The 72,089-nt window shown below is 38.7% G+C and overlaps 1 protein-coding gene across 1 annotated transcript; it reads right to left on the bottom strand.

Annotated features, from left to right (window-relative positions):
• Positions 1–45,730: 45,730 nt before the first annotated feature.
• LOC307154473 (deoxynucleoside triphosphate triphosphohydrolase SAMHD1-like) lies at positions 45,731–67,514 on the bottom strand. The gene is made up of 18 exons (XM_079864459.1): positions 67,342–67,514; positions 65,344–65,477; positions 63,147–63,307; positions 62,797–62,912; positions 62,558–62,629; positions 62,371–62,402; positions 62,124–62,273; positions 61,942–62,042; positions 61,705–61,819; positions 61,397–61,488; positions 60,936–61,264; positions 60,628–60,764; positions 52,643–52,672; positions 51,988–52,077; positions 51,807–51,911; positions 48,332–48,469; positions 47,896–48,135; positions 45,731–46,757 (listed from the first exon to the last, which is right to left on the bottom strand). Exons 1-18 carry the CDS (start codon positions 67,403–67,405, stop codon positions 46,467–46,469), a joined length of 2,397 nt encoding a protein of 798 aa, XP_079720585.1. The 5' UTR covers positions 67,406–67,514; the 3' UTR covers positions 45,731–46,466.
• Between the last annotated feature and the right edge of the window lie 4,575 nt (positions 67,515–72,089).

Genomic DNA, 72,089 nt, shown 5'->3' with positions numbered 1-72,089 from the left:
TGAGATTCACACACATAAAGCAGAGGAATATGTGCGGGTTATAGCAGTTTGTGCGACACCCAGCGCCCTCACCACCAAGGAAGTCGAGCAGATCTCAGCAAAGGATGTGGAATTACAGAGACTGAGAACTGCTATTCAAACAGGTTGTTTTGATGACTGTCCTGCATACAGACATATGGCAGGTGAGCTATGTGTCATTGGCCAAATAATACTCAGGGGAACAAGAATTGTTTTGCCACAGTTGCTGCATATCGCCGGCGATACCAGCTCGTTTTTTTTTTATCAGTTCAAAAGAGATTCATTTTGCTCTGTTGACTTTGATATTACAAAGTTTCATACATCAATCGATTCTGTTAAATGTGTATTATTTTTGTGTATACTCACAATAAAAACAAAGTGTTGTGCTTTTTGCCAAATAAAAAATAAATAAACACGAAGCGAGTTCTGCCTTCTCTCTGTCAGTGAAGTCCATTCTGAAACGCGTCCGAAAATGAACAATAACTCAGCGAATACTCAGTCAAACAGACATACAGACACACAGGCATGAAGCTTGAATTCTCTTCTTTTAAATGAAGTAATTTATATAAAAAACAAATATTCTCAGTTCATGTAATCTGTAAGAAAAGAGCGAGATGTCAGTCGTTCTCATCTCATCTAATTATTTTTAATGTGACCCCACCCACGGAGAGCGTGCGATATTCAAACGCAAATGACTGAGGTAATCCACGCAAACCTGTGAACGCCCCCATATCAGCTTGAGAAAACACAAGTTTATTCAGATCATTACTTGTTTACACCGTCTCGCAGCGCTGTGAGGAATAATAATAATGGAAAATGTACCTCAGAAGTGCGGGTATTTCGAGGAGCAAGGATCCGACTGAGCTGAGGAATACTGTAGTAAGTTTTTTTTCCTTCTCAAGTGAATCGCGTTTCTGTGTGAATGAATGAACGGCAGAGATGCGCGCTGTTTACCACAGCTCGCAAAAAGACAGTATAAATTTAAATCGCGTTTGTGAATGAATGATGATGTTTGAGCAAACTGTATTGCTATACTGAGATGAGTAAAAATCGACTGAAATATGTTGAAATAAAATGTAGGCTATTTGTATAAGCAACGTATTAAACTGCAAATTAACATTTATATGCCCTAATATTTCATAAAAACAACGTTACACTCAGGCGAAATATGAAAGACAACATTTTGTTGACTAGATTTGGGTACAGTTTTTACTGTAGAATATACTGCCACATCAAATAAGCTTTTGTTTAGCAATTTCTGCTCATATGTTATATATATATAAAATACTATTTTTGTCAAAAATAAAGTCATCAACTAAGATGTTAGCTGTTCCAATGTTGGCTATATTCAAACTAATGAATACATATGATAAAATGTAGGCCTATAATCATTTATTTTACAAAGAAAGAGTACACTTGAAATATTGTTGAAATTGTAATTATTGTTGTAATTGTAACCTTTTTAATAAAATAGCAAAACATATTTACAAGATAGATGTAAGCAAAATCTTAAATGGTCAATATAAGTCTTCTTCTAAATATATATTTTGTCCTTGCATTGTGGATCAATCAGTGTCACACCTGAATGAATGGCTCATTATGCAGAGTGGGTGGGACATTGTATTCTCAGGTGTAAACCACTCCTCCTTCATGCCCCCCTCGCATATTGGCTTTCCAAGCAAAACCTGTTTTACACAATTTAAATCAATGTATTGTTTTATGTGAATGATAAAGCAAGACTATTTTCACATAACTTTGAAGCCAGAACTCGAAGCGACAACACCCATTAGTCAAAAGTCTTGTGGACACATATTTAGTATGAGTTTTGTGGTCTTATTTCAGCAACTTTCATTTTTATTTTTTTCAATAGCCGCGTTTCCACTGTCGGGCCAGGGCCGGGCCAGGGCTTTAAACGGGCCGTGCCGGGCTAATAGCCTCGGGCCAATAGTACCGGGCCTGCGTTTCCACTGTCGGGCCAGAAGCTCCACAGCGCTTCACTAAAACACGCCCGTAACACGCCTCTCTGGAACAACGTCACACTAACCCATCCTTTCACCAACAAATGGAAGTTTTATCAGAAAACTAATCAGAAATCACTGGAAACAGCGTTGAAAACAAACACGATAAAAGCGGCCGTTTGCTAGCATTTTTTTTTGTTTGTTTACTTGAATATTAAAAACCCAAGCATCGATGTTTTACCACAGATTTACAATAAAAAGTGATACATTGATAATAATGAATTAATTTATGTCAAAATTGCACATTAGTCACTCAGAAATAAATTACCGTTAGGTCTATTTCACAAAAGAAAGAGGACACACTTACTTTTTCAGTCGCGTCTGTTTCTTTATCATATTTACATCACATTTAGAAAAAAAAGATAATTTCTACAACTTTATGCCACGACCTGAGGAGCTTTAGCAATCTCTCGACTCCCATACAGATATTTCAGTCAGAGAAACAGAGGAAGCTCCCGAAAAAAAAGTTACTTTATTTTATGATAGTCCGGTTTAAAGAGACGAGACGTAGGCTATGACAGATAAAATAAAAACATGACTGTCATAGCCTTTAAGATTGGTCTGATTTCTTCAAGCGTTCGCTATGTTTTTTTTTATATGCGTATCTTCAAGCGTTTACTATGTTTACTATGGTAACGGTTAGCGCGCATATTCTTTAGCATCACAAACAGAAGGCATTCAAACATGAACGCGAGTTAAATTATTTTATTTTTAAGTCTTTAATGCTGACAGAATCATCCGGCGCTGGTAAACTCCTCCTCTGTCGGTAACCACTCCTCTAGCCCGAGCTGGCCCGCTTTGGCCCAAGGTATTCGACGGGCCAGAAATCCTGGCCGTTGGCCTCGAGTAAGCCCCGATCCAGCCCCGGAAGTGACAGTGGAAACGCGACTGGCCCTGGCACGCACTAGCACGGCCCGGCCCTGGCCCGACAGTGGAAACGCGGCTAATAACCACGCATAAACATTATTCCCTTAAAAATACAAACATCTAGATACATGTTGCACAACATTTCTTACTGTGGCAAGGATGAGGGTCATCAGGGAACGCCTCCTGACTTGTCTCCGCCTTATCCTGGCTCTTCTCTGATGGGCGACACGCCTTATATTTTCCGCCTCCTCTTCTGCTTCCAAATACAGCTTTCCTGCCAGAATGGGTGAGTTTACCTCAAATTTTGCCGCGCGCGCGACCATGCCAATGAGACGGTGAAGGTAATTCATGTAAATATTTTAATAAAGCCGTAAACACACGGAAAAGCGTTTTAATTAAATTAAGTACAAATAATCTTGTTGGCAAGGCTTTTGCATATATATATATATATATATATATATATATATATGTATTTATATATATATATATATATATATATATATGAATATATAATATTTATAAACACACATGCATTGAAAGGGGGGGGGGGGACTACAGAAATAAAATAACGTAGACAACAACTTTAATCATTTTATGATTGTTGTAAATTTGAATTTATTTTCCGTTAAAATATGTGAAGGTCATGTGACCAACAGGAAGATCGCAGCACATCTCAATTCTCATAAGGGTGGGTTCTGTGTTCTTGCGTCCTTCCGAGTTCGTTCTTCCAAGGAAGCTTGGCAAGACCGGTCTCCACGAGAACACAAGTCCGTTCTCTGCGTTCTTGGAATTGAGAAACAGCCATTAGCTGTGTCCCAATGTGAAGGCTGCATCCTCCGAAGGCCGTATTTGAAGGCCGATTGCGTCACAGCAGCGCGACGAAGGACGTCCCAATTCAAAGGCTGCATCCTTGGAAGGTCGCATTTTAAGTCTGATTGCGTGACCGCGGCGCAATGAAGGCTGTCCCAATTCAATTCTGCATCCTTCGAAGGCCGTATTCGTAGGACGGTTGCGTCATCGCGCCGCGACGAAGGCTACCCTGATTCAAAAGCGACGCCAAATGCGCCCTTCGTTTCCCAGTGAAAGGAAGGATACATAAATGGACACTTAGCGGCCTATCCTACCCTATTCTACCCCATAAGTCATTGCGTGCCGTTGACGGCAGCATTTATTTATTTATTTTTAAAGGCGTCCGAGACTAGAGATTGGTGGTGGACAGCAAATTCACATTTAAATGTAAGTATTATGTTTTCATTTACTCAAATAGCTAGCGAAACCAGAGTTAAAGTTTATTATAAACTTAATCTTAACTCCTTCGTCACCATTGCGTGGCTTCATTTATCAGGTAGTTTTAGGCAAAACTTGTGGTAATAACATTATTAGTTTAACGACCTATTTGCACTAGTCTATCTCACTTGTGTATTATAAGAAATATCACTCACCCTATAAAGCAGGGGTGGGCAAACTACGGCCCGCGGGCCACATGCGGCCCGTTAGGCTATTTAATCCGGCCCGCCGAGTATTTAATCCGGCCCGCCGAGTATTTAAAAAAATTGTCTTAAGATCGCATTAATTTTGCCTTTTTTCTTGCAATACTTTGCGTTATATATATATATTGCGTTGCATATATTTGACAATTGGAATATCAGATATTGCATGCCATAGCTAACAAATGTAAAAAAGGAAAAATTACATAAAAGCAGATCATCATTCATTCAGCGCTGTTGTGGCTGCGGTGTCACTTAACAAGCAATGACGCGTCACCATGGAAACCAAACAGACAGCGACTTAAGCGCATAGACTTGTTGCACGTTAATGTTTTTTCCTTTTTTGGAAACTCACAGAGAAAAAAATGTTTGGTAACCGCTTGCTGACCTTAGTTTTTCCTTTGATTTGTCTGCTATTTAGTTTCTTTGCTCCTCTGGATTTGTGGATGTATCCTGCCCGATTCCGTTTACCGACCTTTATCGCCCGGCTTTCGACTACGCTCCCCTGTCTGCCATGTACAGAACCCGTTTTTTTTTTCATTAAATGTTCTGATCTGCCTTTGCCTTTTATGTTTTATTTTATTATTCTTAAAATAAATTTGTATATTCGTTTATTTCCACAAATGTATGACTTTTGGAAGTGCAAATTGCCATTCAGTTTTAATAAAGTTGAATTAACGTAACCTGTCATTTTTACTCTTCTAAGTGTACACTTGCAGATGTTGTGTTTCTAATTTACTGTTAGGCCATTAAATAATAATAAGGATAAACAATATTTAAAAAGTATAGGCTATAATTATCTAACATCTTTAAAAATTAACATCAAAACATAACATGCTAAATGGGGGATATCTAGCATAAAAAAATGTATTGTCAGAATTTCGTCTCTCAGTTGTTGAATTTCGCACAGACATTGCCACAACGTTGTCTGTTTGCTTAGCCCGATCTTATGAAAGTGCGAATACCACGAATTGTATTTGTAGTGCATAATATGTTTTCGCGTGCATATGATACGCACTTTATGGCGTGTAATAGGCACGCACTCCACACCCCTAATCCTAACCAAGGGGTTTACAGTGTGTAGCATGCACGCAAAAAATAATAAAAAATTTGGCATATAAATGGCACGAGAAATAAAATTTGTGGTATAGATACGCACTTTCATGAGATCGTGCTTCATAATCTGCTACTGGGCCGGCCCTCTGTCAAATTTTTAAAACCCAGTGTGCACTGTTAAAAAAACCCGTGAAATTGACGGTAAAAAACCGGCAGCTGTGGTTGCCAGTATTTTACCGTAAAAAATAAGGTAGCAACCTTTTATGTTTTACGGGATTTAAATTTACGGGCAAAAAAACACAATGTAAAAAAAAACCTGTGAAATTTACGGTAAAAAACGTTAGCTTGGTTGCCAGTATTTTACCGTAAAAAATATGGTAGCAACCTTACTTTGAAAAAAAAAAAAAAAAAAAAAAACCTTCAGCAGGATTTAAATGTGTGGCAAAAAAAAAAAAAACATCAGCTGTGGTTCCCAGTACTTTACCATAAAAACTACAGTAGGAACCTTTTAGTTTTCACAGGACAACCGTTATATTACATACACCGATAAATGTTATCATTAAATTTCACTGAAGTATTAAAGTGTGCTTTATATCTTTGTAATATACTGATAACCATCATAATTACACAAGTGGCAAAAAAGAAAAAAACACGATGAATTAAGTATATCATTAGTTTTTCACAAACTGAGGTACATGGTAGTAATGAGAAAGTGCACAGTCTCATACACACAAACACAAAACACCATCATGGTGACACACACATGACTCCAAATAATGCCATAAACATTCATTAAACAATATATGATGTAATATAAACCCAAAATGTATAAAACTGATAACAAAAAACAAGAAGAAACATAATTATTTAAATGAAATAGCATCAAATGTGAAGTGTCACACAGGGAATTCTGGGAATGTCCATTTAGAGAAACAACAGGAACAGAAAAAGAGACGAGCAGAAACACAAGAACTACAACTGACTTCAGCCACAGTCTCAGATGAAATCAACTGAAGATAAAAAACATTAAATCTGTGAAGATCTCAGCAGAGGAGGATTAAACAACTCCACAAACAGCATTACCAGCTTCACTTATTACTAACCAGACTAACTTTATTTCCTTCAGACGTCTACAGTTCTGTTTGAGAATTAACAGAGGTTTAGATGTTGATGATTTATTGTTTCATTTGAAGTCACCATGATGGAGATCAGTGACTGCTTTGGTTGAGCTCTTGATCCTTGACTTTCTAACTTTAGTTTTTCTCTGCCTGCTGTAACTCTGTGTTTATAAGACATATTGAGTATGGCTAGGAATTCAGAGAGAAAATGAATCGTGTGATGGCAGTTGTGAATCAATGATGGTACACACAGATATCACTGAACTCATTAAAATCCTTCTTTCTGACTTTGGTTTATGTTGTTGATTAGTGAATAACTTTTTGATATAATATAGAGGATTTCTTAAAAGTTGTTTAAAAATAAAAAATCATTCTTTTAGGCACACACAGATGTCAAGATTCAGTCTATGCATCTCAACAATGGTGACGAGCAGAATATTCAATTAGGAAAAGTAAATTACATAGACAACTCAGATCATAATTTATTCATACCGCAATACATGATGGGAGCCATTAATGAGTTGTGATTGGTGGCAGCCACTGCAACATGCTTTATTATTGTCACCATTGTTGAGATTCACAGACTGATTATTGATGTCTGTGTTTTAAATTAACTTATCGGAATGTCTTTTGATCAGAACAATGTTTATTAAATATTTTGAATTATAAGTAAAGTACTGATAATCATAGGCTGAAGAATCACTAAACTGCAGCTAACAAGTTAAACCAAACTATCTCAATAAGTTTCCTTTTTCAGATCACAGCATGATTATGTCAAAACATAACCAACACTATAAGATAACATTTTACTTTGTTCATTTAACTATTATAAATCAATAACAGCAGACAAACAACAGTAAATATTAAAGTAAATATATAATGGTCTAGAGCCCAACTAAAACAAACACCCATCACCTTAATGGTAACTTACAATTTGTGATTTTCTTCTTCAGTGATTCTGCTTGTTAACATCAGGTGTCTTCAATAATGCTCAATCATCACTAAATTAATCACTTAATTATCTCCTCAGCCCTAAATGCCGCTTCATCTGAAAGCAGGTGATGGTGATTTACTAGTAATCAAGGAACCGGCTTTACTGACGAGATGCGCATAACAATATCGCGATTTAAATCGCCCAGCCCTAATTGATCCTCCAATCAAAACTCATCAGTATCTCCCAGCATGCATTGCAGCAGGAATACATTATGCTGAATTGCCTTAGTATTTTCTTTTATTATTATATCTGCTTTTATTTTTTATGTTGTTTTTGTTGCAGCTTTTTAGTAGCTTGTTTTGTGATGGTCAGAGTTTTATCTGATTATTGTGTTGATTGTCACCGTTGTTGAGATTCATACGCTGAATCTTGATGTCTGTGTTGGTTTAAATCAACTAATAGTTTAAAATCTATTTTCTACACCATGTATTATTAAAGTTCTTCAGATTATATGTTGCTCATTTACAGAATTATTATACTCAATAATATGGCATATTTAATTGTAATATTATAATCAATATTATCACTTTGCTTAAAGTGAGAGATAAGACTCTTTATGAGGTCAGTGAATCGGGCCACAATATGACGATTATCTCATCATTAACCTGCCATCATCACCTGGTCACATTTTCTCTCTGATTTTCATACCATAACATTTGTGTTCTATAACCACACAGTTCAGGCAGTCAGAGTAAATCTAAAGTTAAAAAGTCAGAGAGCCCAACTAAAGCAAACACTCATCTCCATAATGGTAACTTCAAACTTTATTATTTTCAATAAAACATCAACGTCTAAATCTCTGGTAATTCTCAATAATTAGATTACAGGAAACCACAGCTGGCAGGTTTTTATTTTTTATTTTTTATATAAAAGTTCAGTTCAATGTTCAATGCCATAAAACCTAAAAAATTACTACCATATTTTACCGTATAAACTTTAGTTCAGTGCCGTAAAAGCAAAAACAATTCTACCGTATTTTTTACGGTAAAGTACTGGCAACCACAGCTGCCAGTTTTTTTCCGTAATATTTAGATCACTGCCGTAAAACCTAAAATATTACTACCGTATTTTTTACGGTAAATCGCTTTCAACCAGCTGCCAGTTTTTTACCGTAAACTTTAGTTCAATGCCGTAAAACATAAATATTTATACCGTATTTTTTACGGTAAAGTACTGGCAACCAGCTGGCAGTTTTTCACCGTAATTTTTAGTTTGATGATGTAAAATGCTACCGTATTTTTTACGGAAAGGTACGGTAAATGCAACGGTAAGTTTTTTTTTACAGTGTACTTCCAAAATCCGTACATTTAACAGTATATTAATGTAAAATTACATGAAATGTCCCGTGAGAGCTATTACAGTTTTTCACTGTATATAGTAAGGGTACATACCGTTAAGGAATTAACTTTTTTTTTCCGTTGCTTTTTTACAGTTTTTTACTGTTAAAATTACGAACATTTTTTACAGTGTGGCCCTTGAGCCAAAAAGTTTGCCCACCCCTGCTATAAAGCCTAAAACAATAAGAAAAACAGTAGATAAGGCAATGGGGTTTCACTTTTATGTGTTTTTGTAGTGCTGTCATGCAAGCTATGTGTTTTTAACCAAATTTGAATATACAGAAATATTAAGTATATTTTGCATGTCTTGATGTGTCATATTTTGTAGTGTTAACAATGCACTTAAGATTGCACCCCTGTGTTAAGTACCCCTTTCTGCTTTTGTAGAACAATTCAGGAAAAAATGGGTCTGGGGAACATAACTCCCATACAGGCACAAAATATGTATATATATAAGAAAATTAATACACACATCTGGTAACACTTTATATTACGACCCGCAAACAACTGCGTAAGTAAACCGAAATTACGGTGTACGTTTCTGTAATTATAGTGTACTTCCGTGTACACAGCAAAATCCCCAGTGTTAAATTAACACTCCTCAGTGTTTATATGTGTCCACACTACAGGGTGTTAAAAATTAACACTGAACAGTGTTGAAGTTAATGAGTTAATTAAGTTAACACTGAAGCAGTGGTGAAGTTAATGAGATAATTAAGTGATTAATTAAGTGATGATTGGCCATTAGTGGTGACACCTGATGATAACAAGCAGACTCACTGAAGGAAAGAGAAACAAGAACAGAAAAAAGAGAAACACAAGAACTACTGACTTCGAGCCATTATTGCACTTATTATTTTACCAGTTTGACTTTATTTCTGTCATACATCTACACACGGTCTTATTTAGATTTAACAGAAGTTTAGATGGTAATGTTTTATGGAATGCTTCGTTTCATGTCACCATTATGGTGGTCAGTGTTTGCTTTAGTTGGGCTCTTGACACTTTATTATTAAACATTAGTAGTTCTCTGGCTGCTCCGACTCTGTGTTTATAAAGCATATGTGTTGTGGCAAGAGAAACTATGATTTGGGCTGTGTTTCCTGAAAGCATCACAAGAATAATTTGATCATATAGACCATTTGTTGCAGTTGGTCTGCAATCAAGTTAAGTTTAAGATGCTTTTGGAAATTCAGCCCTGGTTATGTTTCAATGATGAAATTACTAGTGACCTGTTTCAATGATGTCACCCATCATTATAAACTGATTATCTAATTGTTTTATTAATTTTTCACTACAGTAGTTACTTCCAGCAATGTTTTAAAGATCTGAATGATTTAAAATCACACACAGACATCAAGAATCTACATATGAATCTCAACAATGGTGACAATCAAACAAATGCTTAATGTTGCAATGCATGATGGGAGCCACCAATCAGAACGCATCAATGGCTGACATCATGCATTGCAGCATGCATAAATTATGCAGCTGAATTGTCCTGCAATTTTCATTGTTTTTTTCTGTTTGCTTTTATTTTGCTATTGTTTTGTTCTGACTTTAGTAGCTTGTTTTGTGATGTTCAGAGTTGATCTGTTCGTCACTAGTTTGTTTATTGTCACCATTGTTGAGATTCATATGCTGATTCTTGATGTCTGTGTGTTTAAACACATTAACTTTTTTGCTCAAAGTATTTTCAAAATTTTTGATATTGCTGTTGGATCTCAAACTGTAGAATCTCAGAGCTACAACCACCAATACTAAAACAAGACATCAAGCATATAGTCAAAAATTTAGACTCTGAATGACATCAGTGAATCAGATCACTACATGATAATGTTTTTATCATCAAAACATATTGTGAGCAAGTCATGTTTTCTCTTGCAGTAACAAATATGCTTTATAAACACAGAGTTGCAGCAACCAGAGAAAAACTAATATTGAAATATGAAAAGTGTCAAGAGCCCAACTAAAGCAAACACTGACCACCAAAATGGTGACTTGAAAAGAAAAATTCCATAAAACATTACTGTCTAAACTTCTGTTAAATCTCAAGAACTTTTGTCGATGTAGAAAAGAAAATAAAGTAATAAAAGTCAGTTTGACAGAAATAAAGTCAAACTGGTAATAATAAGTGCAACAATGTGTAATGACTCGAAGTCAGTAGTTCTTGTGTTTCTCTTTTTTCTGTTCTTGTTTCTATTTCCTTCAGTGAGTCTGCTTATTAACATCAGGTGTCACCACTAATAGCCAATCATCACTTAATTAATCACTTAATTATCTCATTAACTTCAACACTGCTTCAGTGTTAACTTAATTATCTCATTAACTTCAACACTGTTCAGTGTTAATTTTTAACACCCTGTAGTGTGGACACATATAAACACTGAGGAGTGTTAATTTAACACTGGGGATTTTGCTGTGTAGGTATAAGGGAACAATATGTTAAGTTTTGGGTAATAAAGGGGTAACAAGCAGATATACAACCTGCAAAGAACTTCGTAAGTAAACCGAAATTACGGTGTACGTTTCTGTAATTATAGTGTACCTCCGTCTAGGTATAAGGGAACAATATGTTAAGTTTTGGGTACACAGCAAAATCCCCAGTGTTAAATTAACACTCCTCAGTGTTTATATGTGTCCACACTACAGGGTGTTAAAAATTAACACTGAACAGTGTTGAAGTTAATGAGTTAATTAAGTTAACACTGAAGCAGTGGTGAAGTTAATGAGATAATTAAGTGATTAATTAAGTGATGATTGGCCATTAGTGGAGACACCTGATGTTAATAAGCAGACTCACTGAAGGAAAGAGAAACAAGAACAGAAAAAAGAGAAACACAAGAACTACTGACTTCGAGCCATTATTGCACTTATTATTTTACCAGTTTGACTTTATTTCTGTCATACATCTACACACTGTCTTATTTAGATTTAACAGAAGTTTAGATGGTAATGTTTTATGGAATGCTTCGTTTCATGTCACCATTATGGTGACCAGTGGTTGCTTTAGTTGGGCTCTTGACACTTTATTATTTAACATTAGTATTTACTTGGCTGCTCCGACTCTGTGCTTATAGAGCATATGTGTTGTGGCAAGAGAAACTATGATTTGGGCTGTGTTTCCTGAAAGCATCACAAGCCTAATTTGATTGTATAGACCATTTGTTGCAGTTGGTCTTCAATCAAGTTAAGTTTAAGATGCTTTTGGAAATTCAGCCCTGGTTATGTTTCAATGATGAAATTACTAGTAACCTGTTTCAATGATGTCACCCATCATTATAAACTGATTTATCCAATTGTTTTATTAATTTTTCACTACAGTAGTTACTTCCAGCAATGTTTTAAAGATCTGAAGGATTTAAAATCACACAGAGACATCAAGAATCTACATATGAATCTCAACAATGGTGACAATCAAACAAATGCTTAATGTTGCAATGCATGATGGGAGCCACCAATCAGAACGCATCAATGGCTGACATCATGCATTGCAGCATGAATAAATTATGCAGCTGAATTGTCCTGTAATTTTCATTGTTTTTTCTGTTGGCTTTTATTTTGCTATTGTTTTGTTCTGACTTTAGTATCTTGTTTTGTGATGTTCAGAGTTGATCTGTTTGTCACTAGTTTGTTTATTGTTGAGACTCATATGCTGATTTTTGATGTCTGTGTGTTTAAACACAGTAACTTTTTTGCTCAAAGTATTTTCAAAATTTTTGATATTGCTGTTGGATCTCAAACTGTAGAATCTCAGAGCTACAACCACCAATACTAAAACAAGACATCAAGCATATAGTCAAAGATTTAGACTCTGAATGACATCAGTGAATCAGGTCACTACATGATGATAATGTTTTTATCATCAAAACATATTGTGAGCAAGTCATGTTTTTTCTTGCAGTAACAAATGTGCTTTATAAACACAGAGTTGCAGCAACCAGAGAAAAACTAATATTGAAATATGAAAAGTGTCAAGAGCCCAATTAAAGCAAACCCTGACCACCAAAATGGTAACTTGAAAAGAAAAATTCCATAAAACATTACCATCTAAACTTCTGTTGAATCTCAAGAACTTTTGTCGATGTAGAAAAGAAAATAAAGTAATAAAAGTCAGTTTGACAGAAATAAAGTCAAACTGGTAATAATAAGTGCAACAATGTGTAATGACTCGAAGTCAGTAGTTCTTGTGTTTCTCTTTTTTCTGTTCTTGTTTCTCTTTCCTTCAGTGAGTCTGCTTGTTATCATCAGGTGTCACCACTAATGGCCAATCATCACTTAATTAATCACTTAATTATCTCATTAACTTCAACACTGCTTCAGTGTTAATTTTTAACACCCTGTAGTGTGGACACATATAAACACTGAGGAGTGTTAATTTAACACTGGGGATTTTGCTGTGTAATAAAGGGGTACAACCAGATATACAAGCAAATTATTTATAATGTAATTATTTTAAAACTAACAGGTACCTATTCTGTATATATTCCAGGCAAAAATTGTACGTCTGTTGTATATAAAAGTTTTTATCACATTTCTGACAAAATATGTCCTTGTGCAATGTAGTTACAGGGTAATTTTGACATCTGTGGGTTGTAAATTAAACTTTTTGGCCACGCTATTTATTGGCTTTTCTTACTAAACTACTTAACGTTAAGCCAAAAAAATTAGTTTTTGCTATGATTTTAATTTAAAACGTACCATGTAGTACTTAGTACTTACCTTATCACATTGCATTGCAATGACACTTAAATGTCAGGGCAAATATACTGTGTAATTAAAAGTTTTTTTGTTTTGTTTTTTTTAATAAGAGTAGCCTACCTTTCTCTGTAATTACTGTGCAAATAGTGTTGTTTCGTATTGTTACATAGTAAGTAGTGTTTGTTACCCGTTTCAACTGTGTAGTTACAGGGTAAGTGTAACTCCTGCGGGCTGTAAATTAAAGTGGCGCTTGTTACCCCCTTGTTCTGTGTAGTTACAGGGTAAGTGTAACTCCTGCGGGCTGTAAATTAAAGTGGTGCTTGTTACCCCCTTGTTCTGTGTAGTTACAGGGTAAGTGTAACTCCTGCGGGCTGTAAATTAAAGTGGCGCTTGTTACCCCCTTGTTCTGTGTAGTTACAGGGTAAGTGTAACTCCTGCGGGCTGTAAATTAAAGTGGAGCTTGTTACCCCCTTGTTCTGTGTAGTTACAGGGTAAGTGCAGTAAATATACAATAAAGGATCCAATTTAATTTCTGACTTTTATTTTACAAAAAAATGTCAAAACACTTTTTCATCTTAATAAAACATTGTCTTTTCTACAGTATACTCAAACAACAAAGTAACACATCATACCCCCCCCCCCCCCCCCTTTATTTGCTTCTCTTGCTTTTCTTCTTCTTTCTTTTCTTGCTCTTCTTTTTCTTAACTTCCACTGGGGACTCTGAAGTTGAGGAGTTGATGGAGTCCCATTGGTCTTGCTGCACTGCAAAAATATGAATATACAGTATATACATGTTCTTAGCAAGCTACACCTTCAATTTTAAGTTGTCGAACAATCCTCCACTCTAAAACATTTTGTGCCACCTGATATTACTGTAGTAACTGTAATTTTGAAGAAAACACATTTTGGTGAAGTTTGAGGCAGATAATGGGGGGGTTGTGATATTTTATAGTGATAATGACTGTAGTGCAGCAGAAAATGTTTTTTAAAAGGGCATAGTTGGGGGGGGGGGGGGTATAATGTGTTACTTTGTTGTTTGAGTATACTGTAGAAAAGACAATGTTTTATTAAGATGAAAAAGTGTTTTGAAATGTTTTTGTAAAATAAAAGTCAGAAATTAAATTGGATCCTTTATTGTATATTTACTGCACTTACCCTGTAACTACACAGAACAAGGGGATAACAAGCGCCACTTTAATTTACAGCCCGCAGGAGTTACACTTACCCTGTAACTACACAGAACAAGGGGGTAACAAGCGCCACTTTAATTTACAGCCCGCAGGAGTTACACTTACCCTGTAACTACACAGAACAAGGGGGTAACAAGCGCCACTTTAATTTACAGCCCGCAGGAGTTACACTTACCCTGTAACTACACAGTTGAAACGGATAACAAACACTACTTACTATGTAACAATACGAAACAACACTATTTGCACAGTAATTACAGAGAAAGGTAGGCTACTCTTAAAAAACAAACAAAAAAAAACTTTTAATTACACAGTATATTTGCCCTGACATTTAAGTGTCATTTCAATACAATGTGATAAGGTAAGTACTAAGTACTACATGGTACGTTCTAAATTAAAGTCATAGCAGAACATTTTTTTTTTTTTGGCCTAACGTTAAGTAGTTTAGTAAGAAAAGCCAATAAATAGCATTGCCAATGTTTTTCGAAATCAGCTGTTTATAAAATTGTTTCAGTTCAATTTTTATCATACTGTGCTTACATACAGCCATATATATATATTTAATTTACAACCCACAGATGTCAAAATTACCCTGTAACTACATTGCACAAGAACATATTTTTCCAGAATCTTTTTTCCCCCAACTATTTACAACATACGTTAAACATCTCAAAATCAACATAAACATTTAAATTTACAGCACATAAAATAAGAAAAAATGATGTAGACTTTTATTCAGCTGAGCAGAAGACCCTGGTGTGCTGCTGGACTGGAATGGGCTCCACAATAGAGACCCTGGTAAGGCCTCTGCTGGTGGAACATCATCTGGGATGCTCTCCAGAGTGTTTGACTGCATATTTACACTATCCACTAAGTTGTCTACCAACAGGTTTGCAGGGCTGACTCATGGAATAAATATTGAGATACTTTATTACACTAAAGTACTTTTAATAACCACTAATACGCATTGGGGAAAACCTAGTCATATATTTCAAACCTTAGTTAAGTAAAAATTGATTGCATACTCTAATGTACTTAAGGCATCAAGAGTAAAAGTAAAGGAATTCTGGAGGAAAAAAAACCTTGTCAGGGTTTTTATGATGTTTTGCATTTATATTACTGCATATGTTGCATTTTACCTCTGAATATTTTCAAGGTTGATACATTTAAACTATATACTTTTGTGTAGTTTAATGTAAGTAAACAATGCATCATATTGTAAAATAAGACAATTTTGTAGTGTTGCTGTCCTGTGTGGGAAAATTACTTTGAGTATTAACGAAGTATGTAGTTCCTTACATACCACCACTGGTTATTTTGAAAATTAAAGTAACAAAATGTAGGCCTATTGTCACAATATTAACAAATTGTTGCTAACTACACAGCAAAATCCCCAGTGTTAAATTAACACTCCTCAGTGTTTATATGTGTCCACACTACAGGGTGTTAAAAATTAACACTGAACAGTGTTGAAGTTAATGAGATAATTAAGTTAACACTGAAGCAGTGTTGAAGTTAATGAGATAATTAAGTGATTAATTAAGTGATGATTGGCCATTAGTGGTGACACCTGATGTTAATAAGCAGAATCATTGACGGAAAGAGAAAAAACAATAACAGAAAAAAGAGAAACACAAGAACTACTGACTTCGAGTCATTACACATTGTTGCACTTATTATTACCAGTTTGACTTTATTTCTGTCGTACATCGACAAAAGTTCTTGAGATTCAACAGAAGTTTAGACGGTAATATTTTATGGAATTTTTCTTTTCAAGTTACCATTATGGTGGTCAGTGTTTGCTTTAGTTGGGCTCTTGACTCTTTTCATTTTTTAATATATGTTTTTCTCTGGTTGTTACAACTCTGTGTTTATAAAGCACATTTGTTACTTCAAGAGAAAACATGACCTGCTCACAATATGTTTTGATGATAATGACATTATCATCATGTAGTGTCCTGATTCACTGATGTGAGAGTCTAAATCTTTGACTATATGCTTGATGTCTTGTTTTAGTATTGGTGATTGTAGCTCTGAGCTTCTACAGTTTGAGATCCAACAGCAATATCAAAAATTTTGAAAATACTTTGTGCAAAGAAGTTATTGTGTTTTAACACACAGACATCAAGAATCAGCATATGAATCTCAACAATGGTGACAATAAACAAACTAGTGACAAACAGATCAATTCTGAACATCACAAAACAAGCTACTAAAGTCAGAACAAAACAATAGCAAAATAAAAGCCAACAGAAAAAACAATGAAACTTACAGGACAATTCAGCTGCATAATTTATTCATGCTGCAATGCATGATGTCAGCCATTGATGCGTTCTGATTGGTGGCTCCCATCATGCATTGCAACATTAAGCATTTGTTTGATTGTCACCATTGTTGAGATTCATATGTAGATTATTGATGTCAGTGTGTGATTTTAAATCTTTCAGATCTTTAAAACATTGCTGGAAGTAACTACTGTAGTGAAAAATTAATAAAACAATTAGATAATCAGTTTATAATGCTGGGTGACATCATTGAATCAGGTCACTAGTAATTACATCATTGAAACATAACCAGGGCTGCATTTCCAAAAGCATCTTAAACTTAACTTGACTGCAGACCAACTGCAACAAATGGTCTATACAAGCAAATTAGGCTTGTGATGTTTTCAGGAAACACAGCCCAAATCATAGTTTCTCTTGCCACAACACATATGCTCTATAAGCACAGAGTCGGAACAGCCAGAGAACTACTAATGTTAAATAATAAAGTGTCAAGAGCCCAACTAAAGCAACCACTGACCACCATAATGGTGACATGAAACGAAACATTCCATAAAACATTACCATCTAAACGTCTGTTAAATCTAAATAAGACCGTGTGTAGATGTATGACAGAAATAAAGTCAAACTGGTAAAATAATAAGTGCAATAATGGCTCGAAGTCAGTAGTTCTTGTGTTTCTCTTTTTTCTGTTCTTGTTTCTCTTTCCTTCAGTGAGTCTGCTTGTTATCATCAGGTGTCACCACTAATGGCCAATCATCACTTAATTAATCACTTAATTATCGCATTAACTTCAACACTGCTTCAGTGTTAACTTAATTATCTCATTAACTTCAACACTGTTCAGTGTTAATTTTTAACACCCTGTAGTGTGGACACATATAAACACTGAGGAGTGTTAATTTAACACTGGGGATTTTGCTGTGTACAGCTCCGTCCCATTTCAAAGGGCGCATCTGAAGTGTTCGGACCGGTCTAGCCTACTGACGATTGTTCTTGTCGCTTAGCAACAGTGACTGACAGCTGCCGATGACGAGCGGGAGTAACATTCACACTGGACTTTTTATATTCAACTGGGTTTTATATTCAAATAGGGTTGAAAACCTGTGTAAATATATTTACCATGGTCCATTTATGTGCATAATAAAAAGAATACACTAGCCTACAAAATCGCATCAAGGTAAGATATTTGAATCGTTGGCTAAGCCGAAAGTACATGACCTGAAACATCCTTACCATGTCCTCCAGTAAAATATAAAACATAAAAATGACAATAGCCAATTCTGGCTCCATAGCTGTTTACTCGATTATATCAAATGAATTATCAGGATGGCAGCATACTCTCGCACCGTTGCTTGGCGCCTGGAGCGATAATCGGGAACACCTGGCTGCGCAATTAGGAAATCCCACGAAGGCGAAATGATGCGTCCTTCAGAGGACGCATAGGCTGCATCATTTGAAGTCCGCGGCCTTCAAAGGATGCAGTCTTCACATTGGGACACAGCTGTTTTCTCAGGTAGGCTACCGCGGCACCGCCTACTGATAGCTGGGCCGGCCCTACCATAACGGTATGCGTCAGGGAGGATGGATGAGAGGAAGAAGCCAGGAGGGGCTGAAAAAGCCAGGTTGAAAAAAAGAAAGGCATTGGAGGAGGATGCTGCCAAATGTGCCAAGCTTACAGATTTATTTTCAAGAGGACAAACACAAGTGGCAACAGATAAAGAGAGATAGGCTTAGTAATGATTAGCATTAGCAACGCTGCAACGTAATTATTTGGCTAATACCGTTGTAGCGTTGTCAACCTATTCACAAGCAAAACATAAAATGTAATTAAAATATTAGCCTTTTTGTATCACCCCAATACATGGCGATTCATAGACTTTGCAAATATTATGCAATTTAAATATTAATAACAAACCTCAAGCTTGATCTGTGTATGCAGTAAAATGACCTCTTAATTATTTTTTTGTAGCTTCTGAGCAGCAGATAAGCCAGTCCCCCGCTGAAAATGAGGAGGCCATGATGACTACAGGGACAGGTAGAGAGGATACCAGAGAATTAAAGAATTAAAGTTATTTAACCCTCAGGTTGTGTTCAAAACCCTATAACACCTTTTGTGTTCCCGGTCAAAAATGACCGGCCTACAAAAATAGCTTATAAATCACTTGTTATGCTATATAATCACCCAACATTGGATTCAATCTTCAATACATTTGTAAATTTGTAAATTTTCACCAGGAAATTTGTTTTTAAAAACTTTTATTTTGTACAAAATGGCACATAGTCACACTTGTGGTGTTCCCAGTCAAAAATGACCGGCCTACAAAAAAATAGCTTATAAATCTCTCATTATACTATATGATCACCCAATATTGGATTCAATCTTTTTGGCAACTTGTTTTCTTTCAATTAGGACTGGTTTTATATTTCTATATGCATCTGATTAATCATAGGCCTCATTTATCTGAGAGTAGGTATCAAATTTTTTTATTAAAAAAAACATTATTTTTGAATATTTTGAATAAATTTGGAAATATTAAATAAAATATGAAAAAAAATTGGCAGTGACAGCCCCCATGAGGTCTCATTCCAACAAATCCGGCCTACTGCCTAATCTGAGTCTGACACCCCTGGTATATGCCCTTCTGACTTTTTTGTTATGCAATACAGGTGAGTCAGATGCTGAAAGAGCAGATATAGAGACAACATCCAGTGAGACAACAGCCTGGCAAGAGATCCCAGAGACACAGGCAGATGCAAGTGTAGATGAGGAAGCCTATCATTTTGATTATTTTGCTCGTCCTCAAGCACAGGATCTAGACACATTTTTCAATTACCATCCTCAGCAGCCCACAAAACACCACCTACTAGCTAAAGTTTTTCACAGCAAGCATGGCACCAACCTCAAGTGGTTGACATACAGTGAAAAAACACAATCACTGTATTGTTCTGTGTGTTTGGCATTTGCACCTGCTGCATGTGATAGTCAATTGTTTTTGTCTTAATTAGCAGCAATTCAAATGTGATATTGTTATTGTACAATATTTTATTAAAGGAGTAAATGTTTTATAGATACAATGTTGGTTGTTTTTACCAATGAAAATAGTATCTACAAAGCAACAGTGGAACTGTTGTGCATCTCTGTGGAACATACTGTGGTGATTCATTTGTACATGAATCTGCATTGAGAATCGTCTCGGTTACGTATGGTAACCCTCGTTCCCTGAGTCCAGGGAACGGAGACGCCTCGTCGGGGGAGTTCCCCTGACGAATTGGGATCACGCTAGGGAGACCAATTGCCTTCGAGTGAATTAAAACGAGCCAATGAACATTGGCATGCAAAGTTTGCATTCCGCGGCCCGCCTACCAGTGCGGGTATAAGGCGGAATCAAGCGCATACACAAACGCTTTTCGCTGAGGAGCCGAACGGTGTCCAGTCCTCCGCGAAGGTACAGCAGCATGGCGACGGGACGAGGCGTCTCCGTTCCCTGGACTCAGGGAACGAGGGTTACCATACGTAACCGAGACGTTCCCTTTCGTCAGCAGGGAACTCCGACGCCTCGTCGGGGGAGTTCCCCTGACGAATTGGGATCCCTACCAAAACGCCATGGTGCTGGCCCCTTCCAGCGCCCAGCTAAGCTACAGCCCTGCAGCAGTTTCCAGAAATTTTGCGGGAGCTAGCTAGGGAATCACACTGCTGTTCCGCAAGACCCAATCAGTGGATATTGGATAACACTGGGAAAGCGTGCCCGACCCCAAGGATATAATAGGGGGAGGGAACGCTGCGGAAGCTGAGGCAGCCTAGAGGAAGGCCCTCAAATACACACATGTACTAACCACGTAGGGTAGTGAAACATATGGCAGTCCTTGAAGGTAGTCCCAGTCCAGAGGAGTGAGGAGCGTACTCAACAGGGACGACAGAATGAGTCTGTCAAGGGGAAGACACGGCTGAACTGCACGTGGCAATCATGGGTCGCCGCAGGGACCACTGGAAAGGCACCCAGTCTACTAACAACTCCTTACTGAAGGTAGCAGACCTGGTGCCAGGCGGTCCGCAACGCCTGACACCGGAGGGGGTGATGGAGGAACTCACGAGGTTAGCCGTTTGTTGGGTAACCAACGGAGCGAAAGACGCACGTATCCGCTCACGGAATGGCGTCGCAAGCCGACACACCTATTCCCTCTAATTACTGGCCATAGCAAGTACTCGGGAGGAAACAGGTTCCACACGTAGGCTATAAAACCTAGCGAACGTGTTCGGTGTTGCCCAGCCCGCAGCTCTACAATGTCTGTTAGCGAGGTGCCTTGTGCCAGAGCCCAGGAAGCGGCAACACTCCTAGTGGAGTGAGCCCGCAACCTGGGTGGGCAGGGCTCACCCTGGGACTCATAAGCCCTGGTGATAGCATCCACTAGCCAGTGGGCTAACCTCTGCTTGGAGACAGCCTTCCCCTTCTGCTGGCCTCCGTAACAAACAAAGAGCTGATCTGAGGTCCTACAGCTTTGCGTTCTGTCTATATAAACCCGGAGGGCCCGGACGGGACAGAGAAAAGCTAGGGCTGGGTCTGCCTCCTCCTGGGGCAGCGCTTGCAGGTTCACTACCTGGTCCGCGAAGGGAGTGGTAGGAACCTTGGGCACATATCCGAGCCGGGGTCTCAATGTAACATGAGAAAGGCCAGGCCCGAACTCTAGGCACGATACGTCGACCGAAAAAGCCTGCAGATCCCCTACCCTCTTGAAGGAAGCCAATGCTAACAGGAGCGCTGTCTTAATGGACAGGATATTAAGCTCAACTGTCGTCAAAGGCTCAAAAGGAGGACTTTGGAGCGCTCTAGCACTAAAGTTAAGTCCCAAGAGGGTACAGGGTGCAAATCGCGAGGTGGATTTAGCCTCCTAGCACCCTTGAGGAATCTGATGACCAGGTCGTGCTTCCTCACGGACTTACCGCCAACTACATCGTGATGTGCGGCTATTGCGGCAACATACACTTTGAGAGTGGAGGGAGACAGCCTTCGCTCCAACCCCTCTTGTAGGAAGGAGAGCACGACTCTGACCGGGCAAGTTCGTGGGTTCTCCCCGTGGGAAGAACACCAGCCGACGAACAGGTTCCACTTCAGAGCATAGAGGCGCCTCGTAGAGGGGGCTCTAGCCGAAGAGATGGTATCTACCACTGCCTGTGGCAGGCCATCTAGAACCTCCGCGTCCCATCCAGGGACCAGACATGGAGTTTCCAGAGGTCTGGACGCGGGTGCCATAGAGTGCCCCGTCTCTGAGAAAGAAGGTCGTTCCTCAGAGGAATCGGCCAAGGAGGGGCTGTCACGAGGAGCATGAGTTCTGGGAACCAAGTCCGGGTTGGCCAATACGGGGCTACCAAAAGGACCTGCTCCTCGTCCTCCCTGACCTTGCACAGTGTCTGTGCAAGAAGGCTCACTGGGGGAAACGCATATTTGCGTAAGTCCCGGGGCCAGCTGTGTGCCAGGGCATCCGTGCCGAGAGTTCCTTCGGTCAGGGAGTAATACCACTGGCAATGGGTCGTGTCCGGAGAGGCAAACAGGTCTACCTGTGCGGCTCCGAAGATTCGCCAAATCAGCTGGACCACCTGGGGATGGAGTCGCCATTCTCCCGGAAGGGGAGGCTGACGTGAAAGCTCGTCGGCCACACAATTGAATTCCCCTGGGACATGAACGGCACGAAGCGACCTCAGATGCTTCTGACTCCATAGGAGGAGGTGGGAGGCGAGTCGCGACATACGACGGGAGCGCAGACCACCTTGTCGGTTGATGTACGCAACGGTCGCAGTGCTGTCCGTACGGACCAGTACGTGCTTGTGTCTGAGAAACCCCTTGAGGCGACACAAGGCCAAGCGTACTGCTTGCAACTCTAGGCAGTTGATGTGCCAATGCAGCTGGGGCCCCGTCCACAGACCCGAGACTACATGCCCTTTGTACGTGGCCCCCCAACCCTTGGCAGAAGCATCTGTGAATACCACAGCATGCCTAGAAACCTGGACTAGGGGCACACCGGCCCGTAGAAACACAGGATCCGACCAAGGGGTGAAGGTTTGGCGACAGTGCGGGGTGACTTTGACCCGGAACGTGCCGCTCTGCCACGCCCACCTCGGGACTCGATCGTGAAGCCAGTGCTGGAGCGGTCTCATATGCAACAGACCGAGCGGCGTTACTGCGGCTGCGGCTGCCATATGCCCCAGGAGCCTCTGAAATTGTTTCAGTGGAACCGCTGACTTGCCCCGAAAAGACTTGAGGCAGTTGAGCACTGACTGGACGCGTTCCTCCGAGAGGCGCGCAGTCTGGGCGACCGAGTCCAGCTCCATACCGAGATAAGAGACCCTCTCACAGGGGAGAGTTTGCTCTTGTCCCAGTTGACCTGAAGCCCCAACTGACTGAGGTGCCGAAGCACCATGTCCCTGTGATCGCACAACACATCTCGCGAGTGTGCCAGAATGAGCCAGTCGTCGAGGTAGTTGAGAATGCGAACGCCTTGTTCTCTCATGGGAACAATGGCCGCCTCCGCGACTTTCGTGAAGACACGGGGCGACAGGGCCAGCCCGAAGGGTAGGACCTTGTACTGATATGCTCGACCCTCGAAAGCAAACCGAAGAAATGGTCTGTGTCGGGGAAGAATCGAGACATGAAAGTACGCGTCCTTCAGGTCGATCGCTGCAAACCAATCCTGGGGACGGATGCACTCGAAAATGCGTTCCTGCGTGAGCATCTTGAACGGGAGCTTGTGCAGGGCCCGATTCAATACTCGCAGGTCCAGGATTGGCCGTAACCCACCGCCTGTCTTGGGTACAATGAAGTAAGGGCTGTAAAACCCTGACCTCATATCGGCTGGAGGGACCGGCTCGATCGCGTCCTTCGCCAGCAGGGCGTCGATCTCCTTCCGCAAGACCGGAGCATCCACTGGACGCACACGGGTGAAGTGGATGCCCCTGAACTTGGGAGGCCGGCGTGCAAACTGAATTGCATAGCCGAGCCGGATGGTGCAAATGAGCCAGTGCGAGGGTCTCGGAGCGCTAGCCAGGCTCAGAGAAACTGCCGCAACGAGCCCACCCGCACCGCCGGCGTACCCGCGGAGGGGCAGCGATGCGGACGGCAGGGACACGGCTCCAGTGGCATTGTAGCGGCCGAGAGCGGGGTCTGGGTGTGTACTTGGACAACACCTACCTGCTTCCACCGGAGGACAGACGGCAGAGAAGACCCGAGAGTGTTCTGCTGCGGGCTGTCGCCTGGCGAGGGAAGGGGAGGAGCGAGGCCCAAGGGCGGCTGCTGGTCTCCGTACCTTCCCGCCCAGCGGCAGACAGGAGTGACGTGACCGAGGTGGCGCCACTGCTATCTGCCAGCTGGGGAGAGGGGACTGAGAGTGGCGAGACCCGAGGGTGGCGCACACTGCCGTCCCACTCTGTAACGGGAGAGACTGCTTGTTCAGCAGACCCAACCGTGAATGACCCAGAGGAGGAAGAAACTGCTCTTTTTAGGTTTTGGGTACCACCGACCAGCTGGTCGGCGGCGGAACAGAAACAAAAAATTTAACAAAGGATTCTCCACCCGGCCCTCCTCCGGGGGAAGGAGTGGTGATGACACACACTCCCAAAGAGCAGTTTTCGTCACACTCTCTGGGTCGCTCCTCTCAGGGTCATTTCCCCTCCTTTTGCTGGGGGGGAAACGAACTCCGAGCGGGCTGGTTTTAAGGCGCTTCTGGACCACAGTGTGGACATCGTCTGACCGAAGGCCAGCGCTGTGACTAATCACGGTCAGTCATAAAGCGCAGCTCTACTCCGAGTCAGAACTACCCACATGCACTGAATGTGCAGGGGTAGTGAGAGAGGAAAAACTTCTGCAGATTTAGGCATGTTTGGCTTGCCATATTGGCACCAAAATACTTCCATACTGCCAAAATTTTTCACACACATCTAGGCACTTTAGACCCAGGAAGTGTGGCTGTCAAGTCTGAACCTTCAGCATGAGAACACACCATTACAGTAGGAACTCAGCATCATTTTCAGAGTATAACAGCCCTCTCTCCGATGTAGCAATCGACATCTGTCCTCCCCTGGGGCCCCGAATGAAATGCTTGGTCCCTCATGATAAGGACCAAAAACCCATTCAAAGCCTCGACGGCACACAGCACGCTGAGCGGCTCAAGCCTTTACGAGAAAGGGGAGGCGAACAACGTGCCGACGTGGTCATGCACTCATGAGAGAACATGAACCACCCATGAACGCCGTCTCAACACACTGATTAGGCATGTGAAACAGCGATCATGGCCGTCAACCAGGCATGCAAGACAGTGAACGTGGCCATCGCTGGCACACGGCACGCTGAGCGTTCAAGCCCTCAGGCAAGACGAACAACGTGCCGACGTGGTCATGCTCTCATGTAGAGAGCACAAACCACCCACGAACACAGTCTCAGCATGTTTGTGACGCGCTAGAGGAGTGGGAAGCTCGTGAGGGTCTTTCACCTGGCGAGACATTCCGAACTGCAACCCTCAGATCACCAATGTTATTTGCCAAAGTAGCCCTCTCCTGGTGCACCAGAAGAGAACTAGATCGGGAAACAAGCAAAGGGACTCACCTCATAGAGGCACGCGAGTCTTGATCTTGACCACGCATCTTGAGCGCCGAATGACGCGCGCTGGGTTGCCGTGACAACCCACGCTGTCAACCGGCGCTCGACGGCACACGGCACGCTGAGCGGCTCGAGCCTTTAAAAAGGGGAGACGACCAACGTGCCGACGTGGTCATGCACTCATGAGAGAACATGAACCACCCACGAACGCAGTCTCACACACTGATTAGGCATGTGAAACAATGAACGTGGGCGTCAAATAAGGACAGGAACGATCGCATCCAGAAACACACGAGTGAAACGTCATCCTGAAAAGGACGCGATCTTCACTCGTGTTGCTCTTTCAGGAAGAAATTACTCTCTTTATTGTGCTGAAGCACACAGGGACCCAACGCGGCGACACAGCGGGGAAACTGCAAGCCCGCTGTGCGCACTCAACCGTTTACCAGCTGTAAAAACAGCTTTTGAATTAACAGCGTGTAGACGCAGCCGGCAGACAGGAAATCGCGCGGTCGCTGAAACGCCGTCTCACCAACACAGAGAGGTCCCTTCCCGAAACAGCAGACTCGTAGAGCGTAAGATAAATACAATCTTAAAACTCATTCACTCAGAGAGGACACAACCGGTCGGCTCCGAAGCAGAAAGCGTTTGTGTATGCGCTTGATTCCGCCTTATACCCGCACTGGTAGGCGGGCCGCGGAATGCAAACCTTGCATGCCAATGTTCATTGGCTCGTTTTAATTCACTCGAAGGCAATTGGTCTCCCTAGCGTGATCCCAATTCGTCAGGGGAACTCCCCCGACGAGGCGTCGGAGTTCCCTGCTGACGAAAGGGAACTATTGTTGATCACTGATTTGTGGTTTAATTGTAAAGTGCACTGTAAAAAATAAAATGACCATTTGTCCAGCATACTGTGCTTTTTGAGTCACATATATTAGGAATTGTGAATAACTGTGAATCTACATAAAATTACATGTTAATCCAACAAAATTCTCCAAAATGTCACGGCTACATGTTAAACAAAGTTTTCTGGATAAACTTTTTTATGTTGAACGGCAATGCTAAGATCTAGTTTGCGCATGCGTTATGAGCAAGAACATCGCGCCAAATGCACGGGGTTTCCCTTCTCCATTTTGTGCTTTAGTTCCTCATTTTATCGGTGGCATGTTGGAGTTCTCTCATCGACTGACTCTTCGAGGATCTAAATATTGCCCTAAGGCTGTAGGTGAGTATTAATATTACTTTGAATTTCATGCATGCATGCATAGAATCGTATATTTCCGAGCTGACAGTGTGTTATTCAGTGTTGATTTCGTCGACGAATAATTTTCGTCAACGACATTTTTTCCACAGACGAAAACGAGACGATAACTACATAAAAAAAATAGTTTTGAATGGAAAAACTATGACGAAAATGTTAGATATGGACGATTTGGGAAGACATCGAGTCAGAATTTGTCCTGCGTTTGTGGTAACGTTAGGCTTGTGGGCAGGGCATTGGCATGCGCTTGATGCATATCTCATAAAACGTTAAAAAAATTAAAAACGTCTGGGAGAAAGAGAAGAGCAGACATATGGATAGATCTAAATAAGAGTGATTATGCAAAAGAGAGCTATATTCGACGTTACGCTTTTCTGCGAGCACACAAGCTGCAGCCGTGCACTTAAAGCGTGCACAGCGCGCGAGTTCTGAATTGAGCTCTCTTTCGCGTGAATGGACAAATACACACAATATTATGTCTATATGTCCGTTTTTGGAGAGCAATCACTTAAACGCGGTCACTTATGTCTTTACAGAACGTTGTGAGAATATTGGATGTGCAGATTTGGTGAAATTGGATCCGCACATTCTGTCTTAAAGTAACAGTACGTAATAAACTTAATGCCACCTGTGCCCTTAATATAATTTTAACTACGTTAAGTCTTCACTCATATGTTGGTTGTAATTATAATTATACATTAAAACACATATCATGGATGCACATTTGCCATCAACAATTTTTTTTTATGTAACTTAACCTTAGGGCTTGTGGCCTAACATGTTTGTGTCACTGTTCACAGAAAGATTAGCTCATTAAAGTTCTCTAGACGCAGATTATCGTAAATTCGATCATTTATTTTAATCTTTTCAACTGAGTGATCAGGACCCCAGCGCAAATTCAGTATATTATCCCGCTTCTATTACACGATAATGCTTGCCAAGTAACGTTAAATGAATAAATAATTGTACACATGATAATGTTTCAATACAATAGCCAAGATAAACTAAACTGAAATTAGCGAGTAATATGTCTGTTTACCATACGAGTATTAAAGTCCTTTGTTTGTAAGTTGATATTCTTTTTTTGTTTGTTTCAAGGTGGCGCTGATTGTGTATCTGTTCTGCGTGTTTGTGAAGAAGACCGCGGAGAGATACGGGAAACATTTAACCGGTGAGACATAACGTGTAATGTGTAAATGTTTAATGTGTAAATGTGTAAGCCTCACATACACAATGTATGGTAGCCAACATAGCAGCCATAAGTGAAAACATGGAACTAAAATTTTCCCTCAGGAGAAAAGAAGTGGTCCAAGAGCAACCAATGATTGTAGAGGTGGCCTGCACTCTTTTATCAAGAACAGGTAATTGTATCATCTTTTATTTTTTGCTTTCTTAATAGGTGTTTTTTAAACAGTTTCGTTAATACATTTAAATTGTTTATGAACAGATTTGTGAGGAATTTTTCCGAATCACAAAGACCTTCTGGGAGTCTTCATGACAGCCATTGACATGTACACACCTAAGCTCCTGAAACTTTACAGAGAGAGAAAAGGAGCTTTCGGGCAGGACATGGATGCACTCCTAGAAAGACTTGATGAAAGGGTAAGTTTAATTTCAGTGTTTTGATGGTTTGATCTATATTACTTTGGTTGATGATAAATACAGTTTTCATACTTTGGCTATTCGGTTGTTTCTTTTGTATGTTTATCAAGACGACAGACATAGTGAATCACAGGAGGACTGCTGCTTTGGAAGGCCTTCCTGTGTTTCTTCGTGAGAACCCAACCGAGCTGTTCAAGAAGTGTAAATTATGTATCAAAGACTTTAAAGGCTAAAAGGGTTAGTTCACCCATAAATGCAAGTTCTGTCATGAATTACTCACTGTCAAGTCATTCCAAACATGCAAGACTTTTGTTGATCTTCAAAACACAAATGAAGATATTTGTAATAAAATCTGAGAGATGTCTTTCCCTCTATTGACAGCTACGCAACTACCACTTTCAAGGCCCAGAAAGGTAGTAAAAACATTGAAGTAGTCCATGTGACTACAGTGGTTTAACGTCAATTTTGTGAAGTTACGCTAATGCTTTATGTGAAAAATAAATACATAAAAATGTCTTTATTCACAAAAAATATATCTGGCAAACCACGTTCAAGAGAGCACCATGACGTATGCGTGTTGTGTTGACGCAAGAGCAGTGTTCTCACCCATCCCGGAAGCACAAATTTTAGAAACATCAATGTAGAATTTAATAAACGAAGCTTGCATCTGCAGCGGTTCCAGATGAGAATGTCTGCACTCACGTCAACATAACACACATGCGACATGGTTATCTTATGAACGTGCATTGGAGATTTATATTTTGTGGATAAAGACTCCTGTGTCAAGGTATAAAATGGTATGGTGTTTAAAAGCACACTGGTTGTCAGAGACGAGAGTGAGATCACAGCTTTATGTATTTTCCAGGTCCAGCTGATAGACAGACACACACGTGAGTTCGCCGTGATCTCTCTCATCTCCAATAAAACAGTGTACTTTTATTCTGTCTTTCCACACCAATTACTGCAATTGGAAACCGGTGTTACTCATTTTGTACTTGACCCACTTACTCACTGCTCGTTCCTGACTCGTTCTCCAAATGCAGACTCCGCTGAACCACGCCCCCTTGCCACAGATGTCATTTTAGTTTTTTACACACAGAGCACTCGCATCGCTTTTCAAATTGAGGTTAAAGCACTGGAGTCACATGGGTTACTTTAATGATGTCTTTACTACCTTTCTGGGGCTTGAAAGTGGTAGTGGCGTAGGCTGTCAATGGAGGAAAAGAAAGCTCTGATTTCATTTAAAATATCTTCATATCTGTTTTGAAGATGAACATAAGTCTTACGGGTTTGGATCGACATGAGGGTGAGTAAATGATGATGATATTTTCATTTTTGGGTAAATTAAACATTTAAAGCAGGGATGTCCAAACCTGCTCCTGTAGGGCCAATGTCCTGCAGAGTGTAGCTCCAACCTACCTGGAGGTTTCTTAGTAATCTTGATTATCTGGTTCAGATATGTTTAATTGGAGTTAAAGCTAAACTCAGCAGCACAGTGACCCATAGAGCAGGATTGGACACCCCTAGTTTAAACCATTTCCAGATTTGGAAATAGCGTGTTCATACTCTTAAAACATTAAAATACCACTTGCTTTTTTCTTTTTTTATAAAACTAACAACTTGAATTTTAAACTAAAATATATTTTTTGTATTTGTGTCACAGGAAACTGAGGATGGAACAAAAGGAGTCTCTGTTGGCATTCTCTTTGTGATGGAAGACAACACCCAAACAACATCACCAATGATCCAGAACATTGCTGTTGTACTGGAAGATGTCCTGCATCCCTCTACTGCTCTGGCATACCTATTTGGCCTTCTCTTTGCTCTAAACTTGTCCTATCCGAAAAACCTCAAGTACACTTTTGATGCCATTCAAAATTTGTTCATGGAGCTTGGGTCTGGATGCACCCAACGTGTGCTTTCTCTGAAAAACAAACTGCTTTAATTGACAATTGAACACTGGTGGCATATCTTGTCTCCAACAAAGACAAACAATACCAAATCTTGAGTGTGGATGCACCTTAAACAAATGGATGTTGGTGAGGCATAATTTGTGCCTGTTGACTAAGTTTCCAAGCATTTTATTGGTTACAAACAAGTTTTTTACCATTTTTAAAATGGACAGTTTTACTCCAAGGATACTCCTTTCTTTGTTGCTGTTCTTAATTCTAGATAAAACAGAATGTCAAGCTCTTTTACAATGAAACACACTGCACTCTCTTATTGACAATCCTTCAAATATTAAAACTGTTAAGTCTAAAATTAATAATTTATGCTGCGATGTAATGTTTATAGATCTGGCATTGACTGACTTGTTTGCCTATGATTTTTTTAAGGGCATTTTAAGCAAATTTGGAGAAGTATTTCCATTATAGGTATTTCCATTATTCCCGTCTACATTATAGTTTACATTATAGTCATTTACTCACCCTCATGTTGTTTCAAACCTGTATGAGTTTCTTTCCTCTGCTGAACGCAAATTAAGATATTTTAAATAATGTTGGTAACTAGATAGTTGACAGTATCCTTTGACTTCCATCCGTATTTTTTTTCCTACTATGGAAGTCAATGGGTGCCGTCAACTGTCTGGTTACCAGCATTCTTTAAAATATCTTCATTTGTGTTCAGCAGAGGAAAGAAACTCATACAGGTTTTGAACAACATGAGAGAGTAAATGTTGACAGAATTTTTTAATTTCTTAATAATCCCTTTAAGATTTCTATAACATTTCACTACAATCTTAATGCAATTGTTACAATGTGCATGTTTACAAATGCAATAAACTGATAAAGGAATAAGTCCATGTTTGTCATTTGTAATGTAAAATCACTATAAAAAGGATAGTGTGCTGACACTTTATTTTACCAATTCAACTTTTCACATCCAGGAAACAGAAAAAAATGAATTATCTCAACAACAGTAATAGTTGTTTCAGTTGCTGTGACAAGAATATATTTATTCACAAAATACGACAATCAAAATTGCATGAACGAACAAATTTACGTTGGCTAAACAAAGTATTATTACTGAGAAGAACTAAAAAATAATTGTTGAGACAACGCAAAAGTCTTACTGCATCAAGTTGCCTTATATTTTTATGTTTTCTCAACTATTTATTTTTTACAGTGTGAACATTGTTTTTGTAATAGTGTTTTTTTTTTAACAAAATATATTAATGAATGACTGGCTGAACTTTTTAAATCAATGATTAAAATATTTACTTTTATTAATTTTTTTTTAAGAGCATCATGTGTTAAATTATTTAATATATTCATATTAAATATATATCTAAAAAATGTAATTTATTGAGTCTCATATTAATTTAAATGTTTTTTTCTGTTGTGCGAAACAAAACATGTATGTTTATGTAATAGATATTGTTTTTTGTGTGTGTTTGTGTGCAATAAAGACTTTTTGTTTTGTTTCAGGTTGCTGCTGTCAAGGTGAAAGCGGTTCATGTCGGTTCTGCAAGTGAAACCATTGAAATCAGGGGAGTACCAGTGGAAATGCAAACTTGTTACATTGCTGATCACACCAATCGAATCAAGCTGCATTTGTGGGAGACCCAAGTGGAAGCGTTGGTGATTGGTAATTTCATATGATTTACCAATCTCTCCACTAGGGAGTTTGCAGGTGACTTATATGTGACAACCACTCGGTCTACACAAATGAAAGATGTGGCAGCTATTTCTGATCCGGGCATAGACTTAACATTTACAGTTGATGAAGGAGAAGTTACAATACTGACTGGTGAAATCAATGGTGTCGAGGTCACTATCCATCGCTGCTGTGTCAAGTGCCATGCTTGGCAGGCTGACTTTGATGCAAAAGCAAAGTTTAACCGTTGTGTAAAATGTGGGCTCCTACAAAGGATGGTCAGTTTTCAGCCAACGGTGAGTGCAAAAATCTCTGTGTCAGGTGACTTTGGGGAAGATGAGTTGAAACTGTTGAATTCAGTTTTGAAGAATCATCTAGAGGAAAAGGGACTGGGCGACTTGCTTTTGGATGCGCAGAATGTTGAGGAGTATTTACTGGAAATGGGGATGTGTTCATTCAAGATGCAGAAGAGTGTTGTGATTGCAGTTAGCAAGGTGAAGAATGATGGAAAGGCTGAAGCTGAAGGTGATCCTGAAGGTGATCCTGAAGGTGAAGATTTGCTTGGAGAAGGTCAGGAAGGTGAGATGGAAAGTTGGTTTGACGAGTCTGCTGAAATAGAAAGTGAGGTCTGAGGTCTGTTGGCTGAGACTGTGCCAACTGAAGCTAAGAGATTGTTGGACAAACCTGTATCAAATGAAGCTGACAATTTGCCAGATAAACCTGCCAACTGAAAGTGCGAAGCACTAAAACAGGGAGTGAGCATGTTGGTTTATTAATGTTTATGGGATCCTTTGGACGAATTGCTGTTAATTGATTTAATGTCTTTTCTTTTAGGATCCCCAGTTGAACATTTAAAGAACTTTTATTTTTTTTTATTAACAATTTAAGGGGAGTGGGGACATTATTTGCAAAGTTTGTTTTGAACGTGTTGATCTATAACTTCGTTAATTTAATAAATATGCTGCCATTATTGATATTTTAGTTTCAAATTTGTTATAAACATTTATTTTTATTTATATAGTAAATTTTTCATGTACAATTTGTGTTCAGATTTGTTTTGAAAACTTTTGAAGATACTTTATTTAAAGCCCAATATATTATTTAACATATTTTTTAAGGTGTTCTTTTATTAAATTGTGGGCATTGTTATTTTATCCTAGTGCATTTTATAACATTTAATTGTTCCAATAAAAGTTATTTTACAATGTTTGAGTGTTTTATAGTATCAGTATGAAGAGGGGGTAATATTTTTTGGGGATCAGCTTTAGAATTGGTTATGCTTCTTTCTTTCTTTTTTTTTATCTGGGGTGTTTATTCATTTTGCAGTAGTTAATGTTTAGAAAATTGAGGACATGATTATGTTGTAGTTTCTGTTTATGAAATTCTTCAGGCAAGTTGGAACTAAAGTCTGCAAGACAATGTTATTCCTGGACTGACTTTAGACATTCCTGTATTGGAGCAGCTGTCAGCAGAGGTTTACTGTTTCAAGAAAGAGGAATCTGTTTAATAATTTTAATAAATTTGCTAGTTTACATTTGTTATTAAAAAAATCATAGTAACTTCAAAATGAAATACAGTATGGTTTTATCATGGTATTTGTAGTAAAAACATAGGATTTACAAAATCATTATTGTTAAATAAATATAGTTATTATGGTTTTACTATAAAAAAACATAATTAAATCATTGTTCAGTGTGTAGAAACTATGGGTTTTAGTACAGTATTAATATATTAACTACGGATTTAGCTGTTTTCTACTGTTAAAAACTATGGATTGGCAATAGAATATTCATAATTACATGATTTCTGAAAATTCAACTATAATCAAATTACATTTTGAAAATGATTAAAAAAAAAGTCTGTTATTACAAGTAGCCTAACATTACAAAATTCAGCTTTGATCAAAAGAATAAATTACATTTTAAAATATATTTTAACAGTTGCTGTCTTAAGTGCTTGCAATAAGTAGGCTAACTTAATTTAACATGTTTTGCAAACATGTGTCTTGCAAACCAACGTACATGGCAATGATGTATGTTGGCATAATGTAATGAGGCGTCTTGTAATTTGTAATATTTGAGGTCACCGTCGTACATTCGTACTGTGACGTTGTTTGTGGTCTTACGTCAGTCATTTTTAAAAATTTAGTTAAGCAGTGGCGTAACTTTGTTTTAAAAAGTGGGTGGGACAGGTGGAGTGGGAGAGGTGGAGTGGGACAGGTGGGGTGGGGGTTGCTAATACAATTGATAAATCATTATGTACAATAACATTACGGGGTCAAAATCACCATAAAGTGCCTTTGAGACTTCACAATTTCCCTAAAAAAAATCTGAGATTTTCCATTTAACTTTATAGGTGTTGTATTAAGGAGACATTAGGCAGTTAGAAATGCATATTGGTCAAGCTCCAGCACTTTTTCTAAATTAACTGCAAGCTGACAATATAAGAGCAAACGATAAAATATGTCCACCCTGTCATGGACAAATTCATAGTAGAATAAATACATTTTCATTGCATAGTTATTATAAAATGTAGATCTGATGAAAGATAATGTGTCCCTTTCCCAACAAAACATTTTAGTTCATGGTAAAAGTATTTTTATAATAATGAAGTTACTGCTTAAATCTGTATTGCCCAATAAAATATGTGATAGTTGCACAATCTATTCTAAATAAAATAAAGTAAATAAAATAAAACAATAAAGATATTTAGTCAAAATTTAAAACAATACTAACTGGCCCTCATTTGTTTATTAAGAAATCACACACAAGGTTTTGTTAACTTGTTAAAATAATTAGTTTATTTTCATCCTAAAAGTTGAACATGACAGGGTGGACAACAAAGTGACAGGGTGAAACTTGGCATGACAGGGTGGACAAATGCTTTAATGGGTGAACTAGAACGGGGGAACATTTTAAAAACAACAGGACCTTCAAGAAACCCTTAACCAACATAGAAGAAGGAGGGGCCCGGCTCAGACTGATTTTCAGGAGTTGCAAATGTCCACCCTGTCATGTGACAGGGTGGACATTTTTTGGCTAAAGTTAGTATTTAATGAGCACATGGTGTAGAGCAGTTAGCAAAGTGATTCACTGTTGAAGCTGACTGTGCACTGTTTAAAATATATATTTAGAATTGCTGAAAAGTTTTTATATTAATTAATATTTCACAATGACAGGGTGGACATGTTAAGCTTGACAACAGGCAACTACAAACACAATATGATGAAAATTTGGGTGTAGATACTTATTGTGTGTGTTGCAGATGTTTTAGCCTCCACTGGAGAAAGACCAAATGGGGGAGGGGATGTCACACATCAGTTGGTTTCTTAAAGGGGCGTTTACCCCATAATGACAGGGTGGACAGCAATTTCAGGGACACATGCAAACTGCTTAATATTATTATGAAAATAAAATATAAAATCAAAATGACTTGTTTTATTAAATAACTTGCTGAGGACAATAAGTACATTAAAAAAGTATTTTAATTTTATGTCATATAACCATTTTTTACACTCACTGAAGTTAGCTGAGCAGCGTGTGGGACATGCCAAAATCACATACATCCAATCAAAGAAAATGGTATAAAATCAGAAAAACACATTTCAAGAGATGTATCATTGTACTTTTATGTGTGTAAGTGTTTGGCAATTTATAATAAAACCTCAGAATTTCATTATTTTGCATTATGTTCATGATGACTGAGCGATTCTGATGAGGACACCAAAGGCACTTTAATAGTGATATTGACCACGATGTCCAGCAATCGATTTAAATAGTAGGCTACACGGGTTTAATTTGTCGTTTTATGAGATTATACATTGCACATTAACTGGAGCGCATCTCATCCTAACTTAACGAAACTCAGTGTATGCCTCACACAGACATGAGAAATACATAAAATTCACAAAGCTTGAAATGTCTTTAAATTAAATAATTCAAAACGAAAAGAAAAAGAATACTCTCTGATTATGTAATCCATGATGTGCATTTCTCTCTATAGGCACGTTCACTACGAATATGGCGATCGTCAACTTCATCTTTGCAGCCGACACTGTCAGAAAAAATGAATCCATAAAGTAATAAAAATTAATTTACGGCAGCATTATGTCTGTCTCTTGCACGCAAAAGGAGGAGAGAAGGAGAAGGAAATGCGTAAAGAGTTTCTGCTGCCACAGAGAGGCCTACAGAGGTAATGTTAATATTATGTGTCTACACATCAAACAATCTACACATTCAGATTTTTTCACATTTTTATGTGGAGTAGCCTATAGAATCTAAGTTTAAATCTAAGTATAAACGGGTATTCTTATCTCTCCCCCCGCCCCCCGCCGATTTGCTAATTCAGCCAGGAGAGAGAACTAATTAGTGAAATCAGCTGCTGAGTTCATGGGTGGAATAAACATATGACAGGACTTCTACTTTCTGACCCCTGGACTACACCTCTGAAGTTAAGGCAATAAGTCAGGAGTGCCCAACCCTGCTCCTACCGATAAACTGTCCTGCACAGTTCATATACAACCCTAATCAAACCCACCTGAAGCAACCAATTGATGTCTTCAGGATCGCTTGAAAATTAAAGGCAGGTGTGTTTGATTAGGGTTGGAGATGAACTGTGCAGGACAGTCGATCGACTGGAGCAGGGTTGGGCACCCCTGCAATAAGTAAAGTACACTAAAAAGTGTAAGTTAGAAAAACTGTTGAATTTTACTCTGTATATATAGAGTTATGATACAGTTATTGTTCTTGACAGTCAACATGTCACAGTTACAGAAAATAATGCCTAAAATAATGCAATAAATAACTCAAAGGATACAGAAACAATGACACCAATGCAATAACAAACAATAAAGCAGTAAATTAATCATTCTCATTTTCCATCGGAGCCGCAGTGCATGATGGGAGCTGGAGCACAGGCTCTCTGTTTTAATAACTAGCAGGTTTTAGTTAAATTTATTTGAGAAAGATAAGCCAATCAGGTTTTTCCCCCTATTTTTTTTATAAAGGCGTTTATAACTTTAATAATTAAGTGTCATATCTATTTGAGACAAATATAAGTCTTCAAGTTCTTTAAACAAATACAAGTGCAAAAGTTGCATAATCAACGTTGTACTTTGTTTGCTTCAAGATTTATAAGTAAACAGTTTATTACACTTGTCTTGTACAAGACAAAGAAAAACAGTGTTTTTATGTGGTATAAATATAATTGAATCCAGTGAAGCAGATTAAATGAATAAAACTGCTCAGAAGAGCAAATCAGACGATGAGAATCAGATTCGATTCATTTGGTCTAAACATTTATTTGTTTTTGATCATGAACTTGTGTGCTTACAGAAGAGAGTTTGGCTACATAAAGCTGGGGTCCTAATATTTCCTATGTTGTCAGTGTGCACACTCTTCATCATGAAGAAAATGGATACATTATGAACTAAAGATTCTCCTCATCACTGTCACACATCTTTCAGATGGACATGCCTTCCATTCAAAAGTGGTGATGTCTTCTGATGGAGTGCTTCAAAATAGAAGGGTATGACACCACTAAACAATATATGTATATTAATTTCTGCAACACTTGCTGGTTTTAATACCTTGTGCTGTTTTTTATTACATTTTTTATGTTATCATCTACAGTTGATTGTTCATTTTGTGCCTTGGCTCATTTATCAAAATCACTGTGTTCACCAGATAAGTGTAATGACTGCCAGCCATCATCCATTTAGCTAAGTAAGGTAAATAGGAAACGTTTACAATAGTTGCCTCACGCTGTATGCAGCTGCAACTATATGGTACCATGGTCACAATTGTTTATAGGTAGTGCATTAATTTTGGTGAACAAACAGACTGGAACTATATGTGCTTTAAACAGTTTTAAACCACACCTTCCAGTCAATCAGACATTTGTGTATGCTTTTGCCAATGCGGTACTTTAGATTAATCTTCTTAATGTTTGAAAGGCATGGTCAGCGGTTTGCCTTCTGGAGTGAAGAGGCCAGAAGCTCGGTCTAAGGAACTCTTCAGCCTGTCTACAGAGTGCCAAGACAGAGTGCTATCTCTGAGAAAGTCCCAGCCCACATTGAGGCTGTCGATGACCGCACCGCTGAAGAAAAGAGACTGGTGGACTTTATTGTAAAGTTACAGGGATCTGAGGAGCATTTGGTGGTACTTTAACAATGTTCATGTTTATTCATCTTTACAGACTAACTCATAGTAAAGATTCACCAAAGGCCTTAAAGGTGGTATCAGTGATTTCAGGCCCAAAAATATTTTTTATCACATTCATCTAATCTTTCCTAACGATCCGCTAGCTGCCCGCCCCATAAGCATGCCGTCAAAAAACGCGTCTCTGTACACTGTAAAAAAGAATACATTGATTTTATTAATATCTAATTAATAAAAATGAGGCAACAGATTACAAGCAATATTATTAATTAAATTTAACAAATTAGAATTGAGTAATAATTAATCAAATGAATTCCTTAAAAGTTAACCATTTAAAATGAGTAAAATTTACAAAATATCTTTTATTGCCAACATTGAAGACACCTGGTGTTAACAAGCAGAATCACTGAAGGAGAAACCCATAATTAAAGTCACCATTGTGGAGATCAGTGTGTGTTTTAGTTGGGCTCTTGACCTTAAATTATTAACTTTAAGTTTTGTTTGGCTGCTGTACATGAGTTATAACAGCCAGATGAACAAAGAGAAAAGGTGATCTGATGGTGTTGGTTGTGTTTTAACATAATCATTATTTCACAATCATTAGACCTGAATCACTGAACTCATATAGAGTCCAATTTATGAGTTAGGTTTACTTTATTAATTATAGCAGCACTGGCCTTGTACGGCATAATATTTTTTTAACTTTTACAATGTAAGGCAAATAATTTCTAAAAAGTTTCTCTGACATAAAAAGGAGACACACAGACATCAATAATCAGCCTGTGATTCTCAACAATGGTGACAATAATAAAGCATGTTGCAGTGCATTCTGGGTTCCACCAATCAAAACTCATTCATGGCTCCCATCATGCATTGCTGCATGAATAAATAATGAGCTTATGTTCAGAGGTGATCTGTTTGTCACCATTGCTGAGATTCATACGCAAAATCTTGATGTGTGTTTGTGCCAAAAAAAAACAAAAAAAAAAACATATATTTATTTATTTATTTATTTTTTATTATTGATTTGATCATTTGGATTTCACTGAAAAGGCTAAAAATATTATACTGCTGTAGTTAATAAAGTTAACTTAACTCCTAAATTGGACTCTATATGAGTTCAGTGATTCAGGTCTAATGATTGTGAAATAATGATTACAGTATATTAAATCACAACCAACACCATCAGATCACCTTTTCTATTTGTTCATCTGGCTGTTATAACTCATGTACAGCAGCCAAACAAAACTTAAAGTTAATAATTTAAGGTCAAGAGCCCAACTAAAACACACACTGATCTCCACAATGGTGACTTTAATTATGGTTTTCTCCTTCAGTGATTCTGCTTGTTAACACCAGGGGCTCGTTCTTCGTACGTCGCTAACTCAGTTAGCTGGATTTGATTGTTGGCGATTTGGCATGATCTTGGATCGTTTGGTTCTTCGAAGCTCATCCTGGACTTGCTGTCATAGCAACAGATGCGCAAGCTCAAACCTGCTCGGGAGCAGGCTTATTTCATGTAAACAGGATTAGATCGCGGCTTCATAAGCAGAGCTGATACGGGAAGTCCAGCGCAGCGCGATAGTGCACTTTCTGAGATGTTTTTTTTTTCTCGTGACTCGTGAGATTGTCGTTTACATTATTAAATTGTTGGAAACGCACATTTATTTTCGACTTGTCGGAGTCTGGCTTTAAATACAGCACAAACTGTTTGCATTGCCCTAAGATTATTTGCGAGTGGCTCTTTCCTTTACACTATTGGAGATTCGGAGAACTTGATGGAAAGTGCTGTCTGTCGTGTCATTTGGAGTTTACCTGGCGCTTTTAGGTTTAAAAAACAGTTTTTTTTTGTTTTGTTTTTTTGGCATTTCCAAGCCACTTAAGACCCAATGTTGTAAAGCAGTTTTTTTAGGCTATCATCATTTTTTATGAAGATCATACAATCATGACCATGCCGATTACAGTATGTCACTCAGGCTTCACTAACGTGATTGGTACCATAGACTATAGGCTGCCATCAAGGCCTCAATGAAGGGGATTATGTGAACAGAAAGGGGGTTCACAATGTAAATGTGCAGCCCAGTTACAATTGGGATTCTTAATATTCCAGATTAATAATATTATATCAAATTAAAAAAAGGCAGTTGACTAAAATCTTCCATATCACAAATGTGAAAGCAAAAAGGCCAGGATCTGTGCATGACTTAAGAATTTTCAGAGATTCACATTTATGCCTTATTTGAAAGTGGTAAGGAAAGTTCCACAATTAAATATCAAGCTCACGGTATTACATACACTTATTGATCCTAACAGAACTGCATTTTTTCATAGGTGATTATGACATGTTCCTGCAGACAGGTGTTTTATGACCCCATTCCCTGACCCAAACCAGTTACAATGCAGCTCTAGCCAGGACAAGGACACACAATAAAAATGAACTTCAGCTAACTAAAGGGAAGATTTCAGTGTCTGAAAAGTCTGAGGGTTGCACACCTGACAGGGCCTGTGGCATTGCTGCATGTGCCATATTACACAACATTGCCAAAAAAAAAATAAAAAAAAATAATAATCATTACATGTTTAATAAAAGACAAATATGCTTAGTTCCTTTAGTTTTATTTCAAGTGTTCTTTGTAAAAAAAAGCCAGTGGTCAAGTGCCTACAACAAGAGATATTAGACACATGCCTCATGCAACAAATAAAAAGGAAAAGTTGGCTATACACTGCCCACCTGTAGGCCTATGTCTCCTCTGTCTGTGCAGACTCTTCTGTAGGCCTTTCTGTAGATGTGGAATCCTGCAACTTATATTGCAGCCATAAAGCATACAAGTATAAATTAAGTAAAGTTATTTATGCACTCGCAGGTAGGCTAGTTCCTCCATATGACAGTTATCTGAGAGGGTTTATTCACTGTCCAGTGCAATGGAAACAAATAGACATTACAAAGTCTTATACTTTCTTTCCTTTGGAAAGTTAGAAAATGTCCACTTACTGCACATATTTCAGCCACCACTTTCTTGGGAACAGATACAAGTGTTGGTGTATTATGTAAAAGTGCACAAAAGAGGAAAACACAGTGTCATTACAATGACTACACTCAGGAAAATGTGATCAATATTTTTACATTAACATAAGTTTATCAGTTTTCACTTTCACAAGTCAAAGCAATTCATCATTACTTTTAATGTGGCCTTCATTTAATGCATCAATATTTGTACAATTATTTTACAGTGTAGGCTACTAAGATCTTTTCTTTTTTTCAGCCTTTTTCTTGGTTGCTTTTATAAACAGACAACCATTTATTTAACAGTGCCTTTTATAGAAGAGAAGAGACTATATAACTACAAATTACCATTAGGCTATGTAGAATATTTTTGTACTTCACTTATATTTGTTCCCATGTTCTAGTGTGGTGACTCTGACATTACAATGAACAAAGTAGCCTAATTATGCAATTATTAAAATACAAAAAAGGCTAATAAGTGATAAAAACATCTAACATGGCCACTTCTAACAGATTTAAATTGTCTGCTACTTTTTGCCAGCCCTCTCTCCTTTCTTTTGCAGACTTTGAGGTGTTCCCTGGCGTTTTGATTAAACATTAAAATTCCGAATAAACTTCGATTATTAGTTCTTGCTCTGCTGAGGAGAAAAACTGAGCGCGCTCTTTGGCCACACTGAACAGCCAATAGCAGCGTTGCTGATCAATGTTTCTAAGATCGATACATATCCCCTTTTAAACCAGCGCATGAACGCGCAGTTATCTCAGATAACTCAATCCAGCGATACTAATCATAAACAACAGGTGAGTTCGAAGAACCCAATTAGCCGGATCATGATTAGCACGATGATATCATCTTGGATGTGTCATTTGATCTCGGATGTAATAAGCAACGTACGAAGAACGAGCCCCGGGTGTCTTCAATGTTGGCAATAAAAGATATTTTGTAAATTTTACTCATTTTAAATGGTTAACTTTTAAGGAATTCATTTGATTAATTATTACTCAATTCTAATTTGTTAAATTTAATTAATAATATTGCTTGTAATCTGTTGCCTCATTTTTATTAATTAGATATCAATAAAATCAATGTATTGTTTTTTACAGTGCACTAAATTATCTCATTAACTTTAACACTCTTGAGTCTGTAAACTCCCAGGAGAGTTAATTTAACACTGGGTTTTTTGCTGTGCAGAGTTCATGAGTGGAATAAACATATGGCAGGACTTTTACTTTCTGACCCCTGGACTTAAAGAAGATAAAGATATCAATCACCGACAGGGGGAGGGTGTTGTGAGGTTTTGTGCTCGTGCACGACTGCACGCGAAGTCAGAGCTGAAGAAAAAGCTGGCTCAAAACCTCGCAACACCCTCCCCCTGTCAATGATTGGTTGGAACACTATTTGTTTTGGTTTTGAGTGTTTGGCTAAACCATTTGTTTTTGTGTGCAGATCTCAGAGCCTAGGCTGCCTGAGTGATGATTGAGCATTATTGAAGACACCTGATGTTAACAAGCAGAATCACCAAAAGAGAAAATCTATTTTTTTAAGTTGCCATTATGGTGATCAGTGTTGGCTTTAGTTGTGCTCTTGACCCTTAAACTAATAACGTTAGATTTAGTTTGGCTGCTGTGTATGCGTTATAACTTTAAGATGAGCAAAGAGATAAGTTGACCAGGTGATGTTGGTTATGTTTTGACATAATCATCATTTGACCTGAATCACAAAACTCATTTAGAGAGTTAGGTTTACCTTGTTGATTACAGCAGCCTGTGATTCTACAGTATACTATTTTCAGCATTTACAATATAATCAAAAAGATTTCTTAAAAGTTGTTCTGATCGAAATACTATGAAAAAGTATTTTATTTGGACACTGACACCAAGAATCAGCATGTGATTCTCAACAATGGTGACAATAATAAAGCATGTTGCAGTGCATTCTGGGTACCACCAATCAAAACTCATTAATGGCATCATGCATTGCGGTATGAATAAATTATGATCTGAATTGTCTTAGTAATCTCCTTTTCCTAAGTGATTTTTTTTTTTTTTCACCATTGTTGAGATGCATAGACTGATTCTTGATGTCTGTGTGTGCCTAAAAGAAATATTTTATATCAGAACAACTTTTAAGAAATCATTTGGATTATACTGAAAAATCTGGATCTTAATCTTTAGAATCACTGTGATGCTGTAATGACCAATATTCATTTAAGTCAGAGATTAGGCTCTAAATGAGTTCAGTGATTCAGGTTAAATGATGATTATGTTAAAATATAACCAACACCACCTGTTCACCATTTCTCTTTGTTCAGCTGGCTATTATAACTCAGTTACAGCAGCCAAACACAATCTAAAGTTAAAGGGTCATTTCACCCGTGGAGACATGAATGTGTATTGAAAGTGGGTCATTTATGTAGAAGAAATGTGAAATTATTTTTGAATTTGGAGCTTTCTAGACTGAGAAAAGCCAGAAAATGTATTTTTGGCTTATGTGGATGAAAGACAACAACTCCCAGAATGCACTTGCTTCGCTGCCCTACAAGGCCACTCCCAAGCCACGCCTACCGGTAAGACAGCGCAGTTGAAAACAAAAACATCAAGGCAAGGCTAGGCTACGAGTGAGTCTCCGTGACGAGTTTGCCCAAAATGTCCGGGATTCGGCTTTTGCGTTCTACAGTCGCCATTCATCATGTTCACTGTGGCGAGCAGGACGAGGCTGAGGGGCGCGGGAGAACGGCGCGAGGCCGGTGGCGTGATTACTGACGACCGACACCTGTGAGGCACTGTTCTCGTATCTCGCACGGAGGAGCAGGTATTTTCTTAGCAATGGTAAAACACACATCAACCGATCACGCCACCGGCCTCGCGTCTTTCAACCGATCACGCCACCGGCCTCGCGTCTTTCTCCCGCGGCGCTAGCCTCGTCCTGCTCCCTGTATTACTGTGATTACTGATGAGCGCGCCTGTGAGATGCACCGGTCTCATGGGCTATCTCTCACGGAGGTGCGGGTATTTTCTTAGCAATGTTAAAACGCAAATCAACCGATCACTTGTTTAGCATTCATGTAAACATTACATTCAGATTCACCAATCGGGGTGAATTCAGTTAGATTGAAACAAAAGGTGAGCATGTAAACAATGGATGGCGACCGCAGAAAGCAAAAGCTGAATCCCGGACATTTTTGTCGATCTCGACGGCCGGACATGTCCGGGAAATAGAGTATGGTAACCCCTACTACTCAGCTTTCTTCGTCCCTGTTTTTTGCAGGTTTCTGCCGTTGAAATCAAACGCACTCGCACTGATCTGTGATAGGTCTGTTAGCGCATTAGGTCCAACCCCCTGGGCGGGTTTGAAAGGGTGGATCTAGTGCTTGTAGTCTTAACAGAAATCCCCCCCTCTTACACTTCCTCCTACAATGACGCAAAATGACGATTTTTGCGTCATTGTAGGAGGAAGTGTAAAGAGGTAAATACAGATTTCTCTCGTCTCGGGGGAAAATGAAAAAATGTTGCATGACCATTCAATAGTATGACTGGGTTTCTAACAATGCAAAGCTTAATGCAAATGGGTGAAGTGTCCCTTTAAACATTTAAAGGTCAACTGCCCAACTATATCATCATAATGGTGACTACATTGTGATTTTTCTCCTTCGGTGATTATTAACATCATTAACTTTAACACTCATATTTTAACACTTTAACACTCTTGAGTCTGGAGCCATAAACTCCCAGGAGAGTTCATTATTGATTGATTTCAGGCTGTGTGGCTTTGCAGTTGTAATTGTTGTTTCATTTTCTGAGAGTGCAAACATGATGTTGAATGAACATCACATTGTAACATTGATTCAATACCATTACCATTGATTTTTGGATGAAATCTTAAATTGTGGGAGTCAAAAACGTACACATTAACATTGATTTAACATTATTTTGATGGTTGCTGTCTATCTGGGACCCTAATCAAACACACCTGAACCAGCTAATCAATGTCTTCAGGATCACTAGAACGCTACAGACAGGAGAGTTTATCAGGGTTGGAGCTAAACTCTGCAGGGCAGCATTTGCCCATCCCTGTCCTAGAGTTTCTTCTAATGAGCTGATTAGTTGAATCAGGTGTGTTTGATTAGGGAGACAAAGAAAACGTGCAGTGTTGGGGGTCCTTCAGGAGCAGGGTTGGGAAACGGCTTAAACTACCTTTTTTACAATTTAATTATATTATGAGACTTTGATCAGACTGCAGAATCTCTACATTTCCATTAAAAAAACAAACAAACAAAAAAAAAACATTTACTGTATGAACAATTACTTGACTGCTTAAGACACCATGCAAACATTTAAATTTCAGCGTTAGCATTATTGTTACTTCATTCCCTCTTTCCAAAATCTGAGTCCAACTGGCTTTTTAAAGGTTTGAGACTGTGTGTGAAAACAGTGTGAGACAATGCAAAACATAACAGAAACACCATCACTTTTATTAGATAAGAGATAACAAATCACTGCAATTCACAGAGTTTCTAAATACCAAACTGTAAAGCATGTTTTTTTGTAAACCACTCATGTTTTCCCAGAAACCACAGAGGAGAGATATTACAGAACTCCTGCATCCTCAGAAATAGTAAAAGATGAATATATTATAGAAAGGTACATTCCAGATTAACCTTTATCTTTAAAACTGTGTAACCCCCAAAATAACTGTAATCAAATCTTTGCACACATGCTCAAATAAATGATATCATATGAAATGATTCATCAATTTATCATTACCCAAATCATAGCATAACATACTGTAACTCTTAATCATCCACTACTATATCTCTATTTATTCCCAACATCCAAACCCACATTGTGTAAATAATTACAAATAAAAGCGTGCATACAGAGCTTATCAAGCAATAATATGAATGATCCATTATGCCCAAATAGGCTACTGTATTTGAGAAGAAAGAACTAAAACATTTTCTGATTTTATTTATATCAAATAATTAAACTAATTACTACCATTTCAGTGTATATCTTACTATTTGCTAAGAAAAGCCTCCATATAAAAAAAAGTTACATTAACTTTTTGGGGCCGTAGAGTAAATTGTTGATTAGACTGTATTATTTATAATGACACAGATTAACTTAGTGCATTAAATTGACAGCCCAAGTTTAAAGATGAACAAGGCCGATAGATGGATGGATGGATTTAGCGGTCAGATTCTTTCTCTGTTACACATTCAAGAGACAGAGCAGGAGCTTTAGCCTGGGGGTCCCACTTTCCAGGATTGCGATACTCCCCCTCCTTCAGTAGGTAATGGGGCTCACCGTAGTCACGACCCTTATAGAGCTTCCAGACACCTCTGATCACCTTACAGGAGCGAACCCCTTTTATATCAAACCGGTTCTCCACAGAACTACAGTCAACTGTGGTCTCATGCATTGAGCCTTGAAAATCCTCCTGGTCGTAGACCTGGATCTTAAATTTAGAACTTGTGCCCTGGAGAATGGGACAAAAAGGAGGAGGATGATAAAGAAAAATGGTATTTTTTTAAAGACATACACCTGCTAATTAGACAATGTTCTGTTTGCGTTTGACTTTTTTTTTTTTACACAAACAGTTGTTCTTTTTACTTTGAAGTGCACAAATGAGTATGTGACACACATTTTACTTACAAAACAACACCAAAATGGTTTGTCCACGACTTGCTCTATTGCTAGTAGCACACAGTCAAACTTGAATTTTCAGAAGATTTTAATGAATAACTTCAATGTAGTTTTGTTTTTACACTTATTTAACTTTCAGTTGTACTAAGGCCCCATCCACACTACTGCATTTGCGTTTAGAAACAGAGACCTTTTGCTATGTTTGCACCTCCCGTCCGGACTAAATGGCAAAAACGAAGACCTAAAACGGAGAAGTTTAGAAACGCTGCCGACCTCGTTTTGCGTTTTGAATCTCCGGAGGGCGTTTTAGTGAAGACGGGTCAAAACGGAGGACTTTAGAAACGATGACGCAGAGGCTCACGCTTGGCTCTATGATTGGGTGTCATCAGTCATGGAATATACACAGGTAATATTCAGTACCAGTAAACTCCACCCGCTGGAACAGCTTCTTACAGTAAAAGAAACTGCCGCGTCTCAGGCACGGCTCACGCAGTAAACGTGTGCATGCTAGAAATAGAACCGACGCCTATTTTTCATGCGACACGCAAGCGTGTTGGAAGCGTTTCCAGGCCAAATAGAATAGGGAAAGATGTTTATATGTCATTTTGACACAAATACATATTAATAAATGACATTTTGATGTTTGAAAGTCTCTAGGTTTACACCGGCACGCGCATGCCCAGTGTTGGTGAATGATCACGTGATCCGCGTTTTCAGTCGTTTTAATGTGGACGGAGATCAATTCTAATATGCAGCTAAAACGCTGGTGTGGACGGAGATCGTATTCGTTTTAATTCACCATTTCTAAACTAAAACACGGTAGTGTGGATGGGGCCTAAGGCACTGTCGAATGCTTGATTTTGGTCTGGCTACCCAATACAAACAAAAAGAAGTACATTCGTGATATATAAACATAATATAAGCTAGAGTTTGAGCACTGTTTTTGAACACTGAGTATATGTTGGACTTACAGAGTGGTTCTTGACAGAGCAGATGTAATTAGAGTCTTTCCACAGTTGGAAATTAGGATACTCTCCCTTGGACAGAACATACTTCATGCCTTCGTATTTTGGTTTCTCATACAAACACCAGGTCCCACTCTCCACATAGATGGAACTACAGCGCTCCAATTTGGACTTTTGTAGATCAGTACAGTCAGCACTGCACTCGTATTTTTTGCCCTGGAAGTACTTGTCCTCATAGAAAATGATCTGCAAGCAGAAAAAAAAAATATATATATATATTTAAAAATGTATTTGCTTAAGATGAGTGTTATATAGAATTACATGTCACGGTTCAATCAGGTCCTCTTAATTTTGTCTGGGTATTTGTTAAATCACAACTACAGACATGTACTGATGTCACAGCCTTTAATCGTAAATATCATATACAAAAACTCATACACACATTGCAAGGGAGTCCAAAATTTGATTTGCACCACTGCTGAAAGCACTTTTCAGCCTCCTCCACCACTTTCCCATCAGTGCTGTGACAGTACACCCTAACAAGCTCTTCATTGAAGTTCTCTGGCAGGAAACTAGATACCTGCAAGTTCAGGAGGAATCAGAAATAAAGCTATGTTTACATGGACTTCTTTTGCTTCAGTCAGAATTAAATCATTCCAATGGAGTAATCCCAACCTAGTGTTTACATGAACGCTAAATAAAGTGATCGTGTTGATGTGTGTTTATGTTACAAGCTTCAAACTGGATTTGGATCTTTTGACATGCGCACACTGCACGAATATACAGTTTCCCCCGTTGCACTTACTAACCATTATCCTATTATTGCTTCTTTTCTTTGTTTCAAAAAGCAGATGTAATATTTATCTATTTCGGGTGTAATTAGGAGATGACAAGCTGCTTATATTTAACAAGCTGTAAATGTGCCCTTTCCCATGTCCAAAACAAGTTATCTGTGAATGAGAGACCGAAGCAAGGACTGGGTCAACAGCTACCCTGCACCACTTCACAGACAGTGAGTGAGGAGAAGTTTAAATTGACACAACAGTTATTTATGACAACGGGCCTGTCCAAATATCCACATTTGTTATCTTGGCCATTTGAGAGCACATGTACGCGACAGGAAGAACAGTAAGGCCCCGATCACACCTGACGTTTTTTTTTTGCTGTGAGAGGTGCCTTTTTTCAATTGTTTTCCTATGGCAGTGAGCGTTCTACACGCTGTTTATGCGCCCCAGGCCGCCTGCTGCGCCTTGCGTTTTTGCAGTTGAAAAAAAAAAATCAACTCCGAGCGGAAAAAAGCGCCCGACGTCATCACGTTTTTTCCCACTGTCAAATCGAATGGAGAGGCGGGCCTTCCGTTTTAGTGATGAAAAGTACAGTTGCTTTGAACGCCCGGAGAGTGCGATGATGGAGGATAAATTTGTGGTGCTCTCGCGGGTTACCAGGAGCTTAACGACTTCACGAACCGTAACTACCACAATGTTAACAGAAAGTCAATAAAGTTAATAAAAGGCTGATTTGACGTTCACTTGACTGACAGGACAGCTGTTTCGGTGGTTGCCTAGCAACATAAAAAACACAGTGCACTGCTCGTTCTGTGTGATCGGGGCAGTGCTGTGTGCCTCGCGTTTTCGAACCTGAAAAACACGTTAGGTGTGATCGGGGGCCTAAGTGAGCACGACTGTCCCTGGTCTGATAAATACCAAAGTGCAGTACCCTTAACACAAACTAAATCCACACCTTCTCTAATACTGCTTCAGAGCGGACTTTGAGGCGTATCTCATCATTCGTCACGTTAAGAAAAAACTATACGTGCCCCGAATTCACATCATGTCTAGGAAAACTTCCCATTGTAATTAATTTGATGTTACATATAATTTTTTTGTAAAAGGCAAAAGGCTGCACATTTTATTCCAATAGATATTATATTTAGTTCATGCAGTTCATACAATCATGCATTGATCAAGTGTGTCCCATTGAGTAAACAAAATTCGTACAACACCTGCGGTCTTCACGCCCATTTAAACACTTTGGCGAAATACTTTATGTAAGCTTAGCCTTAAGTTCTGCCAGGAAGACTCAATCAGCGTGTCATGTATTAACTCACTTCTAACCAATCATGTGTTAACACTCTCTCAGTATAAAAGAAGGGTACTTGCATTCGTCTGAGTTCGCAGATACTGACGGCGCCAATTACCTCCATCCTCCCCAACCTCCTCCAAGATGGTCCTTTCCCTCCATCCTCACCACCACCACCAGGATGGTCCCTTCCTTTACCTCCAGGGGGTCGGCTGCGCCCCTGCCTTCATCTTCAGGCGGGATTTGCAGATTCCGTTACCCTCGCATTGCTTGCTAAGGACGGGGCCTACGCCAAAGACTTTATAAAATTTATACTTGCTGAGCTATTAATAAATTTACACTTGTTATATCATTTTATCTCCCGAGTCTTTCTTGGTAGAAATGTAAGTAGACAATTAATCAAGTGCAAAACCTGCAAGTGTGGGTATTTGGACTGGCCCTGTCCAGCAACAGCTAATTCTGTTTGTCATACATCATTGCACATGTTCAGAACTTTGCAGCTTGGGTTTACAATCTGATCATACATGTCCTATCGAATGGATTAGAAAAGTCTTAAACCATCCCTCACAATCTAAATGAAATTTTAATCGCTTTTGACCAATGCATTCCTATTGACGTGGTTACACAATCTGATTATTAGGGTCCATGTAAACACAGCTAATGACTTTTCTATAATATAACACATATATGAGCTGACTAGTGGAAGTTAACTAACAAAACTTTGTAGAGTCCAAAGAAACAATTTAATTTCAAAGCAAACTTCGATCACCTCTTACCAAAAGGGTCCGTTTATCATCTGTTCATTTTTTTTTTTTTTATTAATATTGAAAGTAAATAAAATGAGAAAACGGCACCTTTTTAATTTTGAATTAAAAACAAAAATGAAAAACCAAGGACTCGTCGTTTTTTTTTTTTTTTTTTTTTTTTACCTCCAGGGGTAGAAAACTAGTAAACAGCTTGAATATTCCATCTCTACATGTGGGCGCCCCTTTCAACTGATTGGTCAAGCAAGGATCAATCCGTGCCATCCCGGTCTAAAAACTAATACAAAAATAAAATAATAATACATTGACTTATATTGTATATTATAGGCCTACATTACTGTCCTAATGTTCATGCAAGATCCGTCATTCTCAATGTCTGACAACCAGAGCACAACAGAAATATTAAAATACAGAGGTGTATACTGTTGGCCAGGGTTCCTCAAATCCAGCCCTGGAGGGCCACTGCCCCATTTTCAAGTGTCTTTGATTAAGGTTGGAGCTAAACTCTGCTGGGCAGTGGCCAAAAATAAAGGTTTACAGTAACGGATACGACTGTTAATGCAGTATTCGTAGACACCCATGATTGATGATTTTTTCAGTGTGTTTTCTAGAGTGGGCAGTTTGCATGATCATTAACCTGGCACTGGTATTACACAACATTCACTGACACATGCCACTCAAACACAGATATGCCACCAAATGATACATGTTTTAGTGGCACATGCCAATGAAAACCGCGGCCTGTGCCAATGGCTTCTGTGCATAAGATGCCGCAACTTGATGTTAATACTGCTATTGCATTAAATTGGCAGGTGGGAGCAGGACATTTTAATTTATTTATTTTTTTGTTTCACAAAAAGAAGGTAATAAGGCATCAGAACATCAAGGTAGTTGTTCTAGTTCACACAGTTGCAATTTTCTAATTTTTCTATTTGTAATATTATATCAAAAAACAAATGAACTTATGATTTACTGACCCAAAAGCAGTGGTTCTTTCAAATTATCTGTGAGCTAATCTGGTTTGTATTTGTGATTATAATTTATGCCTAATAATTAGGCGTCATATTAAAGCACCTGATACTTCTCAATATTGAAGGCTTTTTTGTTGTCCCTTTTACTGTAGAAATAAATGTTTTTAAAGGGTTGTTTGCCCTTCATGCCATGATCCAGATCAACCACCTATGTAGAAAGAAGATAAAACAGTTAGTTTGTGAGCACACACAGGCAGGCATGGAGTGTTTGGTATATAACTTACATAAACTGAGAATTCCTCAGGGTTCAGAGAAACATGTGTGTACTTCTGCACTGCATCCATCCATGTTTCTGTCAGCTTTACCTGAATTTTCTGATTTAAGAAAGTTATGGGTTAAGCAGTAATTATTAAAACATTGTTCCTCAAATGCACAAAAATAAGCAGTGTGAGGAATCTTGGCCCAGCACAGTTTTCATGTGACCGCTTTGATCTGGCATTGTGTCAGGGAACACATACTCAACAGACCGGTATTAAAATCCAAAACACGTTATTTTCATAAATGAGGGAACAGGAAACTGGGGTGAAATGGCAAGCAGCACAGCAGTGAAGATGATGATGAATGGCGAGTACACACACACACACACACACACACACAAACAACCTTCCTTTTCTCTTGTAGGATACTCACAAGGAGACTGGAGGATGACGCGAAACTGGAGACTGGGACGAGGAGAGGATCAAGGAGATAAGTAAACTTGAAAGTGTGCAGGTGAGCAGATGGAGGGATGATGGGAAATGTAGTGTTTGATGGTGACTGAGCTGTGACCATGACGCATTATTGGTTGCCTTTACAAGGTGAATGCGCTGAATCTTATTATACTTAGATACTATACAAATCATGTTATTTTCTATACCATACTTTACTGTAAGAACTTACTGTTATGCTGTTTCTTTGGTCTGGTCTTATCTGCCAAGTCAAAAAAAAAAAAAAAAAAACATGTCATAATTAATTACATCATCTTCTTATAGACCTGAAAAAGCCAGATGCATATATATGAACAATACACCATTAGTCAAACAGTAAAACAGTTTTTTTTCCCCAGGTCTGCAATGTTAACCCTTGCTGTAAAAATATTTCAAATTCTGACAGTATTATACCATTTTCCATTAAATCAGTAATATACCGTAGAAAACAATGTATTCTGGGTGATATTTGTCGTTTTCGAGAAAGTAGCCTACAGGAATATACTGTAAATTAACAGCGCTCAAAGTCGACCCTCAGATGCTGTGTTCCCAATCACACCCTATACCCTCAGTCAGTATTCCCTACATTAGTTCACTAATATAGTCCCCTTGACAGAGTGAATGAAAAGAAGTGAGTGAAGTGAGACGCTGATGAACACCTGATAAGCAGAATCACTGAAGGACAGAGAAACAAGAACAGAAAAAAGAGAAACATAAAAACAACAACTGACTTCCAGCCACCGAGTGTGAATCCAGTTTACAAACCAGTTTAACATTATTTCTTTCATACATGTACAAAAGTTCTTGCTGAGAACTAACAGATATTAAGTTGTTGATGTTTTATTGAATACAATAAAGTGTGTCACCAATATGGAGATCAGTGTTTGCTTTAGTTCTGCTCTTTACACTTCAACATTAGTTTCTCTCTGGCTGCTGTAACTGTGAGTTTATAAAACACATTTGATATGGCAAGAGATAAGAGATAAGCCAAGAGATCTAGAAACATTGATGATATGCTGCATATTGCCTTATTTAACAGGCTGTGGCTGTGTAGTTGCTGGTCCAGTGGAAATCTCTTTATTTACATTATTTTCATTATCACTCATTATATGAGTGGTCTCCAGTGTTGGGCAAGTTACTTTTAAAAAGTAATTAGTAACAGTTACTATTTACTTCTTCCAAAAAGTAACTAAATTAGTTGCTCAGTTACAAATTATAAAAGTAACAAGTTACTTCAGAAAGTAACTATTGCGTTACTTTCAAGTAAATTATTAAATGCTCAAATGTGTCCCCACCTCCAACCCTCATGTATGTAGATATTATGTTAATATAGTGGATCGATACAAACACAGCAAAATCCCCAGTGTTAAATTAACACTCCTCAGTGTACATATGTGTCCACACTACAGGGTGTTAAAAATTAACACTGAAGCAGTGTTGAAGTCGATGAGATAATTAAGTGATTAATTAAGTGATGATTGGCCATTAGTGGTTACACCTTATGTTAATAAGAATCATTGAAGGAAAGAGAAACAAGAACAGAAAAAAGAGAAACACAAGGACTACTGACTTCGAGCCATTACACATTATTGCACTTAAAGGTGCTCTAAGTCATGTCACGCGTTTTTTAGGCCAAAACATTTTTTGTCACATACCGCAAACATCTCCTCACTATCCGCTAGCTGCCTGTCCCCTGAACACACTGTAAAAAAACGCGGTCTCTGTAGACACCACAGGCTCCACAAACTGCAACAAAAACAAACTGAGCAACAAACAGAGCGACCCGCAGCACGAAACACAACAAACTGTTCCAGCCAATAACCGACAAGAATGATGTGGGGGTGGGGTTCGGGGGTTAGTGCGCGGATGAGGAGGAGGGAGGGTCTAGCTAGCCTCCGTTTTGTTTGACAATAATTCGAATGTCAACAAGAAGAAACATCTCCCGGGATCGCTTAGACAACCTTTAATATTTTACCAGTTTGACTTTATTTCTGTCATACATCTACACACGGTCTTATTTAGATTTAACAGACGTTTAGATGGTAATGTTTTATGGAATGTTTTGTTTCATGTCACCATTATGGTGACCAGTGGTTGCTTTAGTTGGGCTCTTGACCCTTTACTTTTGAACATTAGTATTTCTCTGGCTGCTCCAACTCTGTGTTTATAGAGCATATGTGTTGTGGCAAGAGAAACTATGACTTTGGTTGTGTTTCCTGAAAGCATCGCAAGCCTAATTTGATCGTACAGACCATTTATTGCAGTTGGTCTGTGATCAAGTTAGGCTTAAGATGCTTTTGGAACTGCAGCCCTGGTTATGATTTGATGATGAAATTACTAGTGGCCTGATTTACTGATGGCACCCATCATTATAAACTGATTATCTAAATGTTTTATTAATTTTTCACTACAGTAGTTACTTCCAGCAATGTTTTAAAGATCTGAAGGATTTAAAATCACACACAGACATCAAGAATCTACATATGAATCTCAACAATGGTGACAATCAAACAAATGCTTAATGTTGCAGTGCATGATGGGAGCCACCAATCAGAACGCATCCATGGCTGACATCATGCATTGCAGCATGAATAAATTATGCAGCTGAATTGTCCTGTAATTTTTATTGTTTGCTTTTATTTTGCTATTGTTTTGTTCTGACTTTAGTAGCTTGTTTTGTGATGATCAGAGTTGATCTGTTTGTCACTAGTTTGTTTATTGTCACCATTGTTGAGACTCATATGCTGATTCTTGATGTCTGTGTGTTTTAAAACAATAACTTTAAAATATATATATATATATATAAAAAAAAAAAAAAAATCATATTGCTATTGGATCTCAAACTATAGAATCTCAGAGCTACAATCACCAATACTAAAATGAGACATCAAGCATATAATCAAAGATTTAGACTCTGAATGACATCAGTGAATCAGGTCACTACATGATGATAATGTTTTTATCATCAAAACATATTGTGAGCAGGTCATGTTTTCTCTTGCAGTAACAAATCTGCTTTATAAACACAATGTTGTAGCAACCAGAGAAAAACTAATATTAAAATATGAAAAGAGTCAAGAGCCCAACTAAAGAAAACACTGACCACCATAATGGTAACTTGAAAAGAAAACTTCCATAAAACATTACCGTCTAAACTTCTGTTGAATCTCAAGAACTTTTGTCGATGTATGACAGAAATAAAGTCAAACTGGTAATAATAAGTGCAACAATGTGTAATGACTCGAAGTCAGTTGTAGTTCTTGTGTTTCTCTTTTTTCTGTTATTGTTTTTTTCTCTTTCCGTCAATGATTCTGCTTATTAACATCAGGTGTCGCCACTAATAGCCAATCACTTAATTAATCACTTAATTATCTCATTAACTTCAACACTGCTTCAGTGTTCATTTTAACACTCTGTACTGTAGTGTGGACACATATGTACACTGAGGAGTGTTAATTTAACACTGGGGATTTTGCTGTGAATAACACAATAGATGTTTTGGAACTTTTGATATTTATTGCCCCTCAACAGGCCACAACTGGGCAAAATTAAATTATTCTTGTTAAACACTATACCAAAAAGAAATAACAAATATATATACAAACTCAAACATGATAACAAACTCTTTGTAGTACAAATAAAACAAACAAAAAACAATTGGTACACAGCAAAATCCCCAGTGTTAAATCAACACTGCTCAGAGCAAATATGGTCCCACTCTACAGAGTGTTAAAATTAACACTGAAGCAGTGTTGAAGTTAATGAGATAATTAAGTGATTAATTGAGTGATGATTGAGCATTAGTGATGAACACCTGCAGTTAACAAGCAGAATCACTGAAGGAAAGAGAAACACAAGAACTACAACTGACTTTTAGTCACAGCCTTAGATTAAATCAACTGAAGAGAAAAGAAGACATTAAATCTGTGAAGATCTCAGCAGAGGAGGATTAAACAACTCCACAAACAGCATTACCAGCTTCACTTATTACTAACCAGACTGACTTTATTTCTGTCAGACGTCTACAGTTCTTATTGAGAATTAACAGAGGTTTAGATGTTTTAAAATCACCATTAAAAAATCACCATTATGGTGAACAGTGTTGCCTTTAGTTGTGCAATTTGACTCTTGACTTCTTATTAGGGCTGCACGATTAATCGTATTTTAATCGCGATAACGATATCTGCCTCTCTCGATTAATTTAAAAAAATCGCTGCGATATTTGCCCCGCTCGTTTTTTTATCCTGAAAACGCTTTTTTATTAGTCATTTGCATTATCGTGCATTGTAAACAAGTCCCCACTAGCATTGATGTTTGTGGTTGCCAGATCTGAAAAGCTTAAATCTCCCAAATTACCCAAACAGAGCTTTTATCTTACATTTTATTCCCCGTGTTTTACTTAGTCGGTGCAATCTGGCAACCCTGCGCGCATACTCTGCACTGCGGAAAAAGCACTGATCTCCACAGCGATATTCTGTTTGCATGAAATTGTTATACAGCCAGTCTGTTTCTTCACAAGCCACTTGTGCTGTTTGTGTGACTAAATCTGTTTCTAAATGAGTTTCACTGTTCTATTTTTTTGAAGTTTAAGTTTTTACCAGTTTTCATGTGTCGTGAATCAGTTGAAAACGACAGCCACTGCCAGTTTTCAGTGTGTATCAACAAGTAGACTATTTTTCTTTGCAGTACGAATTTGCTGAGCGATCTGGATCTTTACTTTGTCTCATTTTCAACCGAAATGTGTCGCTTAGAAGATCTAATGTGAAGACGCATCACAAAACGCTCATCTAACGTTAAATCATGCCATTTGTATTGACTTGCTGTTTGAGGAAGTTGTAGTTGGTTAAATGAAGTCTTGTTTGAAATTAACACCCGCCAAATGCGGCTAAAAATTAACTTTGGCGGGTATCGCTGTCAAATCACTGGCCAATTTGGCATGTTATTATGTTTACTTGCTGGGGAAATTCGTGTTAAACCAAATCTGCTCGGATTTTGCGCAAATACTCGTGCAAAACCGTTAGCCTAACTATCTCTTCTCTTTCTCTGTAGTTTCTCAAATGAGAATAATCGTGATTAATTATCGCGATTATAATTTTGAGCAAAATAATCGTGATTATCATTTTAGCCATTATCGTGCAGCCCTACTTCTTATGGTTTTTGTAACAGTGTTTACTAAAACACATAATTTGTTGCAAGGAAAGCCAGAATCAAAGACAGTCAGGTGATAGGCCTATAGTTTTCAATATCATAAACTTTACAAATATTATCATTGCCTAAAAGTGGTTATTTGTTATTAATATATATTTTTTAACAACATTGACTTCTTTCTTCAGATCAGACATCAAGCTGATTTATTTATTTTTATTTTTTTTGATTTATTGGGAATGTAATCTTTGGACAAACACACAGACATCAAGAATCCACATATGAATCTCAACAATGGTGACATGCTTTTTATGCCGCAATGCATTCTGGGAGGCACCATAGTATAAAATGCTTGGCTCCCAGCATGCATTGCAGCATGAAGCATGTCACCATTGTTGAGATTCATATTTGGATTCTTGATGTCTGTTTGTTCCTAAAAAAAAAAAAAAAAAAAAAGATTTTCCAAAAAATGTGTTAATGTATATAAAAATCAAAATGTCTGCTCTGTATCAAGAAAGGTGTAAGCTATTTTTTAATAACAAATGACAACTTATGATTAGGGGACAGATTAGTGAATCACTCTACTTTATAATCATGAAAACTAAACCACCTGAACGCCTTTGTCTTTGGCATTTGGCATACTGTTACACTAAAGGAAACACTGATCGCCATAATGGTGGTCAAACATTTTAAAACATCAACATCTAAACCTCTGTTCATAGACATATGACAGAAATAAAGTCAGTCTGGTTAGTAATAAGTGAAGCTGGTAATGCTGTTTGTGGAGTTGTTTAATCCTCCTCTGCTGAGATCTTCACAGATTTAATGTGTTCTTTTATCTTCATCTGATTTAATGTGACTGTGACTGGAAGTCTGTTGTAGTTCTTGTGTTTCTCTTTCCTTCAGTGATTCTGCTTGTTAACTGCAGGTGTTCATCACTAATGTTCAATCATCACTCAATTAATCACTTAATTATCTCATTAACTTCAACACTGCTTTAGTGTTACTTTAACACTCTGTAGAGTGGGACCATATTTGCTCTGAGCAGTGTTGATTTAACACTGGGGATTTTTCTGTGTAGATATACTGTACTTCATATAACAATATGAGGTGCTTTCAATGTAACTGGAAAGTGCAATGTATAGCAAAACTAAGGCATCCAAATATAAACAGGTAATACATAAAAAAGAAAAAATACATCTCCATTAATTTTTTTTTTTTACCCAACCTCAGCCAATCGTCTGCATTTATGCACCTCTCACATGCACTGCCCAGTGCCCACTAGGGGTGACCCCAAATGGAGGAGCCTGATTCGACTACCGATCTCACGGTCGAATCTTCGCAGAGGTGTTATGAAACGAGGATCATGCCACTTTGGCTATATGAGAGCGCTCAATGTCTGATTTCACATAGAACTACCGGTTTTCTGTCAATACGTTAATATTCAGCCTATTTTGATAATGCTGTATATAAAAATGTGCAAAGAAATAAGTATTTAATAAATATTTTTTAACGTGCGTGAATAAATCCAAACACCCCGCGTCCGCGTGACAGATTTAAGTTTCACTTTCAATCCGTAACTGACAGAGGAGCGTCTTGGCGGCAAGGATTTAAATCTTTAAAATAACAATGTCTGGGATAAGAAAATATAAAGTGTGGATGTACACCATCAGAAAGGATATTCTCCAAGGCTGGATTTAGCATCAGGAGATCGCACTTCTGCCGGCCAACGTTAACAAGTTTCACGTTAGAATGTATTTTATCCGCGCGCACAATTTGAAAAGACTCCAACGGACACAGACAGAGTGAAAGACTGGATTTGTTCTCTCGATCAGGTACTGTAGGGTACAAGTGATTTCAAAACTTTTCAGACGGTTCTAATTTGATTTTTGGATGCTGTGAGTGTGAACATTTTTAGCTAAAAAGACTGCCACTCCAGTTTAGCATTTATTGTTGTTTCTGCAGTTAAAAAGACAAAGTTGAAAATTCTGGCTACTATCGTTATTTTAATAGTTTCTTTATTTTTATTTTATTTATTGATCTGTCAGGGTTATCTAATCCAACTATTTGTGGCTTTTGTTTTGAATATATGTTCCCCTGCACTTTAGGCATTTTGCACACATTTGCTCATCTTGTGACTTGATTCTGATTTATTTCGTTTTGTATTTTTATTTATTAGAAAGGTATATTCTGTTCTAATTTAATTTAGTAAATTAATTGTTTATTTTTTCGGTTTATCGATGTTGTGGTGTATAGAGCCTGCTCGCACAGGTAATTTAGCCGATTTAATTTGATTTGTATGTGAAATGCAAATCCTGTCTGTGGCCTTTCTGGAGTTATTTATGTTATTTCTTAGTTTTATTGATCCAAAATGTTTTTATACATTTTCTTCTATATCTTTGTGTGATTTTCTGTACATCGCGGCTTTGAAATGTTAAAGCCCCGCCCCCATCCCCATCCCCATCCCCATACACATGATTCGACTATTAGTCGACTATAAGCAAGACATGACGATTCTGATTCGACTATGAAAATCCATAGTCGGGGACACCCCTAGTGCCCACTAAACAAGGAAGAACAGTAAAAAAAAAAGTATTTGCCTCTCGACTCATGCCAGTTTCACACTGCACGCGTAAGCAGAGCGTAAGCAGTGCGTATTTTTTTCGCCGCCCATGTTAACAGATTAGAGATGGCGCGTAGCAGGAGCAGAGCAGAAGCAGCATTGCTGCAATCATTTCAAGCCGAAACTGGCGTCAATCTAGTTGGTCTGATGAAAAAAACAGCTTCAATTATAGTAATGCGCCATGTTTTTTGGCAGTAACATTGACAGCGTTATTAAGTTGGGACGAGTAATCAATTAGATTACTCATTACTGAAAAAAGTAATGCTGTTATGTATATCACTGGTGGTCTCAAATGAAATAAATTCACAGTAATACTTTGCTCACATCCTGAATTTTCTGATTTGAGAGGGTTTGTCAGTTTTATAGGGTTAATCAAACAGTAAATCAGTGTTTTTCAGTTTCTGTTCAACCTTTGACTTGTGTTCCTCAGTCAGACGAGCTTCTCCCACAAACTTTGGCAGTTTTCTCCTGATGATATTGTTCAGGATGTCTTTGGAATCCTGCAGGTTTTTAGCAGTGGAGGACGAGATCTGCTCAAAGATCCCATCTGACACAACAACAGAAGATTCATTATTATACATGTTATTTCATATGTCCTGAGACACACAACCACATGTTTCAAGAGAGAATATGTTTATCCTGGTTTATGGTAATCCGGTATATCTTTAGCTCTTTTAGCTTTGAGTTTACATGTTTTTCACCTGTTCTTTGAGCTGACCTGTGAGTTTGCTGTATTCCTCTGCTGTCTTTATGTCCTCTGCTGTCTTTATGTCCTCTGCTGTCTTTATGTCCTCTGCTGTATTTATGTCCTCTGCTGTATTTATGTCCTCTGCTGTATTTATGTCCTCTGCTGTATTTATGTCCTCTGCTGTATTTATGTCCTCTGCTGTATTTATGTCCTCTGCTGTCTTTATGTCCTTTGCTCTCTTTATGTCCTTTGCTCTCTTTATGTCCTTTGCTGTCTTTATGGCTTCAGAAATCTTAAGCATATCTTGACGTTTCGGTTTATAAAGATCACCATCAGCTAGTACGAGCGCTTCTGCAAACCTAACACATTTGAGTTAGTGTTTCAACATTTGAAGAATCACAGTCTAATGCTGAATTTGTGTAAGAAGAATACGTCATGCAGCAGGTTAAATATTGTGAAATCTCATATTCACTGCAAACAGAGAGACTCACATCTCTTCAATGATGTTGCAGATCTTGTGCTGGTAGGCCTGGCGATGGAGAGAGTATCGAGTGCGAAACATGTCATAAACATTATCTGCCTCCTGTTAGACATACAAACACCAGAGTCACAGATCCAGTTCCCATAATGCAGTGTTCACATTCAACAGCTAATGCCACTTTCTATCTGAAGAGTTATAGGAGAGAATAAAACTACTAAATAGAGTAGAAGAATCTTGAATATACTCAGTACGTCATACATTCAGTATGTGTGTGTCTTTGATTAGTAATCATAGTGTGTGATAACTTGTATCAGGCACCTTGTCTCTAAAGCAGATGTGATTTCTTTTCTTTCCTTTCACTTCACAGACTCGAGCGAACTTCAGCAGACGCTGATGGTCAAAGCTGTTTCGAATGCCAAGGTGATGACAGTCTCTGAGAAATAAACATTAATATAAATATAAAAAGGATATGTAAATGAGAGGATAATTTGGCTCAAAGTTATAATAGATTCTACATCATAGTGCCATCTGTGCAAAATGCCTAATAATATGTACCGTGCGAAATAGTCCCATTTGTCCACATCAATGCCGTTCTGTTTGTTTGCCACAATCTCATACAGGAAGGATTTGTCTTCAGCTCTGCCCTCGTATTTCCACTGAAAATAAAAGCAAAGGCTGTGTGTAAATGAGGCTTCATTCATGCTAGCACATCAATAACAGATGAAGTAAGTATGAACCTCAGCAACTGAATCTTCAGCCCCTTCGATTAACTCTTTAATGAAGGTGACATCTTTATCATCCAGTCCATGCTCCTTCAACACATTCTCATTCTCAGCCTTCAAACTCTTCACAATGTAATAAAACATCAGCACTGACATCTGCTCATGCTGCAGTAAAGACACAAAGACAGATGAAATCATAAATACATATATTACAGAAACCAACAGCTCTGAGAGTGTGTGTGAGCAATGTGTTCATTCTCACCTTCCACTTCTCAGGGATGTCATCAGGCAAGCCTAAGAAAAAAACGCAGGTCTCATGTGGATTGTAAGTCATGTTATGCACATTAAACTCTTTCAGGTTCATTTCCCAGACTTACATGGCTTGAGTTCTCCATGTCCAAATGTAACAATAACATGAGTGAGAAATGTGCATGTTCACAGACACTTACCTCTGTCTATTTTCTTTTGTTTTGCTTTAGGAATAACCAGACCATCAAATACATGGGAAAATGGACCATGACCTAAAAAATAAAGAGAAACTGGATAATTCTTGGTATGGTCATCCTAAATCAATGCTCGATTTGACAAGGGTTTGGGTGAGTTTAAACTCCATGACAAATACAAAAAACAACACAAAACACTGAATAGTGGATTATTTTCACTTTCCATCTGCATTAGTGATACTCACCCAAGTCGTGACACAGTCCAGCGATCTGAACACACAGGAAATCCTGTTTGGTGATTTTGAGCTCTGGCTGATTATCATGAAGAGTCTTGACCAGACACCCAGCTAAATACGCCACTCTAACACACACACACACACAACACCACAGTTTATACCAAGAACACTGAATAGCAAAAATATTTGTATTCATTTACTTGCATGCCATGTAAAAACATCAACAACATCAGAGAACTGTGAACATGCAAACGTATATTATTTTAAAATATTAACTTTAAATCTCTCAAATTATTAATTTAAACATAATTACTTAAACAATCTAAAAAAACGTTGATCAGAATATAATAATATTTCACCCAAGTGAGTGTTCGAAGCGATTGTGAGAAGCTCCCGGATACACCAGATATTTTCCTCCGAGTTGTTTGATGTGTCGGAGTCTCTGAAACTGAGGAGTGTCGATGATCTTCACCAGCAGGGGGTGCAGCGCAATGTGACCATGAATGGGGTCGTTGAAAATCTACAAAATATACAGGTTTGTTGACTACTTATGTTTGACATTTACACTTATGGCAGTTACCAGTTACTGTACAGACTCTGAAACATTTTTGTGAGTGAACATATAATGTAGATTACAGTTTAAATGTTTAAAGAGGGTATGCACTAACGTCACGGAGTCAGCCCAAGTGGCAAACATCCTGAAATTTTGCTGGAATTTTGTTCAAAATGTTTGGGAAAATGTGAAAACTTGGAATAAAACAAACTGTTATCTACTTAAATTAACTTACTTTCTTTAAAGCTGCTGGAAACCATGTATGGTGAATTGCTATACAAATAAATTTGAATAGACGCTTAGTCTACAAAATGCTGGGTTGAGCATGTTGTCATTTTTTGGGTTATTTTTTGCAGAGCTAGGTTATTGTGTTACCCAGCTGCTGGGTCAATCTCACTGACAACTGAAACAAATGCACCCCTCCCCCTTCTATGGTTGGGGGGCCAGCAATGTAATGACCCTGACATTAGTCGCTTTTCCACTGTCGGGTCAATGCGAGCCAGGGCTAACAGCGTGTCGGACAAGCCCAATAGCCTCAGACCTCAAGCAAAGAGCACATAATCAAGTTGCGTTTCCACTTTTGGGCCAGTAGCCCTTCAGCACTGAAAAAATATAGAAAAATATAGATAAAATATCATATGCTTATGTCACATTTCTTTAGCAAGAAAGAGTGAACATTTCTATTATTTATTCACGAGAATATGCGATCTGAGGTGGTTTGAGTGATCGCTCATTATACTGTTGTACTTTCAGCCAGAGCAACAGAGAGAACTCATCAGAAGAAAACAGGACTTATTAGTTATACGAGTTAAAGGAGCTGTATGTAAGAAATGTATTTCAATTAATCATAAAATGGCCCTGATATGTCACTAGACATTAAGAAATCATGTTCATTTCAAATAATTATATCACTGACAACAGTAGTATGGCTAGGATATTGTCATTTAAAAAGTGAAGTTGCAGCCCTCAACTGATGTTGATGTTGTCATCTTGTGTTTTGGCCTGATGCCCCACCCTCCACCTATCTACCAATCACGAAGTCAGTAGTGTTTCAGCATCCGGGTTGCCAGCTCTGCTCTAGTTACCACAGCTGCAGCTACAAACGTTCCTGCTGGATCCTGCAGCCTATCTGGCAACCTGGAGTCAGGGGGGAGGGGGAGGGGATACACCACTCTACAGTAATTTGAAAGTGAGTGCAGTACCAGTTTTGGCCACAATCTTACATACGGTTCCTTTAACCGGAGTATGTGACATTTATGTGGATGCATTAGTCTGGTATCAACAAAAGCACAGGGAAAAAACGGATACAACATGAAACCAAATAAACACACGATTATAATATTCCAGTAAAAATGAGCTATAAGTCACCTTATTATGTTGGGTAAAATTAACAAACCAACATACTATGATAAAATAACCTGCGGTTGGGTTTGTCCATATTTAACCCCTTAAGTCTAATTTTTTGAGATATCAACCTAAAATGTTTGGCTTTGATTTATTTAGCAGTTTTAGAGTTGCCCAGGTTTTAAAAATATATATTTTATATAAAATATGAATAATACATTTTTTTACATTGTACATTTTCATAAACTCAAACATCTATAACTTTTTTTTTCTTTCACTTTCTTAATTTATTTCACTTCTACAAAAATCTGCCAAATGTCTTCTTTAAAACAAGACCAAACGTCATATAGTATACGTACAGCTGATTTCACTAATTAGTTCTCTCTCCTGTTGAATTAGCAAATCCAGGTGATTGGAACAAAATACTGAGGAGGACTTTTACTTTCTGAACCTGGACTTTACACCTCTGGTTTTAAATAAATATAAATGTATAAAGAGCCACTTCAGCCACAGCCATAGGTCTGACACAGAAGTTTAAATCAGCTATCAGATAGAATACTATCCACTAAAGCTACATGCTGTAATATAAACGTGTATGTTCCTTCATAGAAATGAAAAGTGAAATGACACTATGCATAAATGCTACACTAGTAACTTACCTTCATTTGTTCATTTGGAAAGTCCAGGGAGTATTTCTTCAAGAGGTCATGCAATTCAACCTTCACAACCTCCCACAACTCTCCAGACTTTGAGCTTACAGACACTGAGCTTCCAGACTCTAGGCCTCGAGACTCTGAAAAGGCATGCACTTTTATATCCTAATTGTTTGAATTAAAACATCCTCAGTTTGTAAAAACAAGCAAACATTATTAAAGATAGGTACCAGAAAGGTGCAGCTCATGTATGTTTATTTTAACGCAAAATGTAATACGCTATATCCCAGCTAACAGACTTTTGTTATAAGAACGTTCTCCAAATATTCAGTGTTGGTTCTGGGAACGTGAAAAATGTCCAGTTTTCTTGACGTTAGAGGAACGTGTTCTAAAAGGTATAATGTTCCTCAAACGTTCTTTCAACTTAATTTTGATTTAAAATCCAACATTATAGGAACGTTGATTTCCAGAGGTGTCAAGTAACGAAGTACAAATACTTTGTTAACTTACTTAAGTAGAAATTTGGGGTATCTATACTTTACTGGAGTAATTATTTTTCAGACGACTTTTTACTTCTACTCCTTACATTTTGACGCAATTATCTGTACTTTCTACTCCTTACATTTTAAAAATAGCCTCGTTACTCTCCTATTTAATTTCGGCTTGTTTTCATTCCGGCTTGAGAGAGAGAGAGAGAGAGTTATTTTTTTTCCTTACTTTTACTTTTATACTTTAAGTAGTTTTGAAACAAGTACTTTTATACTTTTACTTGAGTAAAAAGCTTGAGTTGATACTTCAACTTCTACAGAAGTCTTTTTAAACCCTAGTATCTATACTTCTACCTGAGTAATGAATGTGAATACTTTTGACACCTCTGTTGATTTCTAACATTCCAAGAACATAAAAGTGTCCAGTTTCCTTAATGTTACTAGAATGTTATTTGAAGGTTAGTGTGATGTTCCTTAAACATTCTTTCAATCATCTTTAAAAAGAGTAATAAGAACACAAACTACAACTTTATTCAGAAACAGCCTTAGATGAACTGAAGATAAAAGACATTAACTCATTCAAGATCTGATTAAACAACTCCACAAACAGCATTACCAGCTTCACTATTACTAACCAGACTGACTTTATTTCTGTCACACGTCTACAGAAGATCTTATTGAGATCTTACAGAATAGTAAAGGAAACGTGTCCGGAGATTACAAAATCAAGGGTTAATGTCGGGATAGCTTTTTCCAGGTGGAATCCAGGCAAAAGCTTTCAAAAGAGACGCTGAAGTTGCTTGCTTTCTTCTCGACAGGCAAGTCAATGTTACGGTCTTAATTACAAGCTTTTTTTTCATTGCTTGGTTGTGTACTTTATTATATAATATACAAAAATATAACAAATAAAGAAGGCATCACTACTAATTACCATAGTTCATGTTTTTCACAGTCAGTAATTCATACTGTAACATTCGATTGTTCGTTGTGTCAAGTTGCAGTTTGTTTGAAATAACAAACCTGTTCACCCGAAGGAAAACTCAATTAAGTATAAGACATCCTGTCAGAGCTTTTTGGTACATAACGGCTACCGTAGATGCAACATGCATTTGAAAAAGTGAGGTGCTGGAGAGCACTATTTGTTTGAATGCAAAATACATTTTCACCACTAGATGGGAGAAATTCCTACACAATGTCACTTTAATATTGAATTTGCAATCATGTTTGCACTCTCAGAAAATGAAACACAACAACTATAACTGACTTAAATCCACACAGACTGAAATTAACTGCAAATAAAAGACAATAAATCTCCTTAAACAAGTCTCTTTTGTAGAATCACTTGATGTTCACAAAAGTTATATTGACACTATTTTGTTCTTGATCATTCTAAATAAAAAAAAAATATATAAAAAATGACATATGGTCATGACTATCAGTTATTTGTGAACAAACCTGCAATTAAATAATGCAAAATTAAGTGACTAACTAAATTATAATCTTTGTCTTCCCTTACCTTCTTGAAAGGATTGTTTAATATTCTGAGCACGTTCCTCAAGAGTTTTTTCAGGATGAGACATCTTTTTTCTGAAGGATCAATTTTCGTCTTTTTGGTTGGTTGTTAAAAACTCAGATGATAGCAATGAAGATCTGTAGAGCTGCGTACAGCTTTTATAGATCCAGAAACTCACCACACTGGAATACATGACCAGGAATGTCTTGTCAAACTATGAGGGTGTGTCTTAAATCAATGTTGAGTTTGAACACTGGGATTAGAAATCTGAGATTAGATTAGAAGTCGGGATCAGAGCAGCTGCTGCTGGAGAAACCGGGGTGAAATTTAGGAGGTGCAGATATTAGACAATATGTTTATTTATTTATTTGTCTTAAAACTGCTTTTGATAGGTGTGTCTGTTTAGAAAATATATACAAATGTAATGCAAATATTACATAATAAAATGTGAAGGTTAAAGTGATAACTCGAGCAAAAAGGAAAATTCAGTGGGGGTTTTGTCCATACAATATAAGTTAATGTGGTCAGTGTTGTTTCAAAACCAACATTCCTCAGAATATCTTCTTTTGAGTCAAACATTCTGCTTGACTATGAACAGCTGATCTGTGTTTTCCATTCCATTGTGAGATTTTACTTTGTTTTACACATCCCTATAGCTGTGTTACACATTCGGTGTTTGTCAAAATAAAGTGTTACCTAGCTTTGTACCTAAGAAACAAACTCACTTCATCCTTTAATTGTATTCAGTCTTTTCTAGGCTTATTAATCAAATGATAATCAAAATAATTACAATAGTGCATGTTTACATTTTGTATTTACATTTAATACTAAACTATTTTTTTATTCATAATTTACATTTACATTAAAGGTGTTTTTCTCTATGGCTTCATCTCACGAGGCAGCTGCAGTGAAGTCATGACAAATCATCACACACAAACAAAGATCCTGTTGCTATATCTGGGATATTATGCATTCTTTGTATCTTTTTATTTGTTTAGATTAATCTTTTTTTAGTCATAATCAAATGTGAGCTGATGATATTCAGATGGATGGGATTTTGAATGTGGATTATATTTCCATACATACACACTTTCAATTTCACAGCTTCTTCAGACTTTCTGTTTTGTATGCTGCACTGTTAGACCTTACCGGGTTTTTTTACAGTAAAATACTGGCAACACTGTTGCCAGTAAAATACTGTTAATTGTACAGTTCTTTACTGTAATCTAGTTTGTTTCTGTAAAAATGCACTAAATTCTAATTTCACTTGCAGAAACCGACTGCCTTAAATTGACCAACTGTCATTTAAATGTATTAACTAAAGTTTATAATGCATTAATAATGTGAGCAAAGTATTACTGTGAACTTCTTTCATTTGAGACCACTAAAAAACTATTGAACATAAAGAGATTTCCACTGGACCAGCAACTACACAGTCACCGCCTGTTAAATAAAGCAACATGCAGCAAATCATCAATGTTTGTAGATCTTCTCCTGGACTGAAGCACAGGCTCTACTCTTCTGCACAATGGTGACCCAAAAAAATACAACAGTGTTGCCAGTATAAAACAGTTTTATAACTTACAGTTTATTACTGTTAAAATACATTTTGTGGGTGTGACTTTTTATCTTACACTGTTAACCCTTTCAACCCCACAGGGAAATCCACACTACAAAGAGTAAAAGTAACATTGAGACAGTGTTGCAGTGAGATAATTAAGGGAATATGTAAGTGATTGTTGAGCATTAGTGATGAACACCTGCTGTTAGAACAGAAAATAGAGAAACACAAGACCTACAACTGACTTCCAGCCATTACACATTATTACACTTATTATTAACCAGTATGACTTTATTTCTGTCATACATCTACAAAAGTTGTTATTAAGATGTTTAATTGAAAATGTTTGTTTGAAGTTACCATTATAGAGATCAGTGTTTGCTTTAGTTGGGATGCTGGTGCTAAAACGTACTCGGTTACTAACGTAACCTCGGTTCTCTCTAGAAGAGGGAACGAGTATTGCGTAAGTAGCTTACGCATCGGGAAAGTCTTCTTTCTTCGAGATCTGAAGCCAAAAATTAACCTTAATTTTGTATTCATTGTCAACGCAGTGCAGCAGCCGACAGACCTAGGCAGGCTGTATAAGCGTGCTCATTGGCTGCTCGGCTGCAACTGCTTAAGCCTATCGGTGAGCGCTATGAACGCGGCAACCAATGAGGGCGCTTCGCGCCCTCCGCGCCCTTCTAACCGTCAGAATGGGCGTGGCCAGCGTGTATATATTCAGCGCTCACAGGCTAAAATTCTGGTTTTCGCAGTCTGAAGCGCAAAAGCTCGTGGCGCGACACGGCAGGTTACGCAATACTCGTTCCCTCTTCTAGAGAGAACCGAGGTTACGTTAGTAACCGAGTACGTTCTCTTACGAGAGGTTCTCTCGTATTGCGTAAGTAGCTTACGCATCGGGAACCCTTTGTCAACGCCGTGTGCGCCGAGCATCCAGCCCATGAATCCCAGGGGAACCGGGGAAAACACTCTGCTGGAAAATGTGGCCGGTCGAGAGACGGGCCAGCGTAGTACATGCACTTCATGCAGCATATGAAATAGAGCGGCGCGGCCGGTCTATAAACATAGCAGTACAACAGTACATAAGCACTCATAAGGGTAGGAGAAAACGACATAGTCGGTCTCACATGAAGAGAAAAATTCCCACGCGGCAGAGAATAATGCGGGCGGCCAGCAGCGCGGGCCAGCACCGATAACAGCGCGTAACGGGAAATAGGAAACAGAACGGATCAGCCGGTCTGAGTCAAACACTTCACCCTGAGTAGTTACCAGAATAGCGCCAGCATATGAACGTAGTCTGCACACGGGAGCTGGGCAGAGCATACATGTCACTTATACTGACAATATTTTTGCCTGTAGGGCAGGAACTTCCAGGTTATAAAACCTCACGAATGTAGACGGGGAGGCCCAGCCCGCCGCCATACAAATGTCGTGGATAGAAATTCCGCTGGACCAGGCCCACGACGAGGCCATGCCTCTAGTGGAATGGGCTCTGATGCCCAGAGGGCACTGCAGGTGTTTGGAGGCATAAGCTGCTGCTATCGCGTCCACTATCCACCTGGACAAGCTCTGCTTCGAGGCGGCAAGACCCTTGGTGCGTCCGCCGAAGGAAACAAAGAGCTGCTCTGAACGCCTGAAAGCGGCGGAGCGCGTGATGTAAACTCTCAGCGCCCGGACAGGGCATAGGAGGTTATCACTGTCCCCACCATCGGATGCTGGCAGAGCCGAGAGGGAAATAACTTGTGCCCTAAACGGGGTTCCAATCGCTTTGGGGATGTAACCGTGCCTCGGTCTGAGAATGACTTTCGAGTCATTCGGCCCGAACTCGAGACATGCAGGGCTAACAGATAGCGCGTGCAAATCACCCACTCGTTTGACTGAAGACAGAGCTATCAGAAAAACGGTTTTAAGCGACAGATACTTTAGATCCGCGGATTCAAGCGGTTCAAAGGGAAAAGCCTTTAGGGCCGCCAGGACCAAGGACAGATCCCACGAGGGAACCGAGGGGGGCCGCGGGGGGTTCATCCGTCTAGCTCCTCTGAGGAAGCGGATAATGAGCTCATTCCTTCCCATTGCCCGGCCGAGCGTCGTCTCAGCGAACGCTGTAATAGCGGCCACATATACTTTGAGCGTGGAAGGGGATCTGCCCTTTTCCAACAGCTCTTGCAAGAAGGAGAGCACCCGCGGAACCCCGCATGCGCGCGGATCCAGGTTTTGAGTAGCGCACCATTTAGAAAACACCGACCATTTAGACGCGTAGAGCCGTCTCGTGGAGGGGGCTCTGGACTGCGTGATCGTGTTCACGACCCCTTCTGACAGGTCAACGGGTATCCGTTGATCACCCATGCATGCAGCGACCAGCGCTCTGGATGGGGATGCCAGATCGATCCAGCGGCTTGGGAGAGGAGATCCTTTCTCACCGGGATCGGCCATGGGGGTGAGTGCGACAGCCTCACTAGCTCTGGGTACCAAGTTTGGTTTTCCCATCGCGGGGCTATAAGCAGCACTGAGTGGTGCGTTTCTCTGATCCTCGAAATGACCTGTGGCAACAGGGAGATTGGAGGAAAAGCATACAGCGGGAGGCTGGGCCATGTCTGGGACAGCGCGTCCTCGCTCTTCGAGTAAAACTTCGGGCATTGAGCATTGTCTTTCGACGCAAAGAGGTCGATTTCCGCTCTGCCGAATAGGCGCCAGAGAAACTGGACTGTCTGGGGGTGCAGAGACCATTCTCCCGGGGGAATGTTGTCCCTGGACAGTCTGTCTGGACCGACATTCAGGTGGCCCGGCACGTGCGCGGCTCTCAGCGAGCGCAGCGAGCGGTAAGCCCACACGAGGAGGCGTTCTGTCAGCCTGCACAGGTTCCTGGATCTGACACCGCCCTGTCGGTTCACATAGGATACCACGGACATGTTGTCCGAGCGGACTAGCACATGGTGATCCCGTATGAATGGGAGGAAGCGCCTGAGCGCGTTCTCGACCGCTATCATCTCCAAACAGTTTATGTGGAGGCATCTTTCCCGGTCTGACCATAGGCCAAAAGCCGGTTTGCCCTCGAACAGAGCGCCCCAGCCTGAGGTGGAAGCGTCCGTCGAGATAACTTTGCGGTGTGAGATAGCTCCCATTGTCACTCCCCGCTGGTACCAGTCGGCCGCTAACCAGGGCTTCAGAGCTGAAACGCAGCTCTGAGTCA

This window comes from Squalius cephalus (genome assembly GCF_949319135.1).
Source record: "Squalius cephalus genome assembly, chromosome: 2".
Lineage (NCBI taxonomy): Eukaryota > Metazoa > Chordata > Actinopteri > Cypriniformes > Leuciscidae > Squalius > Squalius cephalus.
The sequence above is the reverse complement of the archived record's forward strand: the minus strand, read 5'-3'. Positions and strand labels throughout refer to the sequence as shown.

What these genes read in the sequence shown, in the direction of transcription:
- LOC307154473 (XM_079864459.1), bottom strand. Translation starts at nt 67,405, where the DNA reads ATGTCTCATCCTGAAAAAACTCTTGAGGAACGTGCTCAGAATATTAAA. An exon ending in CGCTTCGAACACTCACTTGG is followed by an intron (nt 62,913 to 63,146) that starts GTGAAATATTAT and finishes TGTGTGTGTTAG; the next exon opens with AGTGGCGTATTTAGCTGGGT. An exon ending in ATTTTGGACTCCCTTGCAAT is followed by an intron (nt 48,136 to 48,331) that starts GTGTGTATGAGT and finishes TTCTGCTTGCAG; the next exon opens with ATCATTTTCTATGAGGACAA.